This window comes from Pelobates fuscus, chromosome 6 (genome assembly GCF_036172605.1).
Source record: "Pelobates fuscus isolate aPelFus1 chromosome 6, aPelFus1.pri, whole genome shotgun sequence".
In the NCBI taxonomy this organism is placed as follows: Eukaryota; Metazoa; Chordata; class Amphibia; order Anura; family Pelobatidae; genus Pelobates; species Pelobates fuscus.
In genome coordinates this window covers 32,366,233-32,427,180 of record NC_086322.1, presented here as the reverse complement: position 1 = coordinate 32,427,180, position 60,948 = coordinate 32,366,233, and the positions used below count along the sequence as shown (strand labels likewise).

The 60,948-nt window shown below is 43.0% G+C and overlaps 1 protein-coding gene across 1 annotated transcript; it reads right to left on the bottom strand.

Moving 5' to 3' along the window:
- Nucleotides 1-4,154: 4,154 nt before the first annotated feature.
- On the bottom strand, nt 4,155-53,536 carry LOC134614133 (uncharacterized). The gene is made up of 7 exons (XM_063457591.1): nt 53,469-53,536; nt 24,333-25,636; nt 23,185-23,296; nt 21,236-21,353; nt 16,749-16,940; nt 8,427-8,617; nt 4,155-6,363 (listed from the first exon to the last, which is right to left on the bottom strand). The coding sequence occupies exons 2-7, from the start codon at nt 25,590-25,592 to the stop codon at nt 5,048-5,050; spliced, it is 3,189 nt and encodes a 1,062-aa protein (XP_063313661.1). The 5' UTR covers nt 25,593-25,636; nt 53,469-53,536; the 3' UTR covers nt 4,155-5,047.
- Between the last annotated feature and the right edge of the window lie 7,412 nt (nt 53,537-60,948).

Genomic DNA, 60,948 nt, shown 5'->3' with positions numbered 1-60,948 from the left:
GACCCCATCAGTTGTCCACTTAGACATGGGATTACGGGGATAATTTTATTTTAGCGCAGGTAGTGAAGGAGTTAAACATTTTAGTCCAAACAATGTTTTTGCAGCTCTGCTTTGCGTGAGGATATTCTTCATTTATGTAATTTTAATGATTGCTTAATGAGCACTTGTTGCTGATGAATATTTAAATGTCCTTGAGATTGGAGCTCTGAAGCATGATGGCATCAACTCTAGAGGAAAAGGTAAGACAAGGTTAACGTATTCAAATATTTAAGTGTAGAAGGTGTATAATTACAGGAAAACAAATAATACTGAGTGTTTCTCAAAACATCAAACGCAGGTCAACAGCTGCAGCGCCATCTAAAACCACTTCAATGTAGAGAGTTCTGTGATATAAATTACATGTATTGTAGTGTTTCTATTAGGAGATGCGTTACATTGTTCGCATGGTATTACAAAGACATTCAATGCTCGGTAAATAGACAATTTGCAGCAGCGACAGATTGTGATGAAGGATTCTGTTATGCAAAAAAATAAACCTCATTAAAGTGCACCTGTCTCGGTACACACAACTTTATTATCAGTAAAAGAGGGTAAAAAAAATAATCTACATCTTCAAAAGCAACGTGACAACATTGTCCCTCTCCATTATGTTTCGGTCAATCCTCGACGATGACGGTTGTGTTGATGGTGTAGTATGTATGCAGAGAATGGAGCGATACAAGAGGAAGGAGAATGCATGCACACATCTACCAAACCAAGAGAATCAATTGAGCTTGAAAAGAAAACATCACATGCATGGCTAACCTTACTTAAAATGCACTAAAGTAAAATCTCAGCCAATTCCAAACTAGCCATTCAAACATATTCATTATCCATTATAGTGTAAAGTATTACATCTAGAAACCCAACAAAAGAGAGATACCTTGCCGGTGTTCATTTTGTGCGAACAAGAGATTGTGGTTAAGGAGTAGAGGATGTTATCAAGATAGGAATAGGGAGAGATCCAAGAAAGACAGAGGTACAAGCCCCAAAGAAAGAGGACACACGATTGAGTGTGGTGATCTAGACACAGTTCACCTTGAGCAGATCTGCCACCTCACCAAAAATAATGAATCTGAATTGAGTTTCCAACACAGTCAAAAGATATCATAATACAAATAAGAACTAATAAGTCTTAAAGCGACCCCTCTCATAGCTCTGTGTTAGTATATTTGTGTAAGGATATATTCCAGGGCCTTTGAAGGGACAATGGGAGTCCCGAGCGTGCAGCCCTGATGGAACCACCGATCCTGCTTAAGCTCCACAGACATCCAGCCTGCCATATGGACTCTGATGGATTTAGCCATTACAACTTAAACATGTTTCTTCATTTGGAAAGAGCCCCCCGCCCAGTCCCCATCCACAGGTGGACTCCTAAGGGGGTTATCCTTTGCAACTTGCCATTTGTGGAGATCTAATCATTAATATATATATATATATATATATATATATATTGGAAGACTGATGAACTATACAAATACACAGTTTATTAATATTGGACACTAATTACCCCCCCCCCCCCCTTTTTTTTTTCTTTATTTCAATTTTTCTTTTTTTGTGGGGATCACCAACACCTCCAGGACTATAAGGTGTCTACACAAACGTAAGGATGAAATATGTGTATGGTAGAGGTGTGTCTAGTCATTAGGATCATGTTGTCTCATGTGGATGGTGGTATTCCATTTCTGATTTTCCTGGCTATTTTTCATACATTTTGGATTTATTTCATATGACTGAGCTATGGTAAATCTGTGCTAATTTATGTACATAGCTATGCTTGATTTTGTATGATTACATTAGGTGATGTTTTTGTTTTTTGTCTTTTTGCACGTCTGCATAATTTTTTGTGTTCATTCTCTTATTGTTGTTGGCGAACAGCTGAATTCTAGATATAAGACCATTAAGAATCTAACTTTAGCAATTGCAAATAATCTGAGTGTGGTATTATTTGTATATTTGTTTTAGTTATAGAAAAATAAAAGACAAAATCCCAGTCACCTAGCCCGCTGGAGGGGGTGAGTGGGAAAGACTACAACCTAAATGGAATAGTAGCTATTCCAAAAGAAAGTAAACCCAACCTTTATCATCAACCAGAAGCTTGAGCTACTAAATCCACAAAGGGGACCCTTGTAGAGGAAATATAATGGAAGTCAACCAGCCGTTGCGGACTACAATGAGAAGGAAGAGATGATGAGAAGCAAATTTTCCCATGTGGAGGTTGCAGCCTTATATGTGTGAGTTTTGTTCACTGTGCTATTTGGCGTGTCTCGTTTCGTAGTGATCTTGTGAATTCATGTAATGTCTAATGTCCTGTGTGTTTTTCGGAAAAATGATTCAGTTGAACCAAACTTTCCCATCGTGTACAAGTCTAGCTTACTCTAGCTAAACCAGACTATGCGCTCAGAGATACAGTCTACGTTTTGGTTTGTGGACAATGAACAGGGTACAGATGGACAGAATGTGTTGTATAATATCGAAGAGGCATGGTCAAGGACTGACAGAGCTGGAGAAAGACAACAGTGAGTTATGACCAAATGCTTCCTTCAGAACATGCAAAATGTGGCGATGATTAGCCCACTAATTAACCTACTGCATCTCTATCCTTTCATGGGCCAGCACTGACATCCTTCATTTCCTACCCTGGAACACCTGTCGTTGCTTATCTATTTGTAAAGCTACAATCTCATCCCTCTCTGCTGAATAAACATATTTGTGCTTTGAGAATTCTCAAGACGTTCCAAGCCTTGTAGTGTTACAATCTGGAAATATAATAATATTATTGTCATTTGATTAATCCCAAAATATCTAATGCTTAGAAGGTGAAACATATTTCTTTAATGCTGGTGGACAGACAGGCCCTTAATGCTGTCACTCATCTTCTTCCCACCCCAATGTTAGATGATCTTTGCATGTAATTTGAAGTACGTGAATGAGCAAAATTGTAATTTTTAATTCATATTTTATTTGTACAATATTTTATTTTTACAGATTAACTGCATCCTTTGTTTACATTAACAGTTCTTCATTTTAACGTACAGTCACCTTAGAATACAAGGACCTCGTACATTGGGAAACAAGAAAAACTATTACTCCAAAGCTTTACTGTAAAGCCACTGCTCATAACACCCTGAGACTCCCCATTTTTGGGGGATGTAGAAATGCAATAATGGTGGTTACTATATAGGAAAATAATGGAAAATGGATCTAGGGCACAAAAATAATTAATTACAAATTACTGTCACCTACGTCCCCTTATCCTGCTTGAGAAAACAAAAAGAAATAAACAGATAATAAAAGAGTTAATAAAAACTATGTATTAATTTTAATATTCTGCTTTCTATATGAAAACCGTCCCTCTTGATGGCTTATTTACGATCCTAGTGCAATCATCTATTTTAATTAATATTTGTATGCACCTATTCTTAATTTCTATCCTTGAGCTTAAACTGGCATGCTGCACCAGCCACCTTAAATACTAACCAAGTACTATAACCACTACACTAATAATATCTTCGACTCCTCCTATAGCCAAGTGTTCATCGTATCTCATAGTAATGGTTGTCATGGGGTCAGCAGATGGAGCAGCAGTTTAATTGGTGCTTGAAAACAACTTGACAAAAAACGGAGGGGCTTCAGTCATATAGCTCAGGCAACAGAACTACTACAAAAATAACTTAAGGACCACTCTAGGCACCCAGACCACTTCAGCTTAATGAGGTGGTCTGGGTGCCAGGTCCCTCTAGGATTAACCCTTTTTTTTTTTATAAACATAGCAGTTTCAGAGAAACTGCTATGTTTATACTGAGGGTTAATCCAGCCTCCAAAACCTCTAGTGGCTGTCTCATTGACAGCCGCTAGAGGCGCTTGCGTGCTTCTCACTGTGAAAATCACACTGAGAGCACGCAAGCATCCATAGGAAAGCATTGTAAATGCTTTCCTATGCGACCGGCTGAATGCGAGCACGGCTCCTGCCGCGCATGCGCATTCAGCCGATGACGTCGCAAGGAAGAAGGAGAGGAGGAGGAAAGCTCCCCGCCCGGCGCTGGAGAAAGAGGTAAGTTTAACCCCTTCCTCCCCCCAGAGCCCGGTGGGAGTGGGTCCCTGAGGGTGGGGGCACCACCAGGGCACTCTAGTGCCAGGAAAACAAGTGTTTTCCTGGCACTAGAGTGGTCCTTTAAAAGGGCTGCCTGTAGGGCTCTGGTGGCAGTTTGACTAAAGGATATTGGCACCTCCATCCAGGAGGTCATTCTAAAGGTAGAGGATAATTTTCTCATGGATAAATTAACTGTAATAGTTTCTAATACCTCCTTTTGCTTCTGACAAGCATGGGGTCCATGGCTGAGTTGCATCCCAATGGTGTTCACCTCCACCTTGTCTTACCCTTCTCATTTTCTCTTACTTATTTTCTTTATTTTTTTTTCACTGACTGTAATTTAAATTGAGAGGTGCCATGCTCTTATGGATGTGCTTTATCCGTGCTCTATGTCTCTTAAAAATAATTTAAAAACAAAAAAACTGTAGAGGGTATAGTGTTTGGAATGTCCTTTCAGGATTATTACCAGAGAAGGACTGAGAGAAGGCTAATAAAGTTAGATATAGTCTAAATAAATGTATTTAGGGAGAAATATACAAGTGTTGTATTTCTGAGAAAAAGTTCCAAAGATGTGAAATCACAAAGAACATTCCATCAGATTCTATTGCAGTTGCTCCACTTTTAGAAATTGCCTCCGTAATCTCATCCTGTGACTGTATAATTTCCTTATTGAACATTCAGATCACTCCAGACCAAATATAATAATACACACATTCTTACTGGCAGTCATATAACTCAAAGCCATAACAGCTGATTCCCAGGCAGCGAAATGCGTGGGACACTGTGTATTGACATTGATCCTGGAGCCACGTTCTGCAGACAAAAACAGCGTCAAACCATTAATGAATTCTTCATTTATTTTAATGTGACCTGTGCAATGCTTTGGCTCTGCAATTTCTGTCACCAAACATTTAGTTAACCCGATGATCCATCAATAATATTAGGGTTAGTTTGTGATTTAAAGGACATCATTATATCCATTGTGGTAGAGTTTTGTGCTAATTTAACAGCAAGTTTGATTAAAGACCCAGGAGGTCCTGTGAAAACCTTGCCTTCCCAGATCTTGTTCTGGATGAGCTGCAGTTCTGTCTTTTTAGGGCCTATCACAACTACCTTATAAGCTCCGGGAATTTTAACTCTGAAAGTCTCCCAGCTTTCCGCTTCGAGAAGACCAGCTCTTGGATGTAACAATATGCAACCTTGTCTCCAACCACTGTAAACCTTTGGGAAAGGAAGCAATTGGGTATCAGCAAAGCATCGTATCACATAGTCACACACATGAGAGAAGTCCTGGCTTTTTCCTTGACTCTTAGCAAAAATGCTCAGTTTATAATATCCTGATAATGGAAGATGTAGGCTTACACTGATTTTGTGCTCCAGGTGTGTAACCAAACAATATCTGTCTAGCGAGGACAAATTATTCTTCCCCTTGTTCTCTTCAAGTGTAGCAAGCAGCTCAGTGGCAGATGAGGTGTGAAAGCTTATAGTGCATGCCCCACTTGTTGTGTTAATAACGGGATGAAGGTGGCTCGGATCTTTGAGCCCATTCACTTTTGAACTAAGACCTGGTCCACAGTGGATGCTAAGACCAGATGGATAAAGTTCATTATGGTTTATTGGGTTGGTGCATTGAATAAGTAAATTAGCAGCATTTCTATAAGGTTCTCTATTCATATCCTTCACAAACAATGAAAGTCTGTAGTACCCAAGGTACGGGAACAGTAGATGGCAGCTTAGTTGTGTTTCTTCGATGTGAGATACAAAGCATTTCTTACTGAGCGGTCCAGTCAGTTTTTTGTGAACTAACTCGTACATTGCCATCAATGGCCTTAATGTCTTGAAAATTACGCTCAAACTGCTGCTTGCCACAATTAGGTCCTCTTCATAATTATATCCACTGACTCCAAAATCTTTAGCATTCTGGTGAAGGCCCCAAAAATGGAAAGGGTTTTCAATTAACAAATCAGAACATTGAGCCTGTGTGCAATTAATTTGGTATGAACAAACCCACTTGTAGATGTCTTTGTTGTCCATAGGTCTTGCGAAAATCATGAGCTCAAACAAACCTTCCACTGGTGGAATAACTCTGAGGGTCATAGATAAATGATGCATAGTCAATATTCCATACATCTTTTCTACAAGGTGTCTTTCATTGTTGGAAAGTTTATAAATCTTATAGCTGAACTCCATCGGCTTCGAGCATCCCAGCGACACTTGCACCTGACCATGATCTGCAAACAAAAAGCGTAATGAAATAAAAAACATTTATGGTAGGTTATTAAGAAAGTATGATGAGTCAAAATCCTGTGGAATGCAAGAAAAAAAATTAGAAATATAATGGGTCTTTTAATATGTCCCTTAGCGTTCTTTTATTTATTATTTACTGAAACTGTGCATCAATAGTTTCCAAGAATACTAACAAAACATAGTTTATATTCTTTTGAGTTGATCATCTCTAGTTTTGGGACTCATTGGAACACACCAAACAATAAGTACTAGTGGGTTAAAAAACTATTTGAAAATGTAGATCAAAATTATAATAATAAAAAAAAAGAAATAAATATATGTCTCAGGCAATTTAGTGGTGTACGAGTGTGTGTGGGTGACTCTTTAGAGATGTTGTAGACTACATGTCCCCTGATGCTTGGCCAGCATTAAGGTTGTAAGAGCATACATCTGTAGTGCTGAAGCTTGCCTATTCTTGCACTAGATCATAAATATCACAAATCACATGACTGTTTACTGAAGGCACTAATTAAATTATCCAGTGCATTACTGAACATTAATGTGCGATTGTTAAGGTTCCATACAATCGGCAATATGAAGACTTAATTCTCCTTTCATGATGCAATTTTCAGTAGGGCTCCTTGACTCATTGATTCTTTAATTAGTTTATACAATTTATGTTCTGCCCTTACATATATTACACAAGCTTCTCTTTTATATCAGCTGGTTGAAGTAGTAGCAAAGTCACTGCCTTAGAACTGGTCAGTACCTAGACACTTAAAGATTGTAGCGGACCACGGGTAACCCGACCGGTTACCTCCACTAATTCCCTTCCTTCAGCCGGTCAGTAACCATGTAATGGACAAATAGACCCATTCTCCCCTCCTCCCCCCAGTAACTGGACGACACACAGTTCTGGAAGTACAACAACACTTTGTTGGCCACACACGACTTGTAAGCATAACCCCATGCCAGGGGTATAACACACAGTATACAATGTTCCCTCCCAGGGTCCTCCCCTTCCCCGGGAACCTAATGCGGGAAAGGGCTTTGTCCCTTTGTCTCGAAAAGCCCGCTACCCAAACACAGGATTTCCCACATTGGGGAACAGGGGGATCTTCATCCATGAGCCTCTGTACCTGGGAGACCAAGCGTGGGAAAAAGGGACCGTCCCTTTGTCTCCCAGGCACAGAAAGCCCACCCGCGGGAAAATAGCTGGTCTCTTTCTCCCAGTGGTCACAGCAAAGCCCGCCAAACTCGCCAGTGCCCCAGAAGTGCCCACACCAATCTCAGGGACCCTCGCAGCGGTACCTTCCTTGACCAGACTCAGCTCGCAGGGTCTCTGTGTGAAACCCAGCAAGGAAAGCGTCTCCTTTTGGGACGCGAATGCTCCCCATGGACAGCGTTCGTCTGTACAGAATGGTGGCCACCCAGGGGAGCATTCATTAATTACTTCCCTTGCGGTTTCACACTTATGGTGCAAGTGCGAACATTCTGAATAATTGGTGTGAATGTTCTAATGGGGCACTGGGGAGGTACTCTTTCGGGAAACGAACGAGTCGTTAATGCTCCCCCTGGCCGGTGTTCGTCTGCATGAATGGCGGACAACTGGAGGAGTGCTCATTATTTGTTTCCCTTGCGGTTTTCGGTTTGACACTATGTTGCAAGGTGAAAAGGTTCTAAGCCAACATTCTAAATGGGGTATCGAGGGTGGTTCCCGTCCAGGAGGCAAATTAATTCCCTTCGTGGAAGCACTCCCAAACGGGGAGCAGGCAAAAGACACGAAAAGATGGGGAAACACTCATAATATCATACGAAAAGATAGAGAAACACACACAATATCAGACAGGCAATTCACAGACTGACAGCAGTCCCGCCACACAGATATATCTGCCTGCTCTAAATAGTCATGGATCCTAAGTTTACTCAAGGCAGAACCATCTTTGAATGTATGTGACTGTAAAGCACTGCAGGATATGTTGGTGTTATATAAATGCTAATAATAAATAATTTTACATAAATGATTTTGGTTTGGTTGTTTTTTTTGTTTCGTATTTTTTTTTTTTACCTGTTTTGAGATAGAAGTCTTTTGGAGAGATGACAGAAAGGCAAAGTTTAAAGAACTCAGAGGTTTTGAAAACGTTTTGCTCAAATGCCTGGAAGGACACTGGAGATTTGAGCAGCTGCCAAATGGGGTCATCAGGCCAGTGCGTTTCAATGAAATTCTCTGGGTCGGTGAAGAAGAAAAAGTCATCATAACTGCAAGAGCAGGAAACGTGGATTTAAGCAGAGTGTACTGTAGCTCCATCTACTGTACCTATTACAATCCTGCCCCGTAATATTAAATCACATTCTATGCACGTAGATTATAGTGTAAATCCGATCACTGTACCTATTACAAAACATTCCTCATCAGATCATTCTAAAACATTCAGTAAAAGAAACACGTATTCTGTTGCTGTATCTCCAAAAGAAGAATTCCAGGATAGTGGGGGACAAGAAAAAAATCTAAGAGCAAAAAAGTAATAATAACAGTTAACAGGCAATTGTATTTAACTGTATGAAACATTATACACCCCATACGGCCACATTCTGCAGCTAAATTCAGAGTCTGCATTCACAAATCTAGACAAGATAGCGCTATGAAAACACACTTTACGATATCAAAATGCATAAAATATGTAAATTAAAAAAAAGTGCATCATGTTCCATTGTCAGATAAACATATGTATGATTCCACACAACATTAAAACCGCATGTCTAATATTGTGTAGGTTCCCCTCATGCTGCAAAAGCAGATCTGATGTGTTAATGTTTGGACTCCACAAAGCCTGTAAATGTGTCCTGTGGAATCTGGCACCGAGATATTAACAGCAGATATTTTAAGTCTTGCAAGTTGTGATGAGGGGCCTCCATGGATTGTTTTTTTGTTTCAACCCATCCCATAGATGCTCAATTGGATTGAGATCTGGGGAATTTGGAGGCCACGTAAACACCTTCAACTGTATGTCATGTTCCTCAAACCATTCGTGAACAATTTTTGATGTATAGCAGGGTGCATTATCTTGCTGAAAGAGACCACTGCCATCAGGGAACACCATTGCCATGAAGGTACGTACGTAGTCTGCAAAATCTCTAGGTAGATGGAGACACGGTGATGCACTGTGTGCTCTGCCATCTATTAATCACGGCCAGCAATTTGAGCTACAGTAGCTCTTCTGTGTGATCAGAAAAGACAAGCTAGCCTTTGCTGATATGTGCATTAATGAGCCTCGGTCACCTATGACCCTGATGCAGGTTCCCCAGTTGCCCTTTCTTACATCACTTTTGGTCGGTACTAGCCACTGCATACCACGAACACCCTACGAGACGTTGTTTTGGAGATGCTCTGACCCAGTCATCTAGCCATCTTCATTTGGCTTTTATCAACGTTACTCAGATCTTTTCACTTGCTTTTTTCCTGCTTCCAACACATGACATTCAAGAACTGACTGTTCACTTGCTGCCTAATATAACCCACCCCTAGATAGGTGCCATTGTAAAAATATAATGAACATTATTCACTTAATTTGTCTGTGGTTTTAATGTTGTATTGCCACAAACATACGTGTACAAACCACCACCAATTACAACAAGCAAAGTTAGATTTAGCTTATAACGATGTTGGATAATTAAGTAGATTAGTAGCAGCCTTCCCAGAAATGAATCCCCAAATGCCCTTTAACATAGATACAGTCATTGGAAAAAGAAAGTACATCCTCTTTGAATTCTATGGTTTTACATATCAGGATATAATAACAATCATCTGTACCTTTGCAGGTCTTTAAAGTAAGGTAAATACAACCTCAGTTGAACAACACATGACATATTACATCGTGTCCTGATTTATTTAACATTGAGAAGTCATCTGTGGAAAGCTAAGTATATCCTTACTGCATCCATAAAAATTAAGAGGCTAAGTACCAGACAGGTGCTGCTAATCAAATGTCCTTGATTAATTGATCATCATAATTAGCAAGTGTGACAACCTCTATAAAAGCTGAAGTATTAGCAGTGTGCTGGTCTGGAGCATTCAGGTGTGTGTTAACACAATGCCAAGGAGGAAAGACATCAGCAATGATCTTAGAGAAGCAACTGTTGCTGCCCATCAAACTAGGACGGGTTATAAGGCCATTTGCAAACAATTTAATATAAATTATTCTACAGTGCTCCTTTGTATACCAAAGTATTCTAGAGTCAAATGTGAGGCATGTCACGATTCCGGGGAACAACAACACGCTAACACACACACAGACACACACACAGAAAGTGTGCAGTACCGGTCCTTAGAGTGGCCGGGCTAAGCACACACAGAATAGTCAGGAGACAAGCCGAGTAAGGGGAACCAGAAAACAGAATAACGAGAAACAAGCCGAGGTCAAAGGGTAGGAGAAAGTCACAAAGTCAGTATAACAAGCCAGAGAGTACGTAACCAGAAAGCACACGTTCAGAATCAATACTATAAAGCAAAGACCACAACAGGGCACTGAGAGACAGGAAAGGTAAGTATTTATGACCTTATCTTAATTCTGATTGGATAACTTCCAATCAGAATTAACAAATAGACGTGGGGGATATCTATACCCCCCACTGTGATTGTTGCACTGTCGCTTTAACGCCGGGTCACGTGAGTGACCCCGGCGTTCTGATAACAGTGCCGGCTCCCAGCGTGCAGCGTTAGACATGCTGCCGCTGGGAGGAGGAGAGGAGGATGCGAGCGGCGTGTCAAGAGGAGAGGACGCCGCTCGCTGACCGGTAAGGGGAGAGGGGACCGCGGGTAGCGACGGACCGAGGGTGAGTGCTGCGAGAGGATTGCAGCCTCCCCTCACCGCTGCCCGCAGAGCCCTGACAAGGCAATCTGTCCAACACCTAAAGCTTGGCCATAATTGGGTCATGTAACAGGACAATGATTCCGAGCACACCAGCAAATCTACAACAGAATGGCTGAAAAAGAAAAGAATCAAGGTCCAACCTTTAGAAAGCGGTGCATAAACAAATGCCAGCAAACCTCAATGAATTGAAGCAACGTTGTAAAAAAGTGTGGTCCAAAATTCCTCCACAACGATGTGGGAGACTGATAAATTAGTATAGAAAATGATTACTTCACGTTATTGCTGCTAAAGGTGGTTCTACATAGACATGTGCAATTCGTTTCGGTCCGAATATGAATTCGGACGAATTTCGGTCAATTTGGACATTCGGGTACTTCCGAATGTCCGAAGTGCCGAATTGCCGAGGTCCCGAAGTTCCGAAATTACCGAATTTCAGAAGTGTCGAAGTGCTGAAGTGCCAAAGTTGCCGAAGTGTCAAAGTGCCGAAGTGCCAAAGTTCCGAAGCACAGTATTGCCTAAGTACTAATATACTTACCTAGTGAAAGAAGAAGAATGTTACATTGTATACAATTTTAAATAAAAAGTATACAAACATAGCCAGGATTCAGCTGTAAGCATTTGCAACACTTACAACAATCAAGTAACATACATTCATATACAATGTAAGTTACTTGGCCAGTCAGTGTAATGACAGGAATGAATAAGTAGATAACTCCCTAATTCACACGGTATTAGGGAGCTATCTACTAAAAGGCTGAAAGACCTAAATTGGTCTTTCAGACAAATTTACTAATACTAAGTAAAGATTACTTAGTATTAGTAAATTATGCCCCTACTCGCTATACTGCGAGTAGGGGCATGTCTATTAAACAGCCTTTGGCTGCTCACTGTTAAAAAAATAAATTAAAAAAAGCGGTGGGTGGGGGCCCTACAGTAAAATAAGGGGGGGGGACCTAATGTCCTCACCCTGGCCCCCACCCCTGAGCGGTGGGTGGGGGCCCTACAGTAAAATAAGGGGGGGACCTAATGTCCTCCCCCTGGCCTCCACCCCTGAGCGGTGGGTGGGGCCCTAAATATTAATAGGGGGGGACCTAATGTCCTCCCCCCTGAGCGGTGGGTGGGGGCCCTACAGTAAAATAAGGGGGGTCCTAATGTCCTCCCCCCTGGACCCCACCCCTGAGCGGTGGGTGGGGGCCCTAATAAAATGTCCTCCCCCCCAGGTGACTAGGGGTCCCCAACCCCTTGTCACCCCCTACCCCCCCAAAAAAAATTATCCCCCTACCTACCCCCCTCAACCTAAAAATAATGAGGAGGACACCTTTAACTGGAACTGTAAAAAAAAGAACTGTAAAAAAACCAAAAAAAACCAAAAAAAACTTACCATTCGTTGTTTTCTTTCTTCTAAAATCTTCTTTTTTCAGCCCCAAAAAATGCCAAATAAAAAACCATAATAACCGACGCAATTAAAAAAAAACAAAAAAAACGAGCGCAAATAAAAATAATCCTTTTTCTTCACCCACGGAGGGCTTCGCGCAGACTGAGCTCTGCAAGGTGGGGGAAGGCTTATAAAGCCTTGCCCCGCCCTGCAATTAGGCTCAGAGCACTCTGATTGGTGGGTTTAAGTCATCCAATCAGAGTGCTCTGACAGGTAAATGAAGAGACTGACAGGTAAGTCTCTACATTTACCCGTCACAGCACTCTGATTGGTTGGTTTGAAATCCACCAATCAGAGTGCTCTGTGTAATTTTACACAGCGTGGGAAAGTTCTTTGGAATTTTCCCACGCTCTGTAATTTGACTCATAACTCTCTGATTGGTTACTTAATCCACCAATCAGAGAGTTATGAGTCAAATTACAGAGCGTGGAAAAATTCCAAAGAACTTGGAATGCATGGAGCCCTACATGGGTGAAGAAGGATTATTTATTTTTTGCACTAGTTTTTTTTTTTTTAAATTGCGTCGGTTATTATGTTTTTTTATTTGGCATTTTTTGGGGCTGAAAAAAGAAGATTTTAGAAGAAAGAAAACATTGAATGGTAATTTTTTTTACAGGTTCTTAGTTAAAGGGGGAGGGGGTGACTAGGGGTTTGGGGACCCCTAGTCACCTGGGGGGACATTTTTTTTAGGGCCCCCACCCGCCGCTCAGGAGTGGAGGCCGGGGGTTGGGGGGAGGACAATCGGTCCCCCCCTATTGGTATTTAGGGCCCCCACCCGCCGCTCAGGGGTGGGGGCCTGGGGGGAGGACATTAGGTCCCCCCCTTATTAATATTTAGGGCCCCCACCCACCGCTCAGGGGTGGGGGCCAGGGGAGAGGACCTAAGGTCCCCCCCTTTTTTAGTATTTACGGCCCCCACCCGCCGCTCAGGGGTGGGGGTCAGGGGGGAGGACATTAGGTCCTCCCCCCCTTATTAGTACTTAGGGCCCCCACCCACCACTCAGGGGTGCGGGCCAGGGGGAGGACATTAGGTCCCCACCCTTATTCCAATTTAGGGCCCCCACCCGCCACTCAGAGGTGGGGGCCAGGTGGGAGGACATTAGGTCCCCCCCTTATTAGTATTTAGGGCCCCCACCCGCCGCTCAGGGATTTGGCCCGAAGTTCCGAATTTCCGAAGTGTCGAACTGCCGAAGTGCTGATGTGCCGAAGTTCCGAAGTTCCGAAGTTGCCGAAGTTCCGAAGTGTTGAAGTGCCGAATTGCCGAAGTCCCGAATTGCGAAATTCCCGAATTTCGGAATGCCGAGCCGAACCGAAAATTTTCCCCATGCACATGCCTAGTTCTACAAGCTATTCAATCATACTCTCCATTTTGGCTTTATTTTTCTTAAATAAATCATGACACGGTGTAATATGTCACATGTTATTGTTCATCTGAGGTTGTATTTACTTAATTTTAAGATCTGTTAAGCAACAGATTATGTTGTTATATCCTGATATGTAAAACTATGGAATTCAAAGAGGGTGTACTTTCTTTTTCCCCATGACTGCATATATAAATATATACACAACGTATAGGGAAATAGCATAAAATCTAGAAAAAAGAAATATTCACCACAATAGTATAAGACCATTAGGCAGATGCATCTCTTTGAAGATGTTTTGCACTCACAAGCAGCAAGATTAGATAATTGTATCAATGTGCCTTCATCTCTGTAGTTGTAGGGCCAAATCCCTCTCAACCTCTGGGCTCAAGACCACCTGATATTTCAAAGAATGCTAGCCATAGCCAATGTGTAAAAATGTATTCTCAATAAACAATACAATCAAGAAGAACAGTTCTACACATTTTGTCTACTAAAAGGACTTCCTCAGGGACCACCATTTCACAAAGAGTAATAAAAAGCAGAGTAATAAAACAATCGGCTGTATGTTTTCTTACTCTGGTTTTTATTACTTTTTGTGAATTGGTAGTCCCTGAGGAAGTCCACTTAGGTATGTTAACAGGAGGATGGCTAATCCTTAAAAATATATGACATGTGTCATTGTGTGTACCTGTGTGTCAGTGTGTGTATCTTATATGTGTCAGTATGTATATCTGTGTGTCATTGTTTGTGTCTGTAACTGTTTATTTGGCAGTGCGTGTGTTTATATGTGTATCTGTGTACGTACATATTTATGTACAGTTGTAATCAGAGTTATTCAACCCCAATCAAAAATTAGGTTTATTGTCAAAATGTACAGACATCTAGCTGTTTGCAATTAAATAATCAAATTAAAAAAACAATTGAAATAGCTCAACACAATAAATGCTTCAAGTGGTTTCCCCAAATTTAACTAAAAAGGTAACTTAAAAAGACTTCTCCAGTCTCAAAATTATTCGACCACATTCATGGCAAGTATCCTCAGTACATATTAGAGCACTTTTTTGCTGTTATAACCCGCTGCAAATGAGATGCATGGCCAGGAACCAGCTTCTGGCAGGGTTCATGAGGAATCTTAGCCTATTGCTAATGCAGTGGCCTCCAGTTTTTCCTCAAATCTCACCAGAGATTTTCTATTGGGTTCAAGTCAGGAGACTTTGATGGCCACTGTAGAATTTTCCAGGACTTCTTCTGCAACCAAGCCTTGGTGGAATATGAGGCTTGGTTGCACAAGAAGTCCTTCTGTGGCTTGGGATTATTGTCTTGTTAGTAGGTACAATGACGCACAAGCTTCAGCTTCCTCACAAACAGCATGACATTTTCTCCAAGGATTTCCTGATACTTCAATGAATCCATCCTGCCTTTCACACACTGCAGGTTTCGGTGCCAGAGGATGCAAAGTAGCCCCAGAGCATCACCAAGCCACCACCATGCTTAACTGTAGGAGGAGTGTTCTTTTCACCATATGCTTCAGTCTTCTTCCTTCACACAAACAGCTGATCCATTGGGTTTGAAAGGTTCTAGTTTTGTTTCATCATTCCAAAGAACAGAATCCCAAAACTTTTGTGGCTCATTTATATGATTTTGAGCATTTTGGAGCCGACTTAACTTGTGTTTTTGGGTCAATAGTGGTGTATGTCTTGGAGTTTTGGCATGGAAATCTTCTGTGTTTAGTACATGCCTTACTGTGCTCACTGAAACCTCAGTGTCTGTTATGACCAAGTCTTGCTGCAGGTCTTTTGCAGTCACTTGGGAGTTCTTCACAACCTGCCTTCTCAGAAATCTGACTACAGCTATTGATAGCTTCCTGTTTCTGCACCGTCCAGGTGGTGTAACCACTGTTGCTTCAACTTTGAAATTGCTAACTATGCTTCCAGCCGTGTGTCTAGCTTTTGCTATCGTTTTGTATCCTGCTCTTTGTTTGTGGATGATGATCCCTTCTCTTACAATTGTGGACCATTCTTTTGACTTAGCCATATTTTTACATGAAGTCAAACGTGACACTCAACAAACTCCTAGCCAGTTTAGATATTTCAAGTGTTCCAGCTCAAGCACACATGGTGCAACTAATTAAGCCCTTGATAAGTTACATAAGGTGTGCTTGAGACAACACATGTTTGGCATATTATGTGCTTTTGTGATGGATTCTATACAGGGGCTGAATCATTTTGAGACTGGAGAAGTCATTATAACTTTCATTTTCAGCTGAATTTGGAGAAAACACTGGAATCATTAGTTGTGTTAAGCTTTTTTAAATACCTTTGTTTAATTTGGTCATTGCAAACAGCTGAAAGTCTGTACATTTTGATAATAAACAGCTAATAGAGGTGCTTCCTGCTGTTTCACGCTTTGCATGAGGATGTGCAGCATCTTCTAAATCCCCATTCAACACTATCCTATGGGGAAGGCCTAACGTCCGTGCAACACTACCCATTTGCGACAACATCGGAGGAGGTGGAGAATAAACTTACTCAATGTAATAAGGTAAGAAAAAAAACACTTTTGATAGCCGTGGGGGGTGATAGCCGTGGGGGCCCTAAATACTAATAAGGGGGGGGACACTATAGTGTTCCATTAAGTGCTCGGTAGGGAAAGGACCTATAGGACCGAGGATATATAATGTTTTTTTGCATTTTAATTGTAGTCATTATTCAATAATCTAACCTTGGAACAAATATCTTTTCCTGGAGATTTACTGTTCCTGCTCCCCAGCAAGCATCCAAAAGATACCAGTGATCATCAAGCTCCAACGCGTTCCACATATGGTTGGATTTTGTCCTATGGAAGCTAAGACCATTGCTGTATTCTGATCCTCGACTGTGTCCAGATATTTCTCTGCATTTTATTCCTATTTCCCTGCAAGAAATTGAACATGTTATCTGCTGTAATTTCCTTTATTATGTAAAACCCAGAGAAATCTTTGCAACCCGCCTTGGATTTGAGCAATTTCCTCAACCCTTTTCATTCGGCGTGAACTCAATTATTCAAGGCGAGTTTAATTCCAACTGAGCGCATCAAACCTCTCAAGGAAAGAGTCTGAATACACTAAGTATTCCGTTCAAAGGCAATTCACAGATTACCATTTTAATAGCTATTTCGCCTACACAGTGGCTCAAAGTTTCAAGTGAATTCTATTGTTTAAAGGAATATCAAACTTGCAGTACCCAGCCCATGTTGGATCACAACTCCTATAATTCTCTGCCTGCCAATCTGGGAGCTGTGCAGGTGTTGTTTGATACGGTTATCTTAAAGAGACTTTTACCGTAACAGTGTTGGAAATATGTTGACAACAATATAGAGTTTATTGGACTGAACTTTCATCAAGTCACACATAATTTTACAAGAATTTTTTTTTTAAAATTTTTCAGACATGGGCAATCCCTGTAACCTTACTTAGATAACACGTCATATAAAGGTGTTCTGCGTGTGTTAGTAAAAGGCTAGCTAATACCGTATAAATATAAGATTAAGCCGGGTGTATGTTGTGTGAATCCCTTTCCCTAACATGGATTATGTAGATTGTGGTGAATTGGCACTAACTGGCTCTTCCACTGGAGAACGCGTCGGGACGGTCTATGTGTATTGGAGTCTAATTATAATGGACGATGATGCAGCATGAGATTTATATGGAGATGCTGACACCATACACTTTTGATGAGATTTTCAATTTTCTTTAATTATTTATTATTGAGAAATTATTTCGTTTTTATTTTCTCTCCTTTTTCATTATCGATAATTTTCATTTATCTCTTAATTTTGTTACTTTATCTAGGTTTAGCTACTGTAGTATAGAACAGATTGGAGGCTAGCCTTTTTTTAAGTGGTGCCATCGAAGGCACACCAGTATATCTCCAGTTACAGGTTAATTTTAGACTTTTATCTATCTACCTCTATTTGGTAAGACTTTTCCAATTACACTATATGGAATACTATCCAGTTTAGCGAATACTTCCCTCCCTTCCCTTTATTGTCTCTGGAGTGTGTCATCACACACACTCTAGGAGGCATTTGTGTGTTTTTTCTGTCTTTTTCTTTTTTAATTTATTATTGTTGATTTGTTATTTCTGTTGATACATTATAACTAGAATTACCAGATCTATTTGACAGATTTGTATCCATAGTATTTCTCTGGCCTATCTATGCCCACTATATTCTATATCTGTCTCTGCTATTCTGTATTACGATCAAGACATAACTTCTAAACAGTGGTTCTATTTTTAATATGTCTCTTATATGTAGGGATTTGTTTGTATATAATCATTAGACTTGTGTTTTTTTAAAGACCTAAATAAAAGTTAAGTTTTATACACGGGTTACTCCTTTTCCTATGGGGATTTTGTACTTTTTTCTTCCTTTACTTGTGTATAAATAATTAGCATTAGTGGTTACCCCCCATTCCCTTCTCATCATTAAATATCTGTGTCTATCTCTACAGGGAATGTTCAGCGCCTCCATGCAGAGCATGGAGACGCTGAACTCAGGTGTTGCACTCTGTGAAGCACTGGACAAGGAAGCAGCTCTAGTGGCGCTCTGAGTGACGGCCACTAGAGGTGTTACTAGGCAGCAAAGTAAACACTGCCTTTTTTTCGGAAAAAGCAGTATTTACAGTGCTAACATTGCAGGGACAGGCTATAGACACCACAACCACTACATATAACCCCCCTCAACTCAGGAGGGACCTTAATTCTCTTGATCTCCAACAGTTGTCAGCTGACATTGATTCACAACTGCTGTCCATCCCTTCCCTCTCCTGTCCTTCACAGGCCATCTCCATATATAACTCTACTCTTACATATGCCTTGAACACTGCAGCGCCACTCCAAACAAGCACCTCGAGGAGGACCCGCCCCCAACCATGGCATACTAAATCAACGCGCTACCTGCAAAGATGTTCCCGTTGTGCTGAACGCTCCTGGAGGAAGTCTCGTACACGATCAGACTTTCTCCATTATAGATTCATATTGTGTTCATACAGTGCAGCCCTTGCCCTTGCCAAACAGTCCTACTTTTCCTCTCTCATTAGTTCATGTTCCCGCAACCCCAGGCGTCTCTTTCACACCTTTAATTCTCTTCTTCGCCCTGCTGTGGCCACCCCCAAAACTAACCTTACTGCTGATAACTTTGCATGTTACTTCACTGACAAGATTGAACAGCTAAGGAAAGAATTCTCCCCTCCTTGCCTTTCTGTTTCTCAATCACACATAGATCATGCCTTTCCTACCCTTCAGACATTCTCCCCAGCTACTGTCCAAGAGGTGGCTGCTCTTCTTTGCTCCTCTCGCCCCACCACTTGCCCGCTCGATCCTGTCCCATCTCACCTTATTAGATCTCTCTCCACTTGTCTTGTGCCTTCTCTAACACACATCTTCAACTGCTCACTCTCTTCTGGCATCGTCCCTGCTGACCTTAAACATGCCACTGTAGTACCTATACTAAAAAAACCATCCCTCGACCCATCCACCCCCTCTAACTACCGTCCCATATCCCTGCTCCCTTTTTCCTCAAAGCTTCTGGAAAGACTTGTCTTTACCCGTGTGTCTCATTTCCTCAATTCCAACTCTCTCCTTGACCCCCTTCAATCTGGCTTCCGCCCTCTCCACTCTACAGAGACTGCCCTTATCAAAGTTACTAACGACCTAATCGCAGCTAAATCCAAAGGCCACTACTCCATACTAATTCTTCTTGACCTCTCAGCAGCCTTTGACACCGTTGATCATGCTCTCCTTCTTCAAACTCTTCAATCACTTGGTCTCTGTGACTCTGTCCTCTCATGGTTTTCCTCTTATCTCTCCCAACGCTCATTCAGTGTCCTTTTCTAATGATACCTCCTCCCCTTGCCCTGTCTCAGTTGGCGTTCCCCAAGGCTCCGTCCTTGGTCCCCTTCTATTTTCTCTTTATACTGCCTCTCTTGGCAAACTTATTACCTCTTTTGGATTTCACTACCACCTGTACGCTGATGACACCCAGCTATATCTCTCCTCCCCGGACCTCTCCCCTGCCGTCCTGCAACGTGTCACTGCTTGCCTTTCTTCCATCTCTGACTGGATGTCCTCCCGCTTTCTGAAACTCAATATCTCCAAAACTGAGCTCCTTGTCTTTCCTCCTCCTAATACTGATCCTCATCTTTCGCTCTCCCTCCAAGTTTGTGGTACCAACATTAGTCCATCCTTGCAAGCGCGCTGTCTTGGCGTCATACTTGACTCTGGTCTCACCTTTGAGCCTCACATCCAGCATGTTGCCAAATCCTGTAGATTCCATCTTAAAAACATAGCCCGCATCCGCCCCTTTCTTGCACCAGATACTACCAAGGAGCTTGTCCATGCTCTAGTAATTTCCCGCATGGATTATTGTAACCCTCTCCTGATTGGTCTTCCCAATAGCCGTACTGCACCCTTACAGTCCGTAATGAATGCTGCTGCTAGATTGATTTTCCTCTCTAGTCGTTTCTCTCACACCTCACCCCTCTGCCAGTCCTTACATTGGCTTCCTGTATGCTATAGGAGTCAATTCAAGGTACTAACTCACACCTATAAAGCACTGAACAACTCTAGCCCCTCTTATATCTCCTCACAGATCCATAGGTATGTCCCTTCTCGGTCTCTCCGTTCTGCCCATGACCACCTGCTGTCCGTTGTCCGCACTCGTACGGCCAACTCGCGCTTGCAGGACTTCTCACGGGCGGCTCCCTTCCTGTGGAATAGCCTGCCTACCGCCATCAGACTCTCCCCTAGTCTTGCATCTTTTAAGAAGTGCCTTAAAACCCATCTCTTTAGGAAAGCTTATGGCCTCCAAGACTAACCCTTACCTCACATACCTGTCTCTTGCCCTCTCCTAAAGGGCAGCCCACCTTATTTGATTGTAAATTCCTGTCCTAATGTGTTTTACACCCCACCTCCTATAGAATGTAAGCTCATTTGAGCAGGGTCCTCTTCAACCTATTGTTCCTGTAAGTTTATTTGTAATTGTCCTATTTATAGTTAAATCCCCCTCTCATAATATTGTAAAGCGCTACGGAATCTGTTGGCGCTATATAAATGGCAATAATAAATAAATAAATAAATAAAGAGAAAGAAAGGTAAGTCTCCCTTTTGAGCATAATGCCAATAGCATTCATACTACAGATATACTACACAGGTAAATGTAATATATACCTGCACATTTCTTTAAATAGTCCTGCGTAGCCAGAACACACGGCTTTTCCACTTTTCACGACATCTTTTGGCTGGAATATCTTTGGTGACAGTCCGAGATAACCTTCAACATCGTAACCTTAAACAAACATCAGAGAAATTAACAACACTGAGTTATTCTATGGAATGTAACAGATAGCCTAATCGGTATACTCTATAAACACACTAACAGGAAAGGTGAAAGCACTGTTGTAGGAACATATTAAATGTTAGTAATAGGTGACATTGTTGTACGTTTACTACTTTGCATTGTAGGTTATTTTTTTCCAGGAAGGAAAAATAGTTTATTAGTTGAGCAACAACAATGTTTCTGTGTTTGATCTTTCACGATAGCCAATTAATGGCTGTAAAGCGTCTGTCTTGCCTGAAAATAAACGTATTTCACATGAAATAACACAAAGAGACAGGAAATAATAATTGTGTAAACGGTATTATGTAACGTTTAATAATAGGACGCAGAGAGCGACAGGAGAAAAAAAAAAAGACTTTTTAAATCAGAGCTGTATTTTGATTGGCCGAGATTTGCATCCAGCCAGAACACAGCGGGAATGCAAATAATAATCAGTGGCCCAAAAAATAATCTTCAAGTCCAGATACATTTATGGCCGACCCCCTCCCCCCCCACACTGTTATAAAGTACAGTATTTCTGGTGCATTGAAAGTAAAATAGAAATGATTCATGACATTCACATCTTTCTTGATTTTTTAATGTTATTTGAAGCATTGCTGGTCCTTTAAAGATGATGGACTATCTGTCCCTTTAGTATGGACCTTTAACTAAGTTCTGCTAAAAGAAAGTATGCGCAACTAGCCGACAAATCTCACCACCATTCACAATCATCACATACTGGTCTCATTTCATTGGTGTTTCTCTGCCAAATGGATAATATTTACAGACTCTCAGAGCCATGCTTGGATTTAGATTGAATTTTAGAAACAGGATGGGCTGCAATACAGTTGTAATCAAAATCATTCAACCCACATTGAAAATCTGTTTTTTTTTTGTCAAAATGTACAGACTTTCAGCTGTTTGCAATGAACAAATCAAACACAAGTAATTGCAGTAGCCCAATACAACGAATGCTTCAAGTGGTTTCCCCAAATTCAACTGAAAATTTTACTTATAATGACTTCTCCATTCTCAAATGTATTCAACCTCATGAATAGAACCCCTCACAACAGCACACATATGCAAAATAGGGTTAGTCTCAATCACACCCGATGCAGCTAATTAAGGGCTTCATTAGTTACTTCATATGATAGAAGAAGTCCTGGAAACTTCTACAGTGGCCATCAAGGTCATCTGACTTGAACCCCATAGACAATTTCTGGTGGGATTTGAAGAAGGCGGTTGCAGCACGCAAACCCAAGAATATTTCTGAACTGGAGACCACGAGCAATGTGCTAAAATTCCTCATTAACGCTGCCAGAAGCTGGTGTCAGGCTATGCATCTCATAACCGCAAGAGGGTGCTCTACCAATTACTAAAGATGCTTGCAATGAAGGGGTTGAATAATTCTGAGACTGGAGAAGTCATTACAAATTGCATTTCAGCTGAGTTTGTGGACACCAATTGAAGCCTATGTTGTGTTGAGCTATTTCAATTGCTTTTGATTGATTTGTTCATTGCAAAGAGCTGAAAAGTCTGGACGTTTTGACAATTGACCTTATTTTCACTTGGGGTTGAATAATTCTGATTCCAGCTGTATATGTATGTTTCTGAATACTTGTATCCTTGTACACTTGTTGCAATATATGCATCAAAACCGCACCCTATCCGGGATTCTGTACAGAAACGTTGAAATGACCTGTATATGAGAATTCTTATTGGTAACAATGGTCGATGTGTTTATTATAACATCTAGTTCATTTGATTTATCAATTACCAAAGATAAATCAGTTATACTTACTGATATTGTGACAAAGCCATATCCAAATAGCTCGTATCTTTTCTAGATCACTATTAGCCTTCTTGGTGATCTCAAATACAATTTCTTCTATTGAATAATCTTCAAATCTAATCTAAAAAATAGTGGTATATGTCAAAATAAATTGGTAAAGACAACATTCTCTACTTTGCAATCTTATGACGCGCATTGTCTCTGTTCATTGACTTATTTTTTCTGTTGTTTTCTGATGGTAGATAGACAGACAGACAGACCGACAATGATAGATAGATAGATAGATAGACAGATAGACAGACAGTAGATAGATAGATAGATAGACAGACGGACAGACAGACAGACAGACAGACAGACAGACAGACAGACAGACAGATAGATAGATAGATATTTGTATACATGCATCCCTATACTAAATATGTCCTGTTTTCTGGCACAGCTATTATTGGGTACTTTTGTTTTGCTTAAGCTCAGTTGAAATTCTGGTAAAAATACAGGAACAAGCTTCAACAGCAGGATATCTTTATATAGGTAAGTTTCTCATAAAATCACAATGTTTTGTCCAGTCAAGACCTTAATCAGTGCTCTCAACCCACTATCACTACGCAGAAGGTAATCAGATGGGTGGTTATCTGACTAAGACTGCCTCACACCCATTTTATTTTATACTCCCTACAGTGTCCCGTACACACCCTATACATTGGTTGCAATTACAACCAATAATTAAAAATGGTATTGTTACAAAGATGTGTGATCTCTGAGTTCTAATGTCAATAAGAGTGTGTTAATGACAGGGGAGGTGGTGGGGAGGAGTGGGAGGGGAGATGTAGCAATGGCTGTGTGACTGGAGGTTATGCCAATGAGTTCGGCAAGTAAGGGCATGGGGATGTACCCTAGATAGCAAGGCTTTTGTAAATCTGGCCCATTGGGCATTTGAGAATCAAAATGTTTTTTATCCTTGAGTCAACATCCCTAACCAATTAACTTTTCATAAAGAAAAATAAAAGGTTTTTATATTCAGATTTACATCTGATTAAACATAAATAAATAAAGAAAGGTACTTACTATACTTTTACAACACAGATTATGTAACACATTGCACATATATGAATGTAACGTGACTCACACTGTTGATTGTCATGATGCCACACACATACCTGGTCACTTATGCTGATGACATGATGATCAATATGGATAAATGTGTTCATGGAAAACATGTCACTTCTCTTCTTCCCAGGCTTCATGCATTTGCTGACATCTTTATTACAATCCAACCCACAGCTATGACTTTCCAATCTATTTTGAGAACGAGTTTCCATTTTGGAAGCAGTTTGCATTGTTTGTTTGCTTGAGTTTGAATTGGCTCTTGAATTATGTCCATTAACGTTTGTGTGGCTTCTTACTCGAGATGACCAAAACTGGAAAACCTCCTTTTTACTTCCAGCGGACATGCTGGACACTTTGTTTTCATGCTGATTTACGACTGTGTTTTTTTCTTGATGATATTTAACATCAGAATCACATGGTTGACAAGAATTAGAAATAGTGATACATTCATTTCTACGTAAAACCTTTGCTTCTGTCTTCAAATGTGGCGACAATGAAAAATTACAGCTGTCTGGAACTACTTTATCTCTTTGTTGGCCATGTAGAGGTTCCATCTGTGTTTTATTCTGTTGGTCAGAGTGAGGATGAATTAGATTGTCTTTGTTTTGCTTTGATTTAGATTGAATTAGTCTTTCACTATGCTTGTTGGATGGAAATAGGGTTAGGTGGTCAGTTTTTTGGTTGGCTTGAGACTGGATGGTTCTTTCATCATTGTGTTTGCTGGACTTTGATTGAGCAAGACTTTTACTATATTGGTTGGATAAAGAAAGGACAAACTGTTCTCTGTGTTGGACTGCTGAAGCCTGGCTTGGTCTTTCACAATGTTGGATGGACTGTGGTTGACATTTTACACTATGTTGTTTTGCTTTTGGCAGGATGAGTTTGTCAAGTTGGTTGGATTGAGATAGAATTAGTCTGTCACTGTATTCATTGATTTCAGATGGGGCTGGTCTTTCAAAGTGGTCTTTGGATTGTGTTTGGAATGGTCTTTCACTCTGTTGATTAGATTTGTATTTGGTAAACTTTTCACTGTGTTGGTTGGACTGTGATTTGAGGAACCTTCCAATGGATTGGCTAGATTGAGCTTTGTCCAGTCTTTCTTGGCAGGATTGCGATTTAACTAGACTTTCACTGTTGGCTTGGGATTTCACTATAGTTCCAGTACGTTGGTTGGATACAGATTGTATTTTTATGCTGTTCTTGTTGTTGTTATTTTTATTTCCACTCAAAGGAATAATAAGGGAAACTGAGTTTTGTCCTTGGCTTTCCTTAAGAGTGCTCCCTATGTTGTTCTCCAATCCCATTTTCATTTGTCCAAATGGATGTCACCCACTCTGAAGATAGGTGTGGTATTCTGTGAAGTCCAAATACATAGTATTATCTTTGGTGTCATTTGTGGCCGTTTAATATAGATGTGATACCAATTTTATTTTTCTAAAGAAGATTATGACTACGGCTACTGTGTTGCTATGGCATGGGAATTAATCATAGAAAATGAATCATATGTAGCATAAAAAGACAATTATTTAAGGGCAGCAATGTTTGAATACTGTGAGTGCAAATGAATGTGAGAATTTGGCTAATCAGTATAATTGATATGAATACTCTTTATGTGTATGTCTGCAGCCCTAGCAGTAATTGCTGAAAATTCAATTACCCAAGATGGCATGTCTCCCTGTATTGTTTCATATTTCCCCCCTAAAACATTGCAAAATTAAATCAAGCTACAAAAACCTAATATAGTAGAGAAGAACTTGCCCTATGATATGATAATCTCTCAAACGTAACGTTTAATATGTTAATTAAAAAGCTATTTTTTATCACAAAATAAAAGTGTGAAAAGTAAATCCAAAATGAGAATGAACCTATTGTAGTCAATGTAATATAAAGGAAAAGTGGAAAGCAAAAGAGAAAAAAATAATATATACATAGTTATCGACCAGTTGATCATCGAATTAGAGAACAATAAGTATGATTTCCTGCTAGGTATATGGAGGCAGAAAAATATCTAGAATCTTGTGATGTTAGTCAGAATGTCAGAAAAACAAAAACTGACATTCTGAGAAAACAACGGTGGCAAGTAGAGCAAGCGTAACAAAGTAGAAGTGTTAGCAACTGGATACTAATGGAACAATTGTCCTTGAAGTGGGCTGCTATAATAGCTATTACGAAAGCTCTAACTTGAACAGAAGAATCTTCTTCAGCCCAATGATAGTTTTAGTAAGGAAACAAACCTGATTAAAAATATATATCCCCTTGAAGAGCCGCCTGACCGGTGAAACGTGCTTCGGGGCTCATTTCTGCATCCCTCTGACTTCTAAGAACTACAACACTTCCAGTACAGCCCTAAGACATAGTTTAGTGGGTAAAGGACCACTTTAGGCACTCAGATCACTTCAGCTCAATTAAGTGGTCTGGGTGCCATGTCCATCTAGTTTTAATTGATTCAAGACCCTCAATGGTCAATTTTTATTTCTTATAATACAAAAACCCAACTTACTTTTCCATTTGCACCAGTGCAATTTAGAGCTAATCTGAGTTTTTCTGGTACTCTGTAACTCCTCCAATATCAAGCCAGTCATCATCAGTGATTATTATAATATAAAGCGGCATGGTCACCCCCCTCCTCCCCCCCACCCCCATTACCTCCTTCCAAAAAAATGAGCATTTTATAAAGATAGGGACATAGGGACTACTTTGTCTCTGAACCTGCACCTGACTTTCTTAGACTCGGGGCAGAGTCTGAGAGTCAATCCCAACAGCCGTGATGCCTGCAGGGAATTGGCTGTGTCTATGGAGGATCCCCTGTCTCAAGGGAACCCCCCATAGAGCTCAATGCTGTACTCTCACGCATGCACCAGAATACAGCAGTGACTTTGGCTCCTGTCGCTGAAGCGCCATGAGTTGAAGAGGTGCAGCGCTAGAAAGATGGTGCGCCTGTGAGGGACAGGTTCAGGTAATCAATCTCACCTTTACCTGCCCCCCTGCGGCCACTAGCGGCTTTGTCACTCATACACTAAACAACAGTTTTAAAGGTCACAAACCTTTGAAGTTGCTGTCCAGTGAATGAGTGAATGCGCTGGAGTGGGGTATAAATCGGCCCCAGCAGCACCCTCATAGTGTGAGCATGTTCAGGTGAGTGCAGCCCTCTTGGTTTCATATGTAAACATAACATTTCAATTTAGAGAATAAACCCTTTTAGACTTTTAGTTTTTTTAGGAGCAGGTAAGAGATATTCATTGAAGACACTTCCCCGGATTTTTACCAATATTTTTACTCTTCTCTATATTCATCAAACATGCACCAGCGAGGTGTGAAAAATCAAACAAAATAAATAAATCAGCCCAGGTATCTTGCAATAGGAGAGGGGAAGCATACAGAGAAAGGGGGAGATCGAGCATTGATTCAATTTATTCTCATCTTTTGCAGTTTCTGCCCTGGCCTTGCCTTGTCTGACCTGGGTTATGACGTAATTTGCTAAATTTAAAACTTAACAGATAAATAAGCATCTCATGGAACAAGGTGAACACACGTTTGAGGTTATTCTCCACGTTTTATTTATTTAATGGTTAAAGAGATTACAGTCCCCCTTTAAGTAAAAAGAACACAAGCATTGTGTATTATGTAATGAAGCCCTTTAATTAATCCATCAATAAGGCTAATATGTCACTTTTTAGAAATGCTGATGCTTTCACCCTGTTTAACCACACGCGCATGCCGTTATTTAAGCTTTTTAAAATAACACTTCCCCCAAGCTCTGAAAGTAGACCGATGCATTACGAGACCCGCATTAGCTTTTAAGGTGAGTCCTGTGTTAAGCTTTCGTCTTTTTATTTTCTTCCATAATTGCTCAGATGGCTTGTGAGATGTCAAGTGCAGGCGCTGCAGCAGTTACTAAAGAACTGACTGAACTAAATGTTCCCTGGGCTCTATTATGCATTCTCGATTATTTTTTTTCAGATACAAGAGGAAGATATCTAGACGTCCCTCACTCAAAATCATATATACCGTACATTCGTCTGAATGTGGAGAAATATATCTTCCAAATCAATAAATATTCAAATTTTCACTGTTGTGCTTCATCTACAAAATTCAAACAGGGCCCTGGGAAAAGTCCGCATTGCACACAGTAATTCTGAGAAATCTTGTCTTTCGCAATTCACGTGGAATTTCCAGCTTGACATGTAAATGATCATAAATGGGCATTAGATTTCAGGCTCCATTCTGTATTTCTGCAGGCACACTTAGCAATGGAACAATAGTTTTAAAACCAAAGCATGGACTTGGATCCAAAAGGACCAAGTGTCAAAAAATGAATCAGTGTGGCGTATCATTATGTTTGGACTCACCACAACCTATTTAGTACTGTTAGAATGGTAACAATGACAATAAATGATATAACTGGCTTTGTGATATGTGGATTACCTTGGAGAAGCCCACCTCTCCTTCCAAAGATCAGTGGGAGTTTTATTCTTGGACCTCAATAAATATCCTTTCTCCATTACAAGAACACAACAATACACATACTGCATTGCAGTGTTTTTGCATATGGGGCTGCCTAGCTGCAGACCGGTCAGAGTGCCCATGATCACATTAGAACTGGTCCATGGAGCAATGGAAGGCGTTTGTCTGGTCTGATGAATATCGTTTTATTTTTACACAAGATGCATGGTCGGGTGCATTTGCGTCGTTTACCTGGGGAAGAGATGGCAGCACTATAGGAAGAAGGCAGTCCGGCGGCGACAGTGTTATACTGTGGGCAATGTTCTACTGGCAAACCTTGGGTCCTGGCATAACATGTGGATACTTTTACATTTACATGTGGATTACTTTGACACATACCACCTACCTAGAGATTGTTGCAGACCACGTAGGTACCTTTTTGGCAATGGTGTTCCCTGATGGCAGTTGTATCTTTAACCCCTTAAGGACCAAACTTCTGGAATAAAAGGGAATCATGACATGTCACACATGTCATGTGTCCTTAAGGGGTTAAACATATTAATGCACCCTGCCACACTGCACAATTTGCTCAGGAATGGTTTCAGGAACATGACATAGAGTTTTGGGTGTTCCTTGGCCTCATATTTCCCAGATCTCAAACCAAATTAGCATCTGTGGGATGTGTTGGAACATCAAATCTGATCCATGGAGACCCCACCTCACAACTTGCAGGATCTGCTGCTAATGTCTTAGTGCCAGATAGCACAAGACATATTAAGATAATAAGAATTTGTCAGTGTTATGAAGAAACATGCATTTGATAGCTAATAGTTGCTCAATACTTGCTAGTTTGTAGCTAACACACCCTCGATATAGATGTGTTTGTCCAGGTATCTTGCCTTCAAGATTATTATCTGTTTAACTGCTAACTCATACAACAGCTTAACTGCTAACTGCTAACTACATACAAATGTCGGTATTTTTCAAAGTATAATCTGAGATTAGACTGCGATACCGGGGCTGGCCTGTCAGAGGCACTGTGTGTGTGTGGAGAGAGGCAGGGATAGGAAGATACATCATTTCCCTGACTCTCTCTACTCACTGATCTGTGGGGGATCAGCACAGAGAGTCCAGCCAGCAGAGACAGACAACAGATCAGGTAAGTGAGGGGTGGGGGACACGGAGACACATGGGGACACATACACTAAGGGACACTGGGAGAAACATGGGGACCCAGACACTAAGGGACACTGGGAGACACATGGGGACCCAGACACTAAGGGACCCTAGGAGACACGTGGGGACCCAGACACTAAGGGACACTGGGAGACACATGGCGACCCAGACACTAAGGGACACTGGGAGACACATAGGGACCCAGACACTTAGGGACATTGGAAGACTCATGGGGACACAGACACTAAGGGACCCTAGGAGACACATGGGGACCCAGACACTAAGGGACACTGGGAGACACATGGGGACCCAGACACTAAGGGACACTGGGAGACACATAGGGACCCAGACACTTAGGGACATTGGAAGACACATGGGGACACAGACACTAAGGGACACCGGGAGACACATGGGGACACAGAGACACCAGGGGACACAGACACTATGGGACACAGAGGCACCAGGGGACACAAGAAGACCTAGGGACACAGACACTAGGAGGCACTGGAAGACCTGGGGACCCAGACACTAGTGGACACTGGGAGACACAGGTAAACACTGGGAGACATGGGAACAAAGAGATGTAGGGACAAAGAGACACATTGGGACACCGACACATGGAGACAATGTGAGACACGGGGAAACTAGGGGAGACACGGGGACAATAGGGGACACTGAGAGAGATACTGTGAGACAGGGAGACAGTGGGAGAAATCCCTCTATACAGCAGTATCAAATTGTAAGTAGTTTTTTTTGTTGATTTTACAGAATTTTCTGTTATGTCACTCCTTGTGATTTACATTGTGTAATGTCACGCATACATAATTAATCATGCATATCAGTTTAGCTGGTATGGCAACCTCAGATGTAGGGAATAATGTAATTAATTAAGGATAGATAATAGTTATCACACCAATAAACATAAGATAGGATAGATAATTATGTTTGCTGAAAAGTGTGACTTTGAAGTCAATAACATAAACTTAAGGTGTATAAAACAAATGTTCTTCATATAAGACAGCATTCAAAGTCTAAATAGAAATGTAACTGGCTTGGAGAAAATTTCACGTTGACTTTGAATTCCCAACAATTTAAACATTATTGAGTAATCCTGTGAATTTTTACTTTCTACTAGACAAGTGCAATTCGTTTCGTTCGAAATGCAAATTCAGACGAATTTCAGAAATTCAAACATTCAGATGTTTCCGAATGTCCGAAGTGCCGAGTTTCCGAATTTCCAAACTGCCGAATTTTGGAATGCTGAACCGAATCGAATTGCCGAATTTTGGAAGTGCCGAAGTGCCGAATTTCGGAAGTGCTACAGATTTCTGAAAGGTCGCAAAACAGGAGAGGGTTGGGGTTAGGGGTTGGGGTAGGATTATGGGTTGAGGTATGGTTAGGGTCAGTGGTTGGGGTAGGGATAGCGTTAGGGGTTGGGGTAGGGTTAGGGTTAGTGGTTAGAGTAGGGTTAGGGGTAGAGTAGGGGTAGGGTAATCCTAACCCTATTCCTAACCCTACCCCTAACCCTGCTCCTAAACCAACCCTAACCCTACCCTTAACTATAACCCTATCACTAGCCCTACCCTAACCCTACCCCTAACCCTACCTCTAACCCTACCCCTACCCCTAACCCTAACCCTACCCCTAGCCTAACACTAATCCTAAACCAACCCGAACCCTACCCCTAACCTAACCCTACGCCTAACCCTATGCCTAACCCTACCCTTAATCCTACCCTTAATCCTACCCTTACTTAACCCTACCCCAAGTACCGATGTGCCAAAGTCCAGAAGTTCCCGAGGTAGGGTTAGGGTTGTTTTAGGGTTAGGGGGAGGGTTAGGATGGGGTAGGGTTAGAGGTTGGGTTAGGGGTAAGGTTAGGGTTAGGGGTAGGGTTAGGGTTACCCTACCCCTACCCTACCCCTAACCTTATTCCTAAACCAACCCTAACCCTAACCCTGCCCCTAACCCTACCCTTAACCCTACCCTAATCCTAGCCCTACCACTAGCCCTACCCTAACCCTACCCCAACACTACTCCTAAACAACCCGAACCCTACCCCTACCCTACCCCTAACCCTACTCCTAAACCAACCCTAACCCTACCCTTAACCCTACCCTAACCCTACCACTAGCCCTACCCTACCCCTAACCCTACCCCAACACTGCTCCTAAACAACCCGAACCCTACCCCTAACCTATCCCTATGCCTAACCGTACCCTAAACCTACCCTTAATCCTACCCGACCCTAACCTAACCCTACCCCAAGTACCAAAGTGCCAAAGTCCCGAAGTGTCGAAGTCCCGAAGTGTCGAAGTGCCGAAGTTCCGAACCGAAGAGCCGAAATCCCAAAGTGCCGAAGTCCCAAATTTCAGAATGGCGAGCCGAACCGAAACAAATATTTTTCCCGTGCACATCCCTACATCCTACATGAATCTGGGTACATTTCCTCTTAGTTGTAATATTTTAGTAAATGGTTTATATTTCAGAGAGAGATTTGTCAGATTAACTAACACATATTTAGACAGAATCAATGTAACAAATTTTTTTGCATTCTGTCCCTTTAAACAAACAATAAGTGCGTGCTGTGCTATGCCCTTGTTTAACACAAGGTTACCTTCTAATTTATAATTAGAAGTGCAATCCTGTTCCCCCATAATTATTCCCAGAAGATCAACTTGTCAGCCAACACATTTCCAATACATTCTCCTTCCTCTATCTATAGATATTTCCAGGGTTATCCGATACAATGTTCCTTGATCTATTTTTTTAACATCATTAATTTAAGATTTTGCTGTAATGAAATCTGGCTGTGGGCTTTCTATTTATGTCCTACCCACAGAGCTTGCCAATAAAGGTGTCTGCAATGCAATGTAACATTCCGTAGTCTGAGCACCTGTTCACACTGACCTGTCGGAGCAGATTAATGCATATCATCTCGCTGGAATAGATAGCTAAACACACAAACATTCTCGTAGACACACATATATACACATGAACACACACACATACACTCAGGCACACATTGAGACACACACACACTATCAGGTACAGTTACAGAAACATATACTTATTACCATACACACACACAAATTCAAACACAGACACACACACACACACACACACACACACACAATCACATGTTCATATCCACAAAGTACAGTTATTTTTTGGCAACCTCACTCTTTGCATTCTATCGGGTCTATGAGGGATTATGCTGCTCTGCCGCTGATGCCTATAGGCTTCTCTTATCACTCTCATACACCTTCTTTAAAATGCTGGGAGGAAGTGATTTCTTATGACTTATACCTGCATTACATGTACCCATGTGGGGATGAGGATTTAACTTGAAGTAAGGGTTCTGCAAAAAAAAAAAAAAAAAAAAAAAAAAGAGGCTTTCATTCGGGCCGAATGAACAGAGACAGAACATTTTGGTGAATTGGCAACTGAATGCAAGCCCAAATTAGTTGACAAAAAAAAATATTTTCCAGCAAGACAATTCACTATTTAGAGATTAAACCCCAAAGTGTGACTTTCCCATAAATTAATAATTCTACCAGAACGCTATTACTTTAAAAAAAAAAAAAAAAAAAAAAAAAAGTACCTTCATCACAGACAAGAGGAAAAAAGCACAAAACAGGTTATTTCAGTAAATTATTAAGACTAATGGAAAAGTAAGACATTAACGTGAAACATATAGAAGAGGAAAAGACTCATGAGAACATCATTTGTATATAGTGATAGTAATTTACAAATGTCTAAAAGCTTCTAGATTGTAGACTTATGTCTGGAACAGACATGTTAAGAGCTTTAGTGCAATATGAATTATCTACACAGAAAAACTATCGCTATTTTAGCTTTCCTCAGACCTTTAAAAGTCTTTCGAATGAGATTTTGTAAGTATAACCTTGTGCATGGCTAATAAAGTGGCTTCAGTTGAATCAGTTTGTCCTAAAAAATGATTTTGTTTAATGGGACCAAAATCCATCTATGTAGCAATTCAGCTTGGACGACTTTCGTTCATGCGTTTGGTTCAGGAAAAAAATGTTTGGGCAATCCCAAAGGGCGTGAAAATAGGCCAATCAGTGTACTGCAATTTATATACATAATATTAGGAACATTTGTATGCCATGTGGTCGATAGTCGGTCAAGTGAAATTTTTTTAGCCCTGACAATTAGAAATTCTATGGATTGCATTGGCAAGTAATTTTTAAGGCCAGGCTAGAAGCATAGGACTGACTACAAGTTACATATATATATATATATATATATATATATATATATATATATTTTTTTTTTTTTTTTTTTTTTTTTTTAAATGTATTTATTTATTTATTTTTTTACTCCTTTTATTCATTTTTTTCTCTACCAAAGTCACAAATCAAACAAAATGGTTTGTCTGCTGTCCATGTTGTTTTTTTTTGTGTGATATGTCTCTCTGGAGTTACAGAATTCGAATGACCAAATCATCCAACATTCAAACGAAATTTTGATTGATACACATATTCTGGTTGTTAAATAGCGTTGGACTTTTTAAATTAAAAGGTTTCAAACACTTGGATTTGTTTAAACCATTTCCTCCTAGGTAATACTTATTCATTATCTGACTCTGAATTTGCACTGTAAAACAAAACAATAACAATCTGCAATACCGATATGTCACATGTAACGCTTTATTTTGGTATATTTATTAGTAGTGATGTACCGAACTGTCCGCCGGCGAACAGTTCCCGGCGAACTTAGCGTGTTCGCGTTCGCCATGGCGGGCGGACACATGCGCAGTTCGATCCGCCCCCTATTCGTCATCATTGGGCAAACTTTGACCCTGTGCCTCTCGGTCAGCAGACACATTCCAGCCAATCAGCAGCACTCCCTCCCTTCCACACCCTCCAACCTCCCTCCCAGCATCCATTTTCGATTCATTCTGAAGCTGCATGCTTAGTGAGAGGAGGGAAAGTTTAGCTGCTGCTGATTAGATAGGGAAATTGATAGCTAGGCTAGGGTGTTCAGTGTCCACTACAATCCTGAAGGACTCATCTGATCTCTGCTGTAAGGACAGCACCCCAAAAAGCCCTTTTAAGGGCTATAACATCAGGCTGCTTTTTTTTTTTTTTTTCCCTGTGTAATGTAATTGCAGGATACTGTGCCTACTTGCCCAGTGCCACCACTCATATCTGTTTTAACAATAGGTTAAGCTTTACATTTAAAATAAATATTTTTTTTCACTGTAATAGAAGAGCAGTTGCCTGCCTGCCAGCTTCTGTGTGAGGTTCACATTGGATACTGTGCCCACTTGCCCAGTGCCACCACTCATATCTGTTTTAACAATTGGTTAAGCTTTAGATTTAAAATAAATAATTTGTTTTCACTGTAATAGAAGAGCAGTTGCCTGCCTGCAAGCTTCTGTGTCAGGTTGGATGCCTTGCCCATTTGCACAGTCAGTGCCACCACTCATATCTGTTTTAACAATTGGTTAAGCTTTAGATTTTAAAGAAATCATTTTTTTCACTGTAATAGAAGAGCAGTTGCCTGCCTGCCAGCTTCTGTGTCAGGTTGGATGCCTTGCCCATTTGCACAGTCAGTGCCACCACTCATATCTGTTTTAACAATAGCTTAAGCTTTAGATTTTAAAGAAATCATTTTTTTTTCACTGTAATAGAAGAGCAGTTGCCTGCCTGCCAGCTTCTGTGTCAGGTTGGATGCCTTGCCCATTTGCACAGTCAGTGCCACCACTCATATCTGTTTTAACAATAGCTTAAGCTTTAGATTTTAAAGAAATCCTTTTTTTTCACTGTAATAGAAGATCAGTTAGTTGTCTGCAAGCGTCTGGGTGTCAGGCCTACTTCAGCGTGTGCTCTGCAGACCTGTGCCAGCGTGCTTTGACAGTTGCCAATCATATCTGGTGTCTCTTTAGCGTGCTTTTACAAAGAAAAAAGGTTTCCAGTGTAAGCTAATAGCAGCCAGTCAGTGTCCTTCAAGCGGCTCTGTCAGGCCTTCCTTCAGCGTGTGCCCTGCACAACCCTGCCAGCGTACTTTGACAGTTGCCACTCATATCTGGTGTCTCTATAGCGTGCTTTTACAACCAAAATTTTGTTTCCACTGTAATAGAAGAGCAGTTGCCTTCCTGCCAGCTTCTGTGTGAGGTTCACAGTGGATACTGTGCCCTCTTGCCCAGTGCCACCACTCATATCTGTTTTAACAATAGGTTAAGCTTTACATTTAAAATAAATATTTTTTTTTCACTGTAATAGAAGAGCAGTTGCCTGCCTGCCAGCTTCTGTGTGAGGTTCACATTGGATACTGTGCCCACTTGCCTAGTGCCACCACTCATATCTGTTTTAACAATTGGTTAAGCTTTAGATTTAAAATAAATAATTTGTTTTCACTGTAATAGAAGAGCAGTTGCCTGCCTGCAAGCTTCTGTGTCAGGTTGGATGCCTTGCCCATTTGCACAGTCAGTGCCACCACTCATATCTGTTTTAACAATTGGTTAAGCTTTAGATTTTAAAGAAATCATTTTTTTCACTGTAATAGAAGAGCAGTTGCCTGCCTGCCAGCTTCTGTGTCAGGTTGGATGCCTTGCCCATTTGCACAGTCAGTGCCACCACTCATATCTGTTTTAACAATAGCTTAAGCTTTAGATTTTAAAGAAATCATTTTTTTTCACTGTAATAGAAGAGCAGTTGCCTGCCTGCCAGCTTCTGTGTCAGGTTGGAGGCCTTGCCCATTTGCACAGTCAGTGCCACCACTCATATCTGTTTTAACAATAGCTTAAGCTTTAGATTTTAAAGAAATCATTTTTTTTCACTGTAATAGAAGATCAGTTAGTTGTCTGCAAGCGTCTGGGTGTCAGGCCTACTTCAGCGTGTGCTCTGCAGACCTGTGCCAGCGTGCTTTGACAGTTGCCAATCATATCTGGTGTCTCTTTAGCGTGCTTTTACAAAGAAAAAAGGTTTCCAGTGTAAGCTAATAGCAGCCAGTCAGTGTCCTTCAAGCGGCTCTGTCAGGCCTTCCTTCAGCGTGTGCCCTGCACAACCCTGCCAGCGTACTTTGACAGTTGCCACTCATATCTGGTGTCTCTATAGCGTGCTTTTACAACCAAAATTTTTTTTCACTGTAATAGAAGAGCAGTTGCCTGCCTGCCAGCTTCTGTGTCAGGTTGGAGGCCTTGCCCATTTGCACAGTCAGTGCCACCACTCATATCTGTTTTTACAATAGCTTAAGCTTTAGATTTAAAAGAAATAATTTTTTTTCACTGTAATAGAAGAGCAGTTAGTTGTCTGCAAGCGTCTGGGTGTCAGGCCTACTTCAGCGTGTGCTCTGTAGACCTGTTCCAGTGTGCTTTGACAGTTGCCAATCATATTTGGTGTCTCTTTAGCGTGCTTTTACAGAGAAAAAAGGTTTCTAGTGTAAGCTAATAGCAGCCAGTCAGTGTCCTTCAAGCGGCTCTGTCAGTCCTTCCTTCAGCGTGTGCTCTCCAGAACTGTTCCAGTGCACATTGCCAATCATATCTGGTGTCTCTATAGCGTGCTTTTAAAACCAAAATTTGTTTTTCACTGTTATAGATTGAATAGCAGTTACTTGTCTTCAAGTGGGTGTGTCAGGCCTACAGTGTGTGCTCTGCAGAACTGTTCAAGTGCACATTGCCAATCATATCTGGTGTCTCTATAGCGTGCTTTTACAAAGAAAAAAGGTTTCTAGTGTAAGCTAATAGCAGCCAGTCAGTGTCCTTCAAGCGGCTCTGTCAGTCCTTCCTTCAGCGTGTGCTCTCCAGAACTGTTCCAGTGCACATTGCCAATCATATCTGGTGTCTCTATAGCGTGCTTTTAAAACCAAAATTTATTTTTCACTGTTATAGATTGAATAGCAGTTATTTGTCTTCAAGCGGCTCTGTCAGTCCTTCCTTCAGCGTGTGCTCTGCAGAACTGTTCCAGTGCACATTGCCAATCATATCTGGTGTCTCTATAGCGTGCTTTTAAAACCAAAATTTATTTTTCACTGTTATAGATTGAATAGCAGTTACTTGTCTTCAAGCGGGTGTCTCAGGCCTACAGTGTGTGCTCTGCAGAACTGTTCCAGTGCACATTGCCAATCATATCTGGTGTCTCTATAGCGTGCTTTTAAAACCAAAATTTATTTTTCACTGTTATAGATTGAATAGCAGTTACTTGTCTTCAAGCGGGTGTGTCAGGCCTACAGTGTGTGCTCTGCAGAACTGTTACAGTTCACATTGCCAATCATATCTGGTCTCACAGTAGCTTGCACGCATAGTACCAATAATCCCCCAAAAAATGACAGGCAGAGGCAGGCCACCCCGCAGGGGCCGTCGTGGTCGTGGTGCTGTGATTCCCTTTTGCCCTAGAATAATGCCCAGTTTTCAGAAGCCACGTACCCTGAACTTGAAAAGTTCTGAGGACATAGTTGACTGGCTAACACAGGACACCCAATCTTGTACAGCCTCCGCTCGGAACCTTGACGCACCATCCTCCTCCAGCTTAGCTTCAGGCACCTCTCAAGATACCACTCACCCGCCTGCCGCCACCACCAAAACTAGCACCACAGCCGCTTTACTTGGTATGTCAGAGGAGTTATTCACACACCCGTTTGAAGAAATGAGTGATGCGCAACCATTATTGCTAGAGGATGTAGATAACAGGGATATGTCTCAGGCAGGCAGCATTAAACACATGGAGGTACGGTATGATGATGATGATGATGTTGTACCCGCTGCTGCTTCCTTTTCTGAGTTGTCAGATACAAGCGAAGCGGTTGATGATGACGATGCGTCCATGGATGTCACGTGGGTGCCCGCTCGGCAAGAAGAAGAACAGGGAGAAAGTTCAGATGGGGAGACAGAGAGGAGGAGGAGACGAGTTGGAAGCAGGGGGGGGTCGTCGCAAGGAGCTAGTGGCACAGTCAGACAGCATGCATCGGCACCCGGGGTCAGCCCGACAGCACGCGAATCAACGCATGCTGTGTCCACCACCAGAATGCCGTCATTGCAGAGCTCAGCAGTGTGGCATTTTTTTTGTTTGTCTGCCTCTGACAACAGCGATGCCATTTGCAACCTGTGCCAAAGGAAACTGAGTCGTGGGAGGTCCAACACACACCTAGGTACAACTGCTTTGCGTAGGCACATGATCTCACATCACAAACGCCTATGGGATCAACACATGAGTACAAGCAGCACGCCTACTCTAAGCCGCCATCCTCCTCCTGGTCCAGCATCTTCAGCCACGTCAACCACTGCTGTCCTTCTTGCCCCCTCTCAACCAACCGCCACTCCGTCTCCCGCCTTGAGCAGTTCCCGCTCATCTGCCCACAGTCATGTGTCTGTCAAGGACATGTTTGAGCGTAAGAAGCCAATGTCACCAAGTCACCCCTTTGCCCAGCGTCTGACAGCTGGCTTGTCCGAACTATTAGCCCGCCAGCTTTTACCATACAATCTGGTTGAGTCTGAGGCGTTCAAAAATTTTTTAGCTATTGGGACACCGCAGTGGAAGGTACCCGGCCGGAATTTCTTTTCACAAAAGGCAATCCCCAACTTGTACTCGATTGTGCAAAAGGAAGTCATGGCATGTCTGGCACACAGTGTTGGGGCAAGGGTCCATCTGACCACTGATACCTGGTCTGCAAAGCATGGTCAGGGCAGGTATATCACCTACACTGCGCATTGGGTAAACCTGCTGACGGCTGACAAGCAAGGAATGCGTGGCATTGCAGAGGAGTTGGTGACACCGCCACGAATTGCAGGCAGTCCTGCTGCCACCTCCTCTACTCCTCCTACTCCATCCTCTTCCATAACCTCCTCGGCTGAGTCCTCTTGTGCCGCTGCTTCTTGCTCCACAACAACGGCACCCCCCCAGCTCCCCAGGTACTATTCCACATCCCGGATACGGCAGTGTCATGCCGTCTTGGGTTTGACTTGCTTGAAAGCAGTGAGTCACACCGGACAAGCACTCCTGTCCGCCCTGAACGCACAGGTGGAAAAGTGGCTGACTCCGCAGCAACTGGATATCGGCAAAGTGGTGTGTGAAAACGGAAAAAATTTGATAGCGGCATTGAAGTTGGGCAAGTTGACACATGTGCCGTGCATGGCACATGTGTGTAATCTGATCGTACAACGCTTTGTGCATAAGTACACAGGCTTACAGGACGTCCTGAAGCAGGCCAGGAAGGTGTGTGGCCATTTCAGGCGTTCCTACACGGCCATGGCTCACTTTGCCGATATCCAGCGACGAAACAACATGCAAGTGAGGCGCTTGATTTGCGACAGCCCTACACGTTGGAATTCAACACTCCTAATGTTCGACCGCCTGCTCCAACAAGAAAAAGCTGTTAATGAATATTTGTATGACCGGGGTGCTAGGACAGCCTCTGGGGAGCTGGGAATTTTTTTGCCACGTTACTGGACGCTCATGCGCAATGCCTGTAGGCTCATGCGTCCTTTTGAGGAGGTGACAAACCTAGTCAGTCGCAACGAAGGCACCATCAGCGACATCATACCATTTGTTTTCTTCCTGGAGCGTGCCTTGCGAAGAGTGCTGGATCAGGCTGTAGATGAGTGTGAAGAGGAAGAGGAAGAGTTGTGGTCACCATCACCACCAGAAACAGCCTTATCAGCATCGCTTGCTTGCGGCAACGCTGGAAGAGGATTGTGAGGAAGAGGAGTCAGAGGAGGATTGTAGCTTTGAGGAGGAGGAGGAGGAGGAGGAGCAAGACCAAACACAACAGGCATCCCAGGGTGCTCGTTGTCACCTATCTGGTACCCGTGGTGTTGTACATGGCTGGGGGGAAGAACATACCTTCAATGACATCAGTGAGGAGGAGGAACGGGAAATGAGTAGCTCGGCATCCAACCTTGTGCAAATGGGGTCTTTCATGCTGTCCTGCCTGTTGAGGGACCCTCGTATAAAAAGGCTGAAGGAGAACGACCTGTACTGGGTGTCTACGCTACTAGACCCCCGGTATAAGCAGAAAGTGGCGGAAATGTTACCGAATTACAACAAGTCGGAAAGGATGCAGCATTTGCAAAATAAATTAAAAAGTATGCTTTACACAGCGTATAAGGGTGATGTCACAGCACAACGGGAATCTAACAGGGGGAGAGGTGGAAGTCATCCTCCTCCTCCTCCCACGACCACGCCGGCAAGGACAGGACGCTTTAAAGACGTGTTGTTGATGGAGGACATGCGGACCTTTTTAAGTCCTATGCATCGCCACAGCCCTTCGGGATCCACCCTCAGAGAGCGACTCGACCGACAGGTAGCAGACTACCTCGCCTTAACTGCAGATATCGACACTCTGAGGAGCGATGAACCCCTTGACTACTGGGTGTGCAGGCTTGACCTGTGGCCTGAGCTATCCCAATTTGCGATAGAACTTCTGGCCTGCCCCGCTTCAAGTGTCCTGTCAGAAAGGACCTTCAGTGCAGCAGGAGGTATTGTCACTGAGAAGAGAAGTCGCCTAGGTCAAAAAAGTCTAGATTACCTCACCTTTATTAAGATGAATGAGGGATGGATCCCGAAGGGACTGACACTGGGCGATACATTCGCTTAAAAAAGGCCTGATGAGGTGAGCTGCCTTGGGCTAAAAATGGTCCACACGCTGCTGTATTTTAGCTCTGAATGACGTTTGACTTGCGTGACTTATCCGCCACCAACTAGGGTTCAAGCCGCCATGTTTTAGGGCACTTTCTGCCTGTGAAACAAACATCAATTTTTCTGGCGGCTGCTACAGCAGCGGCTGCAACAATACCAAATTTTTCAGGCATGTGTACATGCCTAATTTTTAGGCCCACTGGTGCAGCACTGTGGCTTCAAAAACCTAACCAAAAAAAAATCCTCCAAGATGGCACCAATATACCAGTGGTCTAAGCATCTTCCCACCTTGGCCTAAAAAGGGGAGGTGATTCAACAATTAAAAATCTCTGCCATTTACACGTCCACTGATAGGAGACGCGGAAGGTATTAAACTGATATGAACAATACTCCACTCCTATCAGTAGGTCTGTCCCATTGTGATTTATGCCCCCCACCCACCGCGCAGGGATGGGGGCCGGGGGGGAGGAAAGTAGGCCCCCCCATTGTGATTTATGGCCCCCACCCACCGCGCAGGGGTTGGGGAGGACAGTAGCTCCCCCCAGTGTGTATCATGGGCTTTGAGGACAGGTGTCAATCCATACCTGCCAAGTGACCCTATGTAGGGGTAACAGTCCCTATTCTGCTCTGTGTCAGTGTGTATCATGGTCTCTGTGGACGGGGAACAGTCTCTATTCTGCTCTGTGTCAGTGTGTATCATGGACTCTGTGGACAGGGAACAGTCCCTATTCTGCTCTGTGTCAGTGTGTATCAGGGGTTTTGAGGACAGGTGTCAATCCATATCTGCCAAGTGACCCTATGTAGGGGGAACAGTCCCTATTCTGCTCTGTTTCAGTGTGTATCATGGTCTCTGTGGACGGTGAACAGTCTCTATTCTGCTCTGTGTCAGTGTGTATCATGGTCTCTGTGGACAGGGAACAGTCTCTATTCTGCTCTGTGTCAGTGTGTATCAGGGGTTTTGAGGACAGGTGTCAATCCATATCTGCCAAGTGACCCTATGTAGGGGGAACAGTCCCTATTATGCTCTGTGTCAGTGTGTATCAGGGGTTTTGAGGACAGGTGTCAATCCATATCTGCCAAGTGACCCTATGTAGGGGGAACAGTCGCTATTCTGCTCTGTGTCAGTGTGTATCAGGGGTTTTGAGGACAGGTGTCAATCCATATCTGCCAAGTGACCCTATGTAGGAGGAACAGTCCCTATTCTGCTCTGTGTCAATGTGTATCAGGGGTTTTGAGGACAGGTGTCAATCCATATCTGCCAAGTGACCCTATGTAGGGGGAACAGTCCCTATTCTGCTCTGTGTCAGTGTGTATCATGGTCTCTGTGGACGGTGAACAGTCTCTATTCTGCTCTGTGTCAGTGTGTATCATGGTCTCTGTGGACAGGGAACAGTCTCTATTCTGCTCTGTGTCAGTGTGTATCAGGGGTTTTGAGGACAGGTGTCAATCCATATCTGCCAAGTGACCCTATGTAGGGGGAACAGTCCCTATTCTGCTCTGTGTCAGTGTGTATCATGGTCTCTGTGGACGGTGAACAGTCTCTATTCTGCTCTGTGTCAGTGTGTATCATGGTCTCTGTGGACAGGGAACAGTCTCTATTCTGCTCTGTGTCAGTGTGTATCATGGTCTCTGTGGACGGGGAACAGTCTCTATTCTGCTCTATGTCAGTGTGTATCATGGTCTCTGTGGACGGTGAACAGTCTCTATTCTGCTCTGTGTCAGTGTGTATCATGGTCTCTGTGGACAGGGAACAGTCTCTATTCTCCTCTGTGTCCGTGTGTATCAGGGGTTTTGAGGACAGGTGTCAATCCATATCTGCCAAGTGACCCTATGTAGGGGGAACAGTCCCTATTCTGCTCTGTGTCAGTGTGTATCAGGGGTTTTGAGGACAGGTGTCAATCCATATCTGCCAAGTGACCCTATGTAGGGGGAATAGTCCCTATTCTGCTCTGTGTCAGTGTGTATCAGGGGTTTTGAGGACAGGTGTCAATCCATATCTGCCAAGTGACCCTATGTAGGGGGAACAGTCCCTATTCTGCTCTGTGTCAGTGTGTATCATGGTCTCTGTGGACGGTGAACAGTCTCTATTCTGCTCTGTGTCAGTGTGTATCAGGGCAGGGCTTTGAGGACAGGTGTCAATGTTAGGTGATTTCTGCCCTTTATGGATTAAAAGCAGACTCTGCATCAACTGTGCAATTTTCCATGGGAGTTTTGCCATGGATCCCCCTCCAGCATGCCACAGTCCAGGTGTTAGTCCCCTTGAAACAACTTTTCCATCCCTTTTGTGGCCAGAAAGAGTCCCTGTTGGTTTTAAAATTCGCCTGCCCATTGAAGTCAATGGCGGTTCGCACGGTTCGCCGGTTCGCGAACATTTGCGGAAGTTCGCGTTCGCCATTTGCGAACCGAAAATTTCGGGTTCGCGACAACACTATTTATTAGTTAAAGTGTAATGCCCTAAGAAAAATCCAGGGAATTAGGGCAATTCAACATGTGTTTACAGACACTAGGGCTCTCTATTCTGCTCTGTGTCAGTGTGTATCAGGGGTTTTGAGGACAGGTGTCAATCCATATCTGCCAAGTGACCCTATGTAGGGGGAACAGTCCCTATTCTGCTCTGTGTCAGTGTGTCTCATGGTCTCTGTGGACGGTGAACAGTCTCTATTCTGCTCTGTGTCAGTTTGTATCATGGTCTCTGTGGACGGGGAACAGTCTCTATTCTGCTCTGTGTCAGTGTGTATCATGGTCTCTGTGGACGGTGAACAGTCTCTATTCTGCTCTGTGTCAGTGTGTATCATGGTCTCTGTGGACAGGGAACAGTCTCTATTCTGCTCTGTGTCAGTGTGTATCAGGGGTTTTGAGGACAGGTGTCAATCCATATCTGCCAAGTGACCCTATGTAGGGGGAACAGTCCCTATTCTGCTCTGTGTCAGTGTGTATCAGGGGTTTTGAGGACAGGTGTCAATCCATATCTGCCAAGTGACCCTATGTAGGGGGAACAGTCCCTATTCTGCTCTGTGTCAGTGTGTATCATGGTCTCTGTGGACGGTGAACAGTCTCTATTCTGCTCTGTGTCAGTGTGTATCAGGGCAGGGCTTTGAGGACAGGTGTCAATGTTAGGTGATTTCTGCCCTTTATGGATTAAAAGCAGACTCTGCATCAACTGTGCAATTTTCCATGGGAGTTTTGCCATGGATCCCCCTCCGGCATGCCACAGTCCAGGTGTTAGTCCCCTTGAAACAACTTTTCCATCACTTTTGTGGCCAGAAAGAGTCCCTGTTGGTTTTAAAATTCGCCTGCCCATTGAAGTCAATGGCGGTTCGCACGGTTCGCCGGTTCGCGAACATTTGCGGAAGTTCGCGTTCGCGAACCGAAAATTTCGGGTTCGCGACAACACTATTTATTAGTTAAAGTGTAATGCCCTAAGAAAAATCCAGGGAATTAGGGCAATTCAACATGTGTTTACAGACACTAGGGCTGATGCTGTATACATCAGGGCTTGACGATTTTACTTTAACTCTAGGAGCCAGCTACAAAAGTTAGCAGCCAGATTTTTTTAAAACTTACATAGCTTTATATTCAACAACAAAAATAAAATTCTTAAATGGACATGATAGTCACCGGGACCACTACAGCTTAATGTAGTGGTTTTGCTGTCTATAGCCTGTCCCTGCAGGCTTTTCAAGTAAAAACACTGTCTTTTCAGAGAAAAGCTTCCTAGTGACACCTCTAGTCACTGTCACTCTGGTGGTCACTAGAGGTGCTTCCTGTATCAGTGCTGCACAGTGTGCAGCACCTACATTCAGCATCTCCACGCTCTGCATGGAGGAGCTGAGTGTTCCCCAAAGAGATGCACTGATTAAATGCATCCAGGACCGGTGCTAGGATTTTTAGTTACACAGGCGAAGATGCATTTTTGTGCCCCCCACCCTCGTTCAAAATAAGGTTCATACAAACACAGAAATAATCATACAGACATACAGAAACAGACAGAGACATACATGCAGGCATATAGACATACATACAGAGGCATACCGTCATACAGACACATACATAAATACATACATACATAGACATACAGAAACATACATACAGAGACATCCAGGCATACAGACACATACATACATACAGGCATACAAAGACATACACGCATACAGAGACATACCGTCATACAGACACATACATATATACAGGTATACAGAGACATACAGGCATACAGACACATACGTACAAAGACATACAGGCATACAGACACATACATTTGTACATACAGGCATACAGAAACATACAGACACATACATGCATACAGAAACATACATACAAAGACATACAGGCATACAGAGACCTACATACATACATACATACATACATACATACATACATACAGAGACATACACACATACAGAGACATACACAATTACATACTTACATCAGTTCAATCTTGTCCCCTGGATGCATGCTGTCTGGCTCCTTGGAGTCCTGTCCTGCAGCCCAGCCCCATCACAGGGCGCCAGCCGCGCTGTGTGGTACACAGGGAGCAGGGATATGATGTCATTCATATCCTCGCCCCCTCCACACAGCCTGCGGCAGACACGAGGGTAGGTGCAGTGGCGTACACATGACCCATGGGGCCCCAGTGCGCAAATTGATCCGTGCCCCCCCCCCCTCGCGCTTACTCTGCGCGGGCCGGGGCCGCAACTCATGGCGGCGGGCACCTGGTCGCAGGGGTTGCAGGGTTGTGACCCCTGCGACCGCGGTATGTACGCCAGTGCATGCAGATGCACACACAATTAAAGGACCACTACAGACACCCAGATCACATCAGCTCAATGAAGTGGTCTGGGTGTCAGGTCCCTCTAGTTTTAACCCTGCAGCTGAAAACATAGCAGTTTCAGAGAAACTGCTATGTTTCACCGAGGGTTAATCCAGCCTCTAGTGGATGTCTCACTGACAGCCGCTAGAGGAGCTTCCGCTATTCTAAAACACTGAACGTCCATAGGAAAGCATTGAGTAATGCTTTCCTATGGGCGGTTTGAATGCATGCGCGGCAAGAGCATTCGGAGCTGAGAGGCGGAGGGATCCCCAGCGCCAAGGGAGTCCGGCGCTAGAGAAAGGTAAGTGCTGAAGACACACACTCTCACGAACAGATGCATACACACCAGCTAACAGACACACACATTTACTGACAGACACACTCAGCGACAGACAGACATACACACTCACTTACAAAACATACACTCTCACTGACAAACACACACTCACTAACAGACATCAAACAGACTCACTAATACACACACAAACACACTCAGTAAGAGACACACAGTAACACACTTACTGACACTCCCTAGCAGACACACTCACTGACACTCACTAGCAGACACACTCACTGACACTCACTAGCAGACACACTAGCAGACACACACTGACACTCACTAGCAGACACACACTGACACTCACTAGCAGACACACACACTGACACTAGCAGACACACACACTGACACTAGCAGACACACTCACTGACACTAGCAGACACACTCACTGACACTAGCAGACACACTCACTAACACTAGCAGACACACACACTGACACTCACTAGCAGACACTCATTGACACTCACTAGCAGACACACACACTGACACTCACTAGCAGACACACTCACTGACACTCACTAGCAGACACACTCACTGACACTCACTAGCAGACACACACACTGACACTCACTAGCAGACACACACACTGACACTCACTAGCAGACACACACACACACACACACACACACACTAACACTAACACATGTTTTTTTTTTATTTAATCCCCCAGCCTCCTTACCTTTTTGGAGTGCTGAAGGGATTCCCTGGGGTCCAGTGGTGCTGCTGGGCTCCTGGGCTCCTTGGCTCCCTGGCTGTCTGTCTCCCTTGGTGGCTGTCTCCCTTGGTGGCTGTCTCCCTTGGTGGCTGGCTGGCTGGCTGTCTCCCGGGCTGTCGGGCTGGCGGGCGGGCGCGAGGGAGCACTCTCCCATGTGTGCTTCCTCTTCAGCTCCCTCGCGCACCGCGTAAGGATGCCGGCGCCGGAAGATGACGTCATCTTCCGGGTCCGGTATCAGTATGCGGCGCGCGAGGGAGCTGAAGAGGAAGCACACATGGGAGAGTGCTCCCTCGCGCGCCCGCAGAACCGGGCGCTCGGCCACACTACAATAGGTCGTCGGTTGGAGGGGAGCGCAGTGCACTTCCCTCCTTCCGGTCAGCCTGATTTTGCGCCCCCAGGGCCGGTGCGCCCTAAGGCGGCCGCCTGGGCCGCCTTATGGTAGCGCCGGCCCTGAATGCATCTCTATGGATAAACATAGAGTCAGGGCAGACAAGGAGAGACCAGCACAGAGTGGGGAAAAAAGGTGAGAAAAAATACAATTCCCTTGAGAACGGAAGGGGTCTGGTCTCCTGAACACACACATCATGACATACACACACCATGACAGACAGACACACACGCATATACCATGACAGACACATACACATATATACCATGACAGACACACACACACACCATGACAGACAGACCCATACACTCACACTTTAACAGACATACACTCGTGCATACCATGACAGACACACACGCATACCATGACAGACACACACACACACATTTTTTTCTGGATATGGTTTTGGGAATTCCACTCAGGTGTTAGATATTTTATTACAATTATACACCTTGTAACTGTGCACTTTCTTGTTGTTATGCAAGGGAACCATATGCATTGAAGTGTATTGCAAGTGGTTCAAGCTAGCTAGTATACTCTGTGTAACAGACCGTTTTGCACACAGAGGTTAAAACCTGTTTAGGCGATATTCCCCTTTTGGATGCCCAGACAGCTACTGTAAGCACCAATCTCCCGAACTGGAAACACACGAACCCGGGAAACAGCCGAACAGGAAAACCATGCGAAAGGGTTATACTCCTGGCAGTCAGCATACAATCCAATTCCCCAATAACGAATCGACACTCCGTTTTGAGGGTTAAGCAGAATTTCCAGATGTATTCACACAACCTCCTTTTAAGACATTCTCCCATGCAAGGGAGGGGTCCACAACAATTAGTACAACAACCAATAATGTACCAGTTACCTCCCACCCATCTCCTCCCACTAACTTATCTGTTAACATAATTAAACAGTCCACAATTTCCCCCAAGTTTTAGATGTACCCCAAATATGGTAGGTATTTACCTTTACCTGATAGCCCTGATCTGGGTGAGCAACATACTCAAAAATCACCCAGATCAGACCAGGGGTTCGGGTGTTATGGCTGTTTAAAGTTTTGACCGACCGCACAGGCAAAGTATCCAAAAATAAATCCATATACTTTGGCCCTGCGGTCAGTCACAGAAAAGTGAACGAAAACATACGAATTGCCTGGGTTATAGAGCCTGGGGAGGATTTGAATGAATCCCCTTTTTCGTGGGGTTCTTTCTACCGAACGGCAGGCCATTCGGTAGTTTCTACACAAATTCATGGAAGTCTGGAGGTCTCAGCGGTGTTTGCCTAGTCGAGTGTCCGATTTTAGTTCCAGACACTCGACGGCAAAACACAGCTGTTCGGGAGTTTAAGATGGCCACCGCCACGTGTTCGTTTCCCGAATGGCGGCCACCCAGAGGACAAAACCACACATTACACACATTGCCAATTACCCGTTTGCAACATTGTTGCGAACGGTAATTGGAGGCACACTTTAATCCTGGGTGGTCTGGTTGTTCGGTAGTTTCACTCAATATAATGAATGGAGCGATTCTACCGAACAATCAGTCGAATGCTGCATACACATAACACAGTTTACCGAACACATAATATTAAAGACAGCCTGAATGCAATCTGCTACACAGTCTTAAAGGGGCATTGTTCCTAATTCCTAAATTTACCAGGGGCCATAGTCTGCAGGTAGGAGGTGGGTAACCAGGCTTCTCCAGTTCACAGTGGCGAGGTTGGTTCCGCCACACTCTGTAACAACCGTAACACACAACCACAGTCTATCCTGAGTTGCCGGTTAGTCCGCTTCCAAATTTAATCTTGGGGCTTAGTAGAGCAGTTAGCAGTGCAGGTTAGGCTAAAGGTAGGGAGGCTGGGTGGATTAATATAAAATTACATATAATTTGCATTAGATAATGTGTGTGAGTGTGTCAGTATCAGGGTGTCTGTGAGTGAATATGTGTGTCTATCAGTAAATGTGTGTCTGTGAGCGAGTGAATGTGTGTGTGTCTGTGAGTGAATGTGTGTGTGTCTGTCAGTAATTGTGTGTGCCTGTCTGTGTGTGTCAGTATATGTCTGCAAATGAATGTGTGTCTGTGAGTGAATGAGTGTGTGTGTGTCTGTGAGTGAATGAGTGTGTGTGTGCCTGTCAGTGAATATGTGTGTGTGTGTGTGTGTGTTTGACTGTCAGTGGATGTCTGTGATCGAGTGTGTACCTATGAGTGAGTATTTGTGTCTGCCAGTGTGCGTCTATTAGTGAGTAAATGTGTGTGTCTGTCAGTGAATTTGTCAGTGAATGTTTGTCAGTGTGTGTCTGTCAGTGAATGTATGTCAGTGTGTGTGTATCTGAGAGTGTGTGCCAGTGAGTGTGTCAGTGAGTGTGTGTCAGTCAAACTGTATGTTGGTCTTAAACGGGAAGAGGTACGGCCTTGACAGGAAGGGGTGAAGCAAATTTAGATTAGTGGGGGGGTGCACATGTTTCGTCATGCCTAGGGCAGCATAAATTTAAAATACACCACTGCCCACCTTGCCAAATTTGTAAAAAAAAAAAAAAGCAACACTGTTTAGTAGATATACCCTATGCAAACATTCACGCATTTCAATATGCATTTTTTCATTGAGGTATATCTAAAAACAGTTTGTAAAAGCTGCAGATCTCGTGTCTGCTGCCTTTGCAAGCCCCCCTCTTCAAACCCCACCCAGACTCCCAATGCAGCTCAATGAGAAGTCTTTGGAAGATAGGTGCTCTGGGCTATTGCTGCCTCTTTAGTTAAGCTCCTCTGAGTTAAAAAAAAACAGGAAGTAATGGAGCCTGTTGTCTGATTGACATGTAGGTAGGTGTAACAAGGTTAATTTGTAAATGTGACAATTGATATTGAAATCTGCAATTTAATGTAAAATACAAAGGACACACTTAGCAAACTAGAGTGCATTAGGTGTTTGGAGTGTTCCTTTAAATATCATTTTATATTACATATATATATATTTTCTCTGCTTGATAAGACATTCTTAGTCAGATTTTGGCACATGAAAGTTGGATGAACTTGGTGCACAGATGTTTTTGCATTCATTTAATTGGTTAAAGTATGCCAGATCATTTGCTGAGATTTTATTGTGATAATATTCAAAGTTCCCATTACAATTTGGCTCAAACAAAAAAACTATATATCAATGTAAACAAATTACCTAGCAACCCCTCGAGAATTCTATGTCTGGCAAAACACCACAAATATACCTTGGCAATAAAATACTTATTAAAATGATCTGTTTTCTATGGTACAACCTTCTGAGTTTTGTTTTAAACCATTTACTGTGCAGGGACTTCTGCAGGATGTTGTAAACCACCAGCAATTCAGAGGTTACGTGGTCAATACACATCTCTACCCACTGTTTTACGCATTTTATGATCAATATTAATAGGAATTTAACCCCTTAAGGACCAAACTTCTGGAATAAAAGGGAATCATGACATGTCACACATGTCACGTGTCTTTAAGGGGTTAAAGCTATTTTTTTAAAGTCCTTTCCCACCTACTGCCTTCTTGTGTAATGTTTTTATTGATGATACTGTTACCCAGCTCAATAGTACTACTTTCATTGAACATGGAATGAGGAAAGGCTGATTTGACCTTGGGATTTAGCGCATTCACCTAAAACCTTGGGATTTAGCGCATTCACCCACCGGCCATTTATAATGCATTGTTTGGACACTGCCTGCTCCCAATTAAAGGGGAACTGTCCCATTCCAGGATTTGTCATATTATGTTTACTCATATCTATATTTAACAAATATGTAAATTTTACGCATGAAAAACAAAATTAAATGTAGAAATTCACACCTCTTTATCCTGCAACTGGGCACCTCCATCTTGGCTCTCTGTCAGTCATTGTTATAAGCTCTGCCCTTTGCTCATCATTCAACAAACTAACTTCCCAAAAATATGTTGTTGGGTTTTTTTTTGTTTGTTTTTTTATCTGACAAACCAGGTGATAAACACACTCTTGATGTTACTCTGCAAAGTTTAGGACAGTCATAGCCAGCCTTGTCACCCAAGGTAATCTCAAATAACATTACCCATGATGCTCAGGTCTAGTCATATTAAAGGTGTTTCAGAGATATGTCTGATTAGCCTTTACTGCTCAAAGATACCATTTTGCACAAAAAATCCCAACTTTTAGCACCTTTTTTTTTAAATATATTTTTGTTTTGTTGTTAAGAGTTCTGTTACAGTAGGTTGATTTATTTTGTTGCAAAACACAATAAAACATGGCTTAGAAAACGACGTTTTAATTGGGGGGAAAAAACGTGAAATGTACCATTTTTATAGGAGATAAGACGTGTCTTGTGGCTTTTCGTCTAATTCCTTTTTACTGCATTGCTATATTTCATACTGCTTTGACGCTGCCGCTCAGAGATGGAAACGTGGAATCTTTTCAATCACAGGGATTTTCTTTGAATTGTTTTCAACCACTTCACTTGACCCGAACCACTGACAGTCAATTCCTGACTTGAAGTTACTCTTATTAAAACATATTACTTGTTATAGGCTTAGCCACACATTCTATTTCAGATCTAAAGCACGTCACCCCTTTAACCCATATCTCTGGAAAAAATATCCCCTTTTTCAAAATGCACTTTACCTTTCACAGAAGAATATCAGAATTTTCCCCGTACTTCTAAAGGTACACGCTTTCTATCAGCTAATGAAATGCACTTTGTGTTCAATAGCTGGCCTAATTATATATTTCTATAGTCACACAATCTTAATTCAGTGTATCTTATTGCTTCTGACCTAGATTTTACCTAGATTTTGTTTTATTTTGTTTAACCCCTTAAGGACCAAACTTCTGGAATAAAAGGGAATCATGACATGTCAGACATGTGTCCTTAAGGGGTTAAACCGTTATAAAGTTTATAGAAACATTGCCGATAACACAAAAATACACACCCCACACACACGTTAGATCTATTCATTAAGATAGAGGTTTGATGCATTAAAGGCTGACTTGCACAATCGTAGTGAACAATACAGAGTGGAAAAAGCATTTTTAACTTTTCCCCCGCTTGATTATTTTTATGAGATTGTGCAAATCTATTCACTACATTTTTTATTCAGTAAAAAAGGTGAATTGAGGGGCACACCTAGAACATGCATTTCTATGTAGTGGTGCTACTGTAAAGATCAGGATCACACAAAATATAATATAAAATAAAATAAAATAAATAACTAAAAAAAATACAATTTAACAATGCTACTTAAAATCACCTGTCTCAGCAAACATATATGGAGATGCAGTTATACCACATGGCCATATTGTGTTAAGCCCACCACTACTTCACAGTACCCCACTATCAGTGCAACGTACACTATTTCTTTTTGTGTATGTGTGTGTGTGCGTTGTCAGGAATTGAAAATAAATTCAAAGTGAATATTCAAATTTTAGGTCAAAATGCTTATATTAAAAACTTGTTTGGCTATGTCAAACTAAAGATGTAAATTCATTTTGAATTACCCACAATTCCCATTTTAGTAAATTATCCTTCCAGTGAATAGACTTCACGTGGAAATATTCATACCTAGACGCATATTTTTGAAAAGCAGACGCAGGGCATTAGCTGTTCAGTCAAACTGAACCCGTCTGATGTATATCTTGGTTGCGACAGAAATACGTTCGCAGCCTCATGAAGAATAAACCTTTGGGTAAATGAAGCTCAGAAATAAAGTGTGTACTTACAGGCAAGGTTTGAAGATGGTGCGTAATGTGAGCTCAGAGTTCTCACAGGGCTTTCGCGTCCCTTTTATATATACCCTTTTGTTCGGGGCCTGTGCTATCCTTTTAAACACCTCACATGCTTAGAAAGGTCTAAAAATACATCAAAGCCTTTCTGTTCAGTAGGACGTTAATAGACAGTACACTACACACAGTATGATAAGGCATAGGGATATAAATATTTTGAAAAGAGATTCGGTCCAACGGCTCCGATGCCCTGGACTTGGTGACGAAGGAAAGGTTTTTGTATGAACTGGTTACCCAGGGCATTATCTGTACACTCTCCAAATACATGCGTCATACAATGGCTGCAAGCTTGCCTCCTACGAACCTGACTCACCGGGCCTTCACCACAAGCAGAGGAAACTTTTTTTTACACTTTTACTTAATGTGCAAACTGGCCAGGTCACTGACAGATATACATATCACCCATTGAGCGGGATTAAGATGGAAAAGGGAAGTCTGTGAGCGTTTATAATATATTTATATCTGACAAAAAATGATTGCAAGCTCTGTAGGGCAGATGAGCTACTTATAAGCCAAATTCTAATTGTAAAGTGCCAACCTTTCCATGTGATGACCAGGGGAATTGTCCGGTTCTAGATAATGCCTCCCATCCTCTCTACCCATTGACAGCTCACTGCTGCTCTCCAGGAATTCACTGAAAGCACTGCTGGGAACCAGCACATGCTGTACAGCCATGTATTCAGTTTAATCCCATCATGCTACCTAACTCATAAAGGGGTGTGCAGCAAATATCCCGTGCCGACAGCCACATGTGGTGCTCAGCCTCCTCCCCAGGTCCGGGGTGGTGCCTGATTCACTTCATAACTGATCTTTCTTTTTAGAATAAGCGTCAGCTTTGACAAGCGCCACCTGTATTTAAAAGGAATGAAAAGAAAAACAAGAAGACACCAGTATCCTCCTGCCCCTACACAGCCCTTCCTCCCCACCCCAAAGACCTATTGGCCTATGGCAGGGGTAGGCAACCGTTTAATAATACTGTGCCAAAACAAGATCTTGATGTCCCTTGACGTGCCTGTCCTATATTTTATTTTTTTAATTCTTTATTTTTGCATGTGCATATAGGTTACAGACAAGCGTGCAGGGCCACGACAGCAACTGCAGGCATAATCATAGCATTCCAATGAGTGGCATGTTGGTACAGCACATTTTTTTTTTTTACATGAACAGATAGATTGCCGGCATATTTTTGTTTAAACGTTAGAGTGATGCTGAGTAGTTTTAAGTTTAGATATAGTACAAGATTGTGTCTGCGAGTTATAAACAGGCTTGTGTAGCCACAGTAGGAAATACAGGCTAGTAATACTTATCAAGCATTTGAAAGGCATCAGCTAACAGCACTATATTTCGTACAGTCAGCATAGTTTCAAGACAGTTAAACAAGCATTATAGGGGTGTCTAAAGCGTGAAACAGTTAGTTAATAGTTTTTTGAAAAAGATAAAACAAGCTAGGAACATTTTTAAGGCTTATGAATATATAGGCAGACTAAATAGTGACCGCTAGAACATACACATGAAATTATTGCGTGGCTGTAAGGTACTGCAGTTTTACATTGCTCTCCTCCCACCACTCAATTCCACTACAAAGCAGAAGCACACACTTGAGCTAGCAGAAGCAGTTAGACATCAACTGATAAAACTAAAAAGTATGCAACTCAGCCATGCATCATTGGTAATGGTCGGGTGGTCTGTCCTGGGCGACAGCCTTGTGTGTCAGCATAGACAGGTGGCAAAAGTTAGTTTAAGATAGTCCCCTCTGCCGCCATTACAGGTAGCTGGTACGTGGGAGTTCTGCTTGTTGTCAGTCGCTAGGCAGGGTGTCTGCTGTGTATTTACCGTCTGTGAGAGTCCCTTCCGTAATAGGGGTCCAGGCGGATGCTCTTCTGCTTCTCCTCCCGTCGGTAAGACCCATGGTGCATGAGCGGTTGCAGGCGGCCGATGCGTTGTCGTTTTTACCTTGCCTGGGGGAGGGTGTACCCAAACCCCCGCAGGAGGCCTCCTTGGGTCCGATCCTGGCTTGGTAAGGTCCGGTAGTGCCTGCAAATGGGTGGCTGAGGGTGGTATCTGTGGGTTGTTGGCTGACCCCTATAGTTTCTGCTGATGTAGAGTAGTTGCCCATCAATGCTCCGGTCTTGGCACCATCGCATGCGGCCTCCGCCATCTTAGATGTGGTGTCCGGATGGACTGGCAGCCTTGCTGCCGTGCCGACACGGCCAGCGGTGGTCAGGTCCATGGGGGGGGGGGGGGGCAGGTCCCGCCGGATTTGTGTCCCATGTGGGGTGCTGTGTTGCGGGTTAGTGGGGCAGCGGCCGTCTGCCCCACTCACCGCCGGAGAAGGCCTCGGGTAGTTTGGCAAGAATGTCTCCTCCAGGGGACTGTAGCTCGTGGAGCCAGCCTCTCCCTGGATCCAGCTGTCCCTCTGTGTTGGAATTTGTTGCTGTAGGTCTGCAGTTCAGATTAAAGCATTGTTTTTTATCGTTTTTATTGCGGTCTTGCAGGAGCTCTGCGTGCCTGCGACCATCCAGCTCGGCGGGCCGGCCCCGCCCCCTTCCTGTCCTATATTTTTTAATTGAGGTGTTATATTGCTGTATTCTGCTTGTGTTATTTATGGGTGCGGCAGCTGCTTTGTATCTGTGCTTATGTGGGTTGTTATATTGTTTATGTTCGTGAGTAGTTTGTGGTATTGTGTATGATACCCATGAATGTGGCTCTGTATGGGGGCTGCATGTGGAGTTGTTGCTGGGATAGTGTGTCATATTGTGTGTTTGATGGTGTGTGTATGTGTGGGCTGCTCGTAGTATTGCATGTGAGGAGTGCTAGTGGAGTTGTGTGCGTATATGTGCATTGTTAGTGGTGTTGTGTTTGTAAGTGGGTTGTTTCTTCTCCAGCTCTGTGTATATCTAGCAGTGTGAGTGGCTTCACTGGGGTCCAAGTGCAAGAGATGTGATAGCTGATGCAGGCTGCTCTATTTTAGTGTAGATTCCTGTTCACCAGGGCTAGGAGGGAATTAACTGAGATCACTTCCGCTATGTCAGTGGCCCCTAACCCAGTCCTCAAGTACCCCCTACCAGTTCAGCATTTAGAGATTGCCCAATTGTGTCTAAAGTGTTTTAAAAAAAAAAAACACTTTAGACACAACAGGGTAATACCTACATCCTGAACTGGTATGGGGATCTTGAGGACTGGGTTGGGAACCTCTGCTCTATGAGCTGCAATGATAAAAATTTAAGATTATCCCTCACCTCCTGCAGTCACCGCTCAGTTTGCACTAGCAGATATCTGAAGTCCTACTGGGACCCCGATAGGCGAGAGCCGGTTTGGCCCTGGCAACCTTGAATGCCATGCATTGCACATGTGCCACAGGTTGCTGATTTCTGGCCTGTGGCCATGACTCATGTCCTGTATTAGCCTAATGTATAACCTCATCATCTAACTCTACATCTGCGCCTACAGAAGGGAAATGTCTAAAAAACTTTGTGCTTGATGTATTGCCAATTAATGCAATTCGAAGAAGAAAAACGCAATTGTCTATATCACAGGATGTATGAAAGGGACTGTCAGGATCGGGACAGGGATCCAACACGCAGAGTACAGACAGAAGAAAGGTACGTATACCGGACCTTAGAATGGCCAGACTAACGTACGGAGATATAGAGAATGGTCAAAGACAAGCCGAGGTCGAGGGAACGAGAAGACAGGTAAGCGAGGAACAAGCCGGGTCAAAGGGTAATAGAGATAAGCAGAGTAATACAAACAAGCCGGGTCGGAACCAAAAGGAATACTGGAATACAAGAGCGCTGGGTGACTAGACAGGCTAGAACCACGACAGGGCAATGAGCAAATGGAAGAAGCACTGTTAAATACCCTGGCTCAGGAGAGTAGACACGCCTCCGACGAGTCCTGATTAGTCTCCAGACAATTGAGTGACAGGTCAGTCCGGGTTGGCGTCATGACGTCGACTGCTGGGCGTCGTGTTACCAAAGGAAGTGGATCCCTCGCGGCCGGCGTGTAAATGACCGGGAGGACCGCGAGGAACGGATGAAACAGCCCTTCTGGACGGATAAACTTCTAAGTCTCTACCTCTCTCAGAGGTAGAGACCTCAGGTACCCTGACAGTACCCCCCCTCTCAGATACGCCCACCGGGCGGAAGGAACCGGGACGAGATGGGAAGCGGGAGTGAAACGCCCTGCGGAGGCGAGGAGCATGAACATCCTCTTGAGGTACCCAACTCCTCTCCTCAGGACCATATCCTTTCCAGTCGACCAGATATTGTACTCTCCCCCGGGATATTCGAGAATCGATGATAGAGTTGACCTCATACTCCTCCTGACCCTCCACCTGAACAGGGCGAGGAGAGGATACCGTGGAGGAAAATCTGTTGCAGACTAGCGGTTTCAGCAATGAAACATGAAAGGAGTTAGGGATGCGTAAGGCAGATGGGAGAGCTAGACGATACGCAACTGGGTTAATTTTAGTCGGAACCCTGTCAGGTCCAATATAACGAGGAGCGAACTTCATGGAAGGTACTTTTAAACGAATGTTTCTAGTACTTAGCCATACTCTATCGCCTGGAACAAAAACCGGAGCCGACCTTCTACGTTTATCAGCGTGTTTCTTAACCAGCATAGAATTGTGCAGAAGAATTTGTCGAGTCTGATCCCACAACTTCCTCAAATTGGCAACATGAACATCAACCGACGGTACCCCTTGGGAAGGAGAAACCGAGGGAAGAATGGATGGATGAAAGCCATAATTCATGAAGAAGGGGCTTGAATGAGTAGAATCGCAAACGAGATTGTTGTGCGCGAACTCCGCCCAAGGAATCAAACCGACCCAATCGTCCTGGTGTTCGGAAACAAAACAACGCAAATATTGTTCAATCTTTTGGTTGGTGCGTTCAGCAGCTCCGTTAGACTGAGGATGATAGGCGGAAGAGAAATTCAATTTGATACCCAGTTGAGAGCAGAAGGATCTCCAAAAACGAGAAACAAATTGGGAACCTCTGTCAGATACAATCTGGGAGGGTATCCCATGTAAACGAAAAATCTCCCTTGCGAATATCTCTGCCAACTCGGGAGAAGATGGAAGTTTAGGCAGAGGAACGAAGTGAGCCATCTTGGTGAATCTGTCAACCACGGTGAGGATAACAGTCTGTTTTTTAGAAATAGGTAAATCGACAATAAAGTCCATAGCCAAGCAGGACCAGGGCTTTTCTGGAACCTCTAAGGGATGCAGAAATCCACATGGAAGCGTATGAGGTTGCTTGGTCTTAGTACAAACCTCACACGCACCGATGAAATCTTTGATATCCCTACGTAAAGCAAGTCACCAGAATGCCAGGGTGTCCAGCCACCTTGCTGTTGTGGAAACATTGTAACAGTTCCAGTTGAAGAGCAGGAGGAACGAAATGTCGATCCCCGGGAGTCTGTTTAGGGGCTAGATGTTGCAATTTCAAGATCTCGGCAAGTAACGGAGAGTGAATCCTGAGATTCGTGTTAGCGATAATATTGCATTTCGGAACTATAGAGGAAAGAACAGGTTCAGATATAGTAGAAGGTTCATATTGGCGAGACAAAGCATCAGCTTTAGAGTTCTTAGAACCAGGTCTATAAGTAAGCACATAATTGAAGTGAGTCAGGAATAAGGACCAACGAGCTTGTCTGGCGGACAGTCGCTTGGCCTCCCCAATATAGGACAAGTTCTTGTGATCCGTTAAAATGGTAACAGGATGTAAGGTCCCCTCCAATAAATGTCTCCACTCCTTTAAAGCCATAATGACCGCTAATAATTCCCTATCACCAATGTCATACCTGCTCTCAGGGCCAGACAGTTTCTTGGAAAAAAAAACACAAGGGTGTAGTGGTTTGTCCACACCCAACCTTTGTGACAGAACAGCACCTACGCCTGTCTCAGAGGCATCGACCTCGAGTAGGAACGGCAGAGTCGTATCAGGGTGGACTAAAATTGGAGCAGAGGCAAAAAGTTCCTTGAGAGTCTTGAAAGCAACGAGAGCTTCAGTAGACCAAGTCTTAGTGTCAGCCCCCTGTCTGGTCATATTGGTAATAGGCGCAATAATAGAAGAGTATCCCTTAATGAAGCGCCTATAATAATTGGAGAAACCAATAAACCTCTGAATAGCCTTGAGTCCCTTAGGCAATGGCCAATCTAAAATAGACTGGAGTTTGTCGGGATCCATCTTAAAGCCTTCCCCAGAAATCACGTAACCAAGAAAGTCTATCTGAGACTGGTCAAAACTACATTTCTCCAATTTGCAGTATAACCCATGTTGAAGAAGTTTGTGTAATACCTTTCTGACTTGTCTGTGGTGAGTCTCAATCTCTCTAGAGTGTATGAGTATGTCGTCCAGGTACACAATAACACAATCATGTTGAAATTCCCTGAGAACTTCATTAATCAAGTCCTGAAATACTGCTGGTGCGTTACAAAGACCAAAAGGCATGACCGTGTATTCATAATGCCCATAACGGGTATTGAACGCTGTCATCCACTCGTGTCCTTGCTGGATTCTCACCAAGTTATATGCCCCTCTGAGATCCAACTTGGTGAAAATTTTAGAGCCCTTTAGGCGATCAAACAGCTCGGTAATCAAGGGGATCGGATAGGCATTTCTGATGGTTATTTTATTCAAACCTCGGTAATCAATGCAAGGTCTTAGGGAACCATCCTTCTTTTTAACAAAAAAAAAACCAGCCCCGGCAGGAGAAGAAGATCTCCTAATGAATCCTTTGTCTAGATTCTCCCGAATATACTCCTCTAGAACAGAATTCTCTTTGGTGGATAGAGGGTATACATTACCCCTCGGAGGCATGGTGCCAGGTAGCAGATTAATTTTACAGTCAAAAGTCCTGTGTGGGGGTAGAGTATCAGCATTCCTTTTGTCGAATACTGCTTTTAAATCCAGATACAGAGGCGGTATCTGTAAATCTGTAGACTGGGTAGAACTACCTGGTGTGTTAATTATCCCCAATGGAGAAACCCTCTGTAAACACTTCTCCTGGCAGCCCTGGCCCCATGAGAGTATCTCCCCTAACTCCCAGTCAATAATAGGGTTATGTCTCTTTAGCCATGGGTAACCCAGGACTATGGGAACAGAAGGGGACGAAATAAGCATAAGCGATAAGTTTTCCTCGTGTAAGATACCAACAGATAAGTTAACGGGTATGGTTTCACGGAAGATAACAGGCTCAAGTAAAGGTCTACCATCTATGGCCTCAACGGCCAAGGGTGTATCCCTTAACTGAGATGGGATAGTGTGTTTAGTAGCAAAGGCCTGGTCGATAAAATTCTCGGCAGCTCCGGAATCTATCAAAGCCATGGTCTTTAGTACTCCCTTCTCCCAAGTTAAAGAAACTGGTAGCAGAAGCCTGTGATCCTTATAGTTATGAGTAGAAGACAAAA

Bases quoted from the DNA above. Each gene is read 5' to 3' on its own strand.
- LOC134614133 (XM_063457591.1), bottom strand. From the start codon at position 25,592: ATGAAAATGGGATTGGAGAACAACATAGGGAGCACTCTTAAGGAAAGC. The intron at 21,354-23,184 runs GTAAGTATAACT...TGTTTGTTTAAG, and splicing joins ATGGCTTTGTCACAATATCA to GTTACGATGTTGAAGGTTAT. The intron at 8,618-16,748 runs GTTAGATTATTG...CTGCTCTTGCAG, and splicing joins GAAAAGATATTTGTTCCAAG to TTATGATGACTTTTTCTTCT.